The 72,089-nt window shown below is 44.8% G+C and overlaps 2 protein-coding genes across 2 annotated transcripts; both read left to right on the top strand.

Moving 5' to 3' along the window:
• Window positions 1–29,786: 29,786 nt before the first annotated feature.
• On the top strand, window positions 29,787–67,296 carry LOC138362908 (calcium-responsive transactivator-like). The gene is made up of 2 exons (XM_069321485.1): window positions 29,787–29,922; window positions 66,785–67,296. Exons 1-2 carry the CDS (start codon window positions 29,787–29,789, stop codon window positions 67,294–67,296), a joined length of 648 nt encoding a protein of 215 aa, XP_069177586.1.
• Window positions 67,297–67,459: 163 nt separating this feature from the next.
• On the top strand, window positions 67,460–67,855 carry LOC138362907 (splicing factor 3A subunit 2-like). The gene has a single exon (XM_069321484.1). It carries the CDS (start codon window positions 67,460–67,462, stop codon window positions 67,853–67,855), a length of 396 nt encoding a protein of 131 aa, XP_069177585.1.
• Window positions 67,856–72,089: the final 4,234 nt, after the last annotated feature.

The following is a 72,089-nucleotide window of genomic DNA, read 5'->3' as shown; positions in this document are numbered from 1 at the left end:
CACAGAACACCAGTCCTAGTAGACATGTGCGTCCTTGCTTATCGTCAGTAAGTAGCGACATTATTATTGGAAAGTGAAGTTAACTGCAAAGTCCTAATTCGCTGTAACTATCACACAAATGGCCGGAATCCCTTGTTGTATGCAGTTTTGTCAAAGTGATGTGTCTGCTGAAAGATACCACGAGGAACATTGCAAAGTAACAGGACTTTGAGAAAGTATACCACTCTGATCGTGATCAAAGTAATCTCTATAGCTCTGATACAGAAATAGTTCAGCCAAGATTGAATGTAGACAATAAGGTCCACTACAGATGATCTAAGGGTGAAGTGCCTTAAAGGCCAGTTAGGAGGAAGGATTGGCGTTTAAGACGTTGCAAGGACTGGCATTGCAAGACAGTATCCGCTTCTGTGTATTTTACACGATCAAATCAGTGTATAGCTGCAGACCCCTACCACGTGTTAACCATCAGTCACACCTGTAAATAAGTCTAGCTGTCGGTGGCGCATATGCCACCCACATGCCCACCACCTGATACTACCACCCACCTGCACACCTGTTATGGTATCGACACCGTCGTTGGAATGTGGAGTGGCGATTTCAGCGCCATCTATGGGTCTGCACTCCAACTCCTTGGTATTGGGTGCTACGCAGACAACTCCATCTGTTGTTGGTGGCGTGGTATCAGTGAAAGACTCCAGTTTCTTGTCTTAGTCAGAATGTGAGGTCGATGATGATGACCTCTGGTGGGTGGTATATTGATATCAACACCATCTAGGTGTGGCTACAAGTTACAATTTCAATTCCCCGGTGGGTGGGTGTTATCCTACGATCACCCAGTGTACTGTCCGTTTAGTTAATGACGTTTTATGTTCACAGAGGCGACGTAAGCAGTTGATTGCACTGAAGAGGGCAGTTCACCTTAGGCAGTCCAAGACTCTTGACTTGGCCCTGTGAGAGGACAAAGTGGCCGCCGTCAGTTTTAGCAGTGTGTTAGCTGCTGTTTATTGCAGTGTTGGATTTGCCAACATACCCTGGATTGGCCAGTAAAAGTTACGTGATAGTGGTGCATCTCGAGAAGTGCTGCTAGCGAGCTGCTTGCGACTTCTGTCGGGGTATAGTTACACCTGTATGTGATTGTTTGAGACCCATGTCAACGTGTTGCTGAATCCCTCTGGCCAGTGTGTATCTGGGGAGCAGAGGTGGGGGTATTGGCACATTGTGAAGATACGGTGTGTGTGGACTGGCCCATGTTGAAGAAGGTGAACTCGCCGGTGTTTGCCATTAGGTGTGGACGACGTGTACCTGGAAAGTGGATTCACCGGGATTGATGACCACTGCCGATGTATTGTCCTAAGTGAAAACGGCACTTTGTAAATAAGTGTAGTAATACTTATATATATAATTATATATATTATATATATACAACCTTTCCCACCAGGAGATTAGAACCGTAGCCAGCACAGAAGCCTTACAGCAACTGGAAATCAAAGAGCCAATGCTCGATCCTGCAAGCACAAATAGGTGAGTACAAATAGGTGAGTACACACACACACACACACACACACACACAGGGCCTGGTAGCCTGGTGGATAGTGCGCAGGACTCGTAATTCTGTGGCGCGGGTTCGATTCCCGTGTAACAAACTAGGTTTGTTTTAAGAAATTATGTATTTTAGATTCATTATTTGGTCCATGGGGTCTTGAAAGTGGAGTGAGAGGGTAGCCTACCTCACCTTGGAAGTGGGAAGGTCCTCCCCTGGGGACTAGGACAGGAGTGTATATACAGGGTCGCCAGCTCTCCTTGGTTTTAAAGTATCACTTTGAGTCATTCAGGTATTAAAGAAACTGTAATTAATAACTCCCCGTTGTCAAGCATGTTGATTAATTTAACGTCAGTTATGAGTGTAGAATCAAATCCCTTTCTTTATCTGAGAGCAGATGACCCGGTTGGCACCACCGAGAGGACAGGTCACCATGTGGCTGGCTGCACCCTCCTCTCTTCTCCCTCATGTTACTTCAGTAATTTACAGAACTTCAGGCTTTCATTTAATAATGTATTCAATAATACGGAGATTATGTGTAATAATCAGCCTGGTTAAATATGAATGTAAAGGGTGAGATCTGGGTCGTATACCGTCAAAGACAGTGACGTCATGTACCTTTGAGGGTACTACTTGGCCGGGCGACGCACCTGACCTACCAGGGGTCGAGGTTAGGTGCCGACGTGACCACAATCTTCCATATTTACTAATTCATATTGTACAAATTAAAGCCCACTAGAGAATATTGTAATTGATATAGCTTTTCCCAAGATGACTAATGGAATTACCACAAGTTAAATGATAATTCAACCATCTGGGGTTTGCCAGTAATTAGGATTAGTCTGTTCAATTCACCCTACTTTATAATTGATAACTAGGCGGAGGAATACTAGGGCAGCTCTCTCGGCTTGAGAGAGCAGGAAAAACAGTCAATGTAGTCTGAACATCAAATGGAGACAAGACCTCTCCAAAAGCCGGCGAACATCAGGCCCGGCAGTGGTATTAAGGTATCTGTTTGTCTTGAACTTGGTAAACCATAGGAATCCACTTTTATTGATTAAAGATTTTTCAACGCCTCCATTCACTAGGGTTATAGTCAGGGAATTTGTTAAATATTGTTTGATGCCTAAATTTTGATTTAATAAATAATTATAGAATTTATTTGGTTTAGTAGTATTTTCCTTTCGGTTTTTTTTCACATTATTCTTGAATGCAATTCAAATGTCTATACCTAGTCTCCGCATGCAAATCAACAAGCATTTCCTAAATTCAATTTTTTTATTCCTTTTCTCGTAATTTATACATTAACGTAAAGCTTATCCCTCCTTTTCATTTCATTGGGGATAGAATTTCAGGGGACGCTTAATTGATAGTATCCTGCCTTCCATCGACTGAGAGCTTCACTCAGGCTTAGCAGATGGTGGCGGCGAATATTCAGAGTTGCGGTTTAATCTAGAGGAGACAGTGTCTCTGAGTTCGTGATATCCAAATGGTCAAACGTTTGGGTCTCGAGAGATTGTACTGTAGGTTACTCAGCAAAACTCTGGTTTCTGCATACATTTTCTTCAACTTTTCTTCAATAACGGCCAACTTTTAATCAGTAGTGAGGTTAAAGGTTTGGCTCCCGTTACACCCGCACCAGGCAGAAACAAATGGGCAAAGTTTCTTTCACCCTGAATGCCCTTGTTACCTAGCAGTAAATAGGTACCTGGGAGTTAGTCAGCTATCACGGGCTGCTTCCTGGGATGTGTGTATGTGTGGTGTGGAAACAAAAGTAGTTAGTAAACAGTTGATTGCCAGTTGAGAGGCGGACCGAAAGAGCAAAGCTCAACCCCCGCAAACACAACTAGGTGAATACAACTAGGTGAATATACACACACACACACACACACACACACACACACACACCTACTTCTCGGCTTACTATGCAAGACCCGATTTGCCTAATAGGCCGAGTGATTTTCTATATTTTCAATAAGTTGTTTCCAATTGGTTTATTTTAAATATTATTATATTATATTAGGAACATAAATTGTTGACCTAATTATGTTACTTTAGGTTAGGTTAAGATAGGTTAGGTTAGGGTTGGTAAGGTACGGTCACATATCAACATTAGTTTGAATTCAAATTAAAAAATATGAAGTCACACATAATGAAATGGGTAGCTTTATCACTTCATATTTTTTTTTTAATATTTAAATTCGGGAAAACTTGTCTTGTTAGGCAAATCGGGCCTTGCATAGTAGGCCGAGAAGTGCGTTCTGGCTACTATGTCGTACCTAGTAGCCAGAACGCACTTCTCGGCCTACTATGCAAGGCCCGATTTGCCTAATAAGACAAGTTTTCATGAATTGCTTTTCGACTACCTAACTTTTTCGGCTACCTGTCTTCCTACCTAGGTAGGGTTGGTTAGGTTCGATCATATATCTACATTAATTTTAACTCCAATAAAAAAAAATTGACCTCATTCATAATGAAATGGGTAGCTTTATCATTTCATAAGAAAAAAATAGAGAAAACATATTAATTCAGGAAAACTTGGCTTATTAGGCTAATCGGGCCTTGCACAGCAGGCCGAGTACGTCGTTCTGGCTACTAGGTACAATATATATATATATATATATATATATATATATATATATATATATATATATATATATATATATATATATATATATATATATAATATTATTAGCAATTAGAAAGAAAAAACTGGTAATATTTAATTTGGACGTAATGGATAAGTTTTTTTACCTATGTTGCAAAGAAAACCTAACGTAAACTAAGCATCTTTGGCCTAATACACGCTATCTGAGGCTTAATATAGTACAAATATGTGCTATACAAGCCCTAGGGATATTTAAGTTTTGTTTCTAGCTTTGTTTTTTTCCGGACTATAAAGTGAACAGTATCCAAATCTATTTATTTGCCATTAGGTCTAAGAATGTACTATTGTTCACATAGTTGCAAAACCCTTCCAACTATTTTGTGAAAGTTAAATCATTCAATCCCCGACCGTCCAAGTGGTTGAGTACTAGTCCTTTTCCCAATCTCATCCCAAATCCTTATCCTGACCCTTTCCCTGTGCTATATAGTCGTAATAGCTAGGCGGTTCCCCTGACAATTCCTTCCTTCCTTCCTTCTCTTATTTCAACAACCTAACCTGCGGAAGTTCCAATCTTTGTATTCAAAGACTCTTATGGCCTCTATCTGATTGTCGTCATTTATTAAAGATCTTCCAGATTAGGATGACGACAGTGGTGACTCCTCCTAACGTACCGACTGGTAGTTCTTTTCTTTTGGTTAAACTCGCTGATGTTGATAGTCTCGTCAGTTCTATTTATAAGATGGATCTTAAAAAGTTATAAATTTCAAGCACGTAAGTTTTACATCAGTTTTCAAGTCTGAAGTGTGTAAGTTATCTAAATATTCTTTTCTCATTGTTAACCTTCGTCTAATCAGTACTAGGAACAACAACATTAGCCACATGTATGTATGCTGTTATTGCTGAATGGTCAGATATGTACAGTATCAGAGTAATGAGTTGTGGATGAGTGATTCAAGTCAATATGTCTGTTGTGTACTCCTTCATATATATGATCTGGCTCATTCAGACTGATAATTTTACACCATAACGTGCACTAAGAAGTGTAATCACTCTTATCAAGTCATTGCAATCACAATCAAGCACCGTTGGTGTTTGTGAATTAATGTAATGTTTTGTGTCTGGCATATAACTCACCAATTAGGATGGTAGGATCAGCACGAACAAAAATCTGGAAGACTTGTATAATAGAGGAGGTCAGAAGAGGTATAATAGAGGAGGTCAGAAGAGGTATAATAGAGGAGGTCAGAAGAGGTATAATAGAGGAGGTCAGAAGAGGTATAATCATTTAAAGCATTAAGTGTAACACGAGAGATATCCGGTATTATATATCACTGAGCAGCCCAATGAACTACGGTGCGAACTACAGTAGTTCATCCACCGCCACCTGACACCACAACCACAGAACCTTGACATCTTCGGTCTAAGAAAACATGCACGTTTGTCAACTTATCTCTTTGACTCATCCCCTGACCAGGTGATCACGGCAGAAATGCTGGTTACATTTGGTCCCCTTGAACAATGTTAGCCTCCCAGAGCACCTCGTAGCTCACATCGCCGTAAATACAGAGATAGCTTGAGGCAGTGTCCCATAAAGCGCCTCCTGGCTCTTGGTTCGAGGAAATTGTCAAGAACTGTGCTACAACATTAAAAATTATTATTTATATTTTTGTGCTTTTTTCTCTCATTGCGACATTTCTTTATATTGATTGTGTTTAATACATTCTAGCATTAATTATTAACAATAATATTATTTTGTTAACTTAAATTTAAGCAAAGATTTATTAACTGTATAAACCTCATGAGTGTACAGGTGTACAGACAAAATGCTTCTGAAACAAATGAAGTCAAATATAACTAACTCTGTGTCGCTGAAAACGGAAATGATATTTCAAATTGTTGATTAGATCTAGTTTTCACCAAGACGAGTCTTAAATGGGTATTGTTTCATAACAGGAGTGTTTTGCCATCAGATCTTTCCAGTTATGCAGCTCGAGTGAAGGAAACTTATGTCAACATTAAGAAGCTTTTGAGGCCCATAAACGATGACCAACATGAGTGTCAGCTGTGTCGCGTCTGGAGGGTCGTGGCTCACGTGATGGGACTGCCGGGTGGACACACAGAGTACTATTATTGTCTGTGTCGCGTCTGGGGGGTCGTGGGTCACGTGATGGGACTGCTGGGTGGACACACAGAGTACTATTCTTGTCTGTGTCGCGTCTGGGGGGTCGTGGCTCACGTGATGGGACTGCCGGGTGGACACACAGAGTACTATTCTTGTCTGTGTCGCGTCTGGGGGGTCGTGGGTCACGTGATGGGACTGCTGGGTGGACACACAGAGTACTATTCTTGTCTGTGTCGCGTCTGGGGGGTCGTGGGTCACGTGATGGGACTGCTGGGTGGACACACAGAGTACTATTCTTGTCTGTGTCGCGTCTGGGGGGTCGTGGGTCACGTGATGGGACTGCTGGGTGGACACACAGAGTACTATTCTTGTCTGTGTCGCGTCTGGGGGGTCGTGGCTCACGTGATGGGACTGCCGGGTGGACACACAGAGTACTATTCTTGTCTGTGTCGCGTCTGGGGGGTCGTGGGTCACGTGATGGGACTGCTGGGTGGACACACAGAGTACTATTCTTGTCTGTGTCGCGTCTGGGGGGTCGTGGGTCACGTGATGGGACTGCTGGGTGGACACACAGAGTACTATTCTTGTCTGTGTCGCGTCTGGGGGGTCGTGGGTCACGTGATGGGACTGCTGGGTGGACACACAGAGTACTATTCTTGTCTGTGTCGCGTCTGGGGGGTCGTGGCTCACGTGATGGGACTGCCGGGTGGACACACAGAGTACTATTCTTGTCTGTGTCGCGTCTGGGGGGTCGTGGGTCACGTGATGGGACTGCTGGGTGGACACACAGAGTACTATTCTTGTCTGTGTCGCGTCTGGGGGGTCGTGGGTCACGTGATGGGACTGCTGGGTGGACACACAGAGTACTATTCTTGTCTGTGTCGCGTCTGGAAGGTCGTACGAGTGGGAGACAGTAGCTCTATCAACTGCACTATGGACAGCTTAATAAGGAAGGATTCCAGGAGCAACTAACCGCTGCCCAACTGGCACATTAAGCCTTCCATTGCTGTCAGTAGAGCACAGAGGAATTATGACACTACCGTGGATAATAACATTTCATTAACTTGGGTGTTAAGAGTCTCGAACCACCGACCCCAGGAGCGGGTACCCTGCTGGACCCAGGTCTCTTCCTCCTCATTCTACCACTTCCCCTCTTCAACCAATTTCCCCCCTTCTTTTACACTTGGTCCCCACACATCGTCCTCTTCCTCTTCCTTTCTATCCCTATCCCAACCCTTCTGTTCCACCTCCCCTCCCCCCCCCCCCAACCATTCTCTCAGAAAATGTATTATTACGAAACAGTGAGAAGCTCTATAGGAAACACAAAATACTTTACACTTGACTCCATGAAAATACTATTGGTGTCTCTATAAATATTAATATTTATTAAAGCATTTAAATTAGGCCAACCCCTGACCAGCCTTTGTCTGTCCCCAGATATTTTTCCCGGCAAAGAGGGAAGAGACTTCAATTAATTATTTGACTTATCTAACTATTTACATACAGGTCGTTCCGTACTACAAGTATTTCCGCAGTCACAATGTTGTTTTGAAAACAAAAAGATTCAGATCTGTTGAACTTATATTAGTTTATAAAGTTTCACCATACTACACTATGGTGAATTTTCATATATATCAAATTTTCAAATACTTATAATTAACAGTATATAAAACAAGAATACCAACTTGAAGCAACCAAAATAGTTATCTTGTGGCACAACAAGTTATATAAATATTAATTATAAAATATTTAAAAATAATAATTATCAAACTGTAAATACAGCTCATATTTATAACGTAACGCGTATATCATCGAATTTTTAGATGATTAATTGCCTTCTATGATTATGATTAAAAATAAAGCTGGAACCTAAAAGTTCCAGGAAACTATTTACAAAACACCGCCCAAAAAATTCAGTAACGACCCAAATTTTCACTTGTAGCGTCATTATTAGGGAGCTGGTGATGGCCGGGAGGAACTATTGACCATCAGAGGAAGACAACTTCTGGTAATCACTAATGGAGGTTATATCCGGAAGATCTTGTGTTTTATGGAGACATTAATTGTGTCGGGTCGGAATGTTTTTTATTAGAATTTATGAAGATGAAGTTTATTTCCGGTATGGGATTGTGATTCTCTGAGAGCACTGTGTACACCGTAGCTACTGTGCTCTGTCCTCTTCTCACAGTGTTCCGTGACTTCTCTGAGAGCACAGTGTAGACCGTAGCTACTGTAGCACAGTGTAGACCGTAGCTACTGTAGCACAGTGTAGACCGTTGCTACTGTAGCACAGTGTAGACCGTAGCTACTGTAGCACAGTGTAGACCGTAGCTACTGTAGCACAGTGTAGACCGTAGCTACTGTAGCACAGTGTAGACCGTAGCTACTGTAGCACAGTGTAGACCGTAGCTACTGTAGCACAGTGTAGACCGTAGCTACTGTAGCACAGTGTAGACCGTAGCTACTGTAGCACAGTGTAGACCGTAGCTACTGTAGCACAGTGTATACCGTAGCTACTGCAGCACAGTGCTCCGTGACTTCTCTGAGAGCAGAGTGTACACCGTAACTACTGCAGCACAGTGCTCCGTGACTTCTCTGAGAGCAGAGTGTACACCGTAACTACTGCAGCACAGTGCTCCGTGACTTCTCTGAGAGCAGAGTGTACACCGTAACTACTGCAGCACAGTGCTCCGTGACATCTCTGAGAGCAGAGTGTACACCGTAACTACTGCAGCACAGTGCTCCGTGACTCCACTGAGAGCAGAGTGTACACCGTAACTACTGCAGCACAGTGCTCCGTGACTTCTCTGAGAGCAGAGTGTACACCGTAGCTACTGTAGCAGTGCTCGCAGAGAATCATATACCGTGGTCTGGACGTCTTTTCTGGCTAAAACGGGACGCAGAGCATGTTTGGCCCGTGTCATGGTGGACATTTTTTGTTAAACTGTGTCATTTTGCCCCAAGATATTCTATTGTATGCGGATATATTCTACAGTATTGTATCCAGATATATTCTACAGTATTGTATCCAGATATATTCTACAGGGGGGCCTGACAACTGAGTGGACAGCGCTTCGGATTCGTAGTCCTGAAGTTCCAGGTTCAATTCCCGGTGGAGGCGGAAACAAATGAGCAGAGTTTCTTTCACCCTGATGCATCTGTTCACCGAGCAGTAATTAGGTACCTGGGGGTTAGACAGCTCTTACGGGCTGCTTCCTGGGGATGTGTAACAAACAGGAGGACTGGTTGAGGACCGGGCCGCCGGGACGCTAAGCCCCGAAATCATCTCAAGATACAGTATTGTATCTGAATATATTCTACAGTATTGTACCCGGAGATATTCTACAGTATTGTACCCGGAAATATTCTTCAGTATTGTATCCGGAGATATTCTACAATGTTGTATCCAGAGATATTTGCAGTATTGTATCCGGAGATATTCTACAGTATTGTATCCAGAAATATTCCACAAGAATATCCAGAAATATTCTTGCCTCTCATTCTTTTTGTATATTGGTACTACATTAGCTGTTTTCCATATTTCTGTTAGTCTCCCGTCTAAAGTGACCTACTATACACTGTGGAGAGTGGCAAGCAAAGTGCTTCTGCACACTCTTCAATTACCCATGGCGAGATTCCCCCCGGACTAATAGCCCTACTCCCGTTCAGGTCCAACAGGTGTCTCTTGACCTCATCTCTTGTAAACTCGAACCATTCCAAGGCTGCCTGGTTTACTGCCACCTGTCCTACCACAAGGACTTCACCTCGTTCTAATGCGAACACCTCCTGGAATCTCTTGTTGAGTTCTTCACACATCTCTTTGTCATTCTCTGTGTACCTGTCCTCACTCATTCTAATTTTCATCACCTGTTATTTAACTGGTGTTTTCCTCCTGATGTGCAGTTTTGGTTCGGTGTGTGTTGTGTAATCAACTCGTTGTTCTTGTGGTGGTTGAGCTTTAGCTCTTTGGTCCCACCACTTAACCATCTATCTACTGGTGTACAGATTCCTGAGCTTCTCGAGCTCTATCATATCTACATTTGAAACTTTGTATGGAGTCAGCCTCCACCACATCACTTCTTAGTGCATTAGATTTACTAACTACTCTAACACTGAAAAAAATTCTTTCTAACATCTCTGTGGCTCATTTGGGTACTCAGCTTCTACCTGGTTCTCCTTGTGCGTGTACCACCCGTGTTAAATAGTCCATCTTTGTCTACTCTGTTAATTCCCCTGTGAATTTTGTATGTGGTGATCATGTCTCCCAGAGCTCTTCTGTCTTCCAGCGACGTGAGGTGCAGTTCAAGCAGCCATTCCTCATAACTCATGCTTCTTAGTTTCGGGACTAGCCTAGTGACATACCTCTGCACTTTTTCCAGCTTCGACGTGTGCTTGACAAGGTACGGGCTCCATGCTGGGGCCGCATACTCCAAGATTGGTCTTACATATAGAGTATACAAGGTTCTGAATGATTCCTTACTCAGGTTTCTGAACGCTGTTCTGATATTAGCCAGCCTCGCATACGCCACAGATGTTATTCTTTTGATGAGGGCTTCAGGAGACAGGTTTGGCATGACATCAACTCCTAGATCTTCTCTGTCCATTTCGTGAAGGATTTCATCTCCCATTCAGTATCATGTTTCTGGCCTTCTATTACCTCCGCCTACTTTCTTTACCTTACATTTACTTGGTTTAGTAGCCATTTGTTGGACCATTCATTCAGTCTGTCTAGGTCATCTTGTAGCCTCCTCCTTCATCCTCAGTTTCAATCCGCCTCATAATTTTTGCATCATCAGCAAGTAATGAGAGGAACGATTCTATACCCTCAGGGAGATCATTTACATATATGAGAAACAGTATAAGTCCAAGAACTGAACCCTGCGGGAATTCACTAGTGATGCTTCGCCAATCTGAGACCTCACCCCTCACTGTGACTTACTGTCTTCTGTTGCTTCGGTACTCCCTTATCCAATGGAGTTCCTTCCCTTACAAACCTGCCTGCATCTCCAGTTTTAGCACTAGCCTCTTGTGTGGTACTGTGTCAAAGGCTTTCTGGCAATCCAAAAATATGCAGTCTGCCCACCCCTCTCTTTCTTGTCTGATTTTTGTTGCCTGGTCGTAGAAATCAATTCATCCTGTGAGGCAGGACTTGCCATCCCTGAACCCATGTTAATGCTGTGTTACAAGGAGTCCCTTCTTGTATATCGTGATTACACTAGCCGTCTTCTAAATTTTTAGCAGTTCACCTGTTACCAGTGATTTGTTTTACACTATGGAGAGTGGCAGGCACAGTGCTTCTGCTCCTTCCTTTAGTATGCAAGGGCAGAGTTCATCTGGGCCTATAGCCTTTGTCTCATCCGTCTCTAGCAAAAGCTTCCTTACATCTCCACTGGTATTCTCAAATTCTTCTTGTTGTGCCAGGTTATCTATTCCCTCTCTTATCTCTGGAACTTCTCCTTGCTCTAATGTGAAAACCTTTTGGAATTTCTTATTGAATTCCTGCACACTTCCTTGTCGTTTGAAGTGATTCTGTCTTCCCCTAACCTCAGTTTCATTACTTGTTTCTTCACTGTTCTTTTCCTCCTGATGTGGATAGGCAGCAGTTTGAGTTGAGTCTTTGTCTTGCTCGCTATGGCATTTTCATATTGTCTTTCTGCCTCTCTTCTCACCCTGACGTATTCATTCCTGGCGCTCTTGTATCTTTCTCTACTCTCCAGTGTCCTGTTATTTCTATAGTTTCTCCACGCTCTTGTGCTTCGTTGCTTAGCTAGCCTACATCTGTGATTAAACCATGGGGTTTCCCATCTGCATGTCGTTGTTTTCCTTTTGGACCGGGACAAACTTGTCTGCTGCCTCCTTATATTTCTGCGTGATGTAGTCCATCATGTCTTGGGCCGTCATTCCCCTGAGCTCTGTTTCCCATGTTGTATCTGTTAGGAATTTTCTTATCTCTGCATAGTTTCTCTTTCGGAATCCCAGCCTTTTGTTTTCAGTTCCCTTCCTCGAGTTCATTAACCCTTCTTCAACCAGATACTCAAACACCAGTACACTGTGGTCGTTCATTCCTACTGAGGCCTCGAAACCGATTTCCCTTATGTCGGAGTCGTTCAGAGTGAAGACTAGGTCGAGTCTCGCAGGTTCATCGTTTCCTCTCAACCCTTGTGGTTCCCTGACATGCTGGCTTAAAAGCATTAACGTTTTTGTCTCCACCTCTAATAATTTGATTCTCCCATGTATCCTCACCACCATGTGGTTGCTTGTTCTCCCAGTCTATACATCCGTGATTGAAGGCCCCCATGATGAGCAGGTGGGATCTATTTCTACAGGCAGCAGAGGCTGCTCTCTCAATTATAGTGTTAACTGCTATTTTGTTGGTGTCATACTCTTGCCTGGATCTTCTGTCATTAGGTAGAGGGTTATATATCACTGCTACTACTACTCCTGGTCCTCCTGTTGTCATGGTGCCTGATATAAGGTCTTTGAATCCCTTGCAGCCCAGGTTAACCATTTCCTTGAAACTCCATTCCTATCTCATTAGTAGGGCCACTCCGCCTCCTCCTCTTCCTCCCCCCCCCCCCTTGTGTGTGCACTCACCTAATTGTGCTGGCGGGAGTTGAGCTTTGGCCTCTTTGGTCCCGCCTCTCAACTGTCAATCAACTGGTGTACAGATTCCTGAGCCTACTGGGTTCTATCATATCTACATTTGAAACTGTGTATGGAGTCAGCCTCCACCACATCACTTCCTAGTGCATTCCATTTATTAACTACTCTGACACTGAATAAATTCTTTCTAACGTCTCTGTGGCTCATCTGGGTACTAAGTTTCCACCTGTGTCCCCTTGTTCGTGTCCCACCCATGATGAAGAGTTTGTCTTTGTCCACCATGTCAACTTCCCTGAGAATTTTGTAGGTGGTTATCATGTCTCCCCTTACTCTTCTGTTTTCCAGGGATGTGAGGTTCAGCTCCTTTAGCCTTTTTCTCGTAGCTCATTCCTCTCAGTTCTGGGACGAGTCTGGTTGCATACTGCTGAATCTTCTCTAACTTTGTTTTGTATTTAACTAGGTATGGAATCCAGGCTGGAGCTGCATACTCCAGGATTGGTCTTACATAAGTGGTATACAGGGTTCAGAAAGATTCCTTACACAAGTTTCTAAAGGCAGTTCTTATGTTGGCCAGTCTAGCATATGCCGCTGATGATATTCTTTTGATGTGGGCCTCTGGGGACAGGTTCGGTGTGATATCAACCCCCAAATCTTTCTCTCTATTTGACTCCTGCAGGATTTCACCTCCCAGATGATACCTTGTGTTTAGCCTCCTGCTCCCTTCGCCTAATTTCATCACCTTACACTTTCCTGAGTTGAACTTTAGCATCCATTTTCTAGACCATTCCTCCAGTTTATCCAGGTCATCCTGTAGTATCTGTCTATCTTCATCTGTCTTGATTCTTCTCATAATTTTTGCATCATCAGCAAACATTGAGAGGAATGAGTCTATACCCTCTGGAAGATCGTTTACATATATTAGAAACAGGATGGGTCCAAGCACTGAGCCCTGTGGGACTCCGCTGGTGACATCTCGCCACTCTGATGTCTCCCCCCCTCACCGTTACTCGCTGTTTCCTGTTGCTTAAGTACTCCCTTATCCACTCGAGCACCTTCCCTTTTACTCCTGCCTGTTGCTCCAACTTTTTTAACAGCCTTTTATGGGGTACTGTGTCAAAGGCTTTCTGGCAGTCCAGGAAAATGCAGTCGCCTCACTCTTCTCTTTCCTGCCTAATTTTTGGTGATTGGTCATAAAATTCTATTTAAACTGTGAGGCACGATTTAGCATCCCTTAACCCATGTTGGTGGTGCGTTACAAAGTTATTTCCCTCCAAATGCTCTACGAGCCTTTTCCTCACGATCTTCTCAATCACCTTGCATGGTATACAAGTTAAGAAAACTGGCCTGTAATTCAGTGCCTCTTGCCTGTCACCCTTTTTGTATTTTGTGTGTGTGTGTGTGTGTGTGTGTGTGTGTGTGTGTGTGTGTGTGTGTGTGTGTGTGTGTGTGTGTGTGTGTGTGTGTGTGTGTGTGTTTGTGCGTGTGTGCTCAAATGTCATTTTATTTATTATTGTTTAAACCCGGATTGAACCAGAAACATTATTTATGCCAATTATCTGCGACCTCCAGTGTACCCTCCCCCCCCCCCCTTCCCTTCATCTCCCTGCTGCCCCTCCAAACATGTACAACTTGTACTAAAGTGTGTCCAAAACAAAACGAAGACACTTTCATATACAGTATAACTTTTCAATATAACAGTCAATACCATGAGTGACTTACCTATAACAGTCTGGGCATTGTCTTTAAGAGTGAAGGCACTGAGTACAACAGGAGGGCTGACCCCTTCCTCATTGGACACTTGAACCACCAGGGCAAACTCTTGGCCAGACTGCAGACCTCCCACACTGTTGGAGGAAGGTGAGGGAGTTAGTGGTGGCACCGGAACTGTTGTCGGGAGGTTATGAGGGAGGGTGAGGGAGGAACACTGCTGGAGAGTGTTACTGGAGTTACTGAAATACAATGGTGGAGAATTAGTGGAGAAAGAGACATGATGTTGTGGATAATGTTGAGGAGGTAGTTACGATACATCAATTATATAGGCAGATATTATTGAGAGGAAATAGGTAAGTAATGAGAGTGTGAAGGGAGAACGTTAGTGAGCAACAGTGATGAGAGTTACATATGTTGTGGATTGATGATCTGCTCTAGTGCACGACCTGCTCTAAGGGCCGACCTGCTTTAATGCACGACCTGCTCTGCCAACCTGCTCTGACGAGCCAAGGCTGATCGTATTGAGATAGTCATCCTTCTTGTCCAGTTCAACATATCCACAACTGCAAGGCCTTCCAGTTGAACATAATTATCTTCACTCCAAGAAACCACAGTGAAAATAACAATGTTGAAGAGAAAACACAGTTTTTCAACTTATGTATAGAAGAAGGGAGGTTCTATAATGCAAAGTTCCAGTTTCAAGAAACCATGCTGTGTTAGCATTTGTTTTATTTGGAAATAACATCAGAACACGTTTCTCAAAGCATCTTGCAAAATATAGCAATTATATTAGTGTTAGATTTTTAATGGTTAATAAGGAAGTTGATGAACTACGTCTCCAAAGTTCATTGTATTGTTAAGGCCAGCTGCTAAGACATGCGTTTTCTTGACTCTTATCGACATTTTCAAAGGCAGTGTAGACGTGGGTATATACAACATAGGACATAATCTTACTAATACGAACATATTATTCATAAATATTCATATAAAGCCTCAGTAACACTGAAAGGAAAAACTAGTACCACTTAGTGGGTCAGCCAGAGGCTTATTCCTGCAAAAACATTTATTAGAATATTCCTGCAAAAACATTTATTAGAATATTCCTGCAAAACGAAACAAATATAGGAACTCATAGCCTGGGAAATGGAAACAATGAGCATTCAGAATAATTCCTACTATTGGACTCTGATTTCCTGAATAATTGTTGTCACAGATCAAACACCACTTTTAACTCCTCCGGGGCCGGACACGTAGCCAAGATACAAAAGACATTTTTCCTCATAACCGCGACATTAAGGGGCTGGAAGAAGAAACTTGTCGATCGATGGTATTTTCTTACCCTAGTCTCTGTGTGTGTGCATTCACCTAGTTGTACTCACCTAGTGATGCTTACGGGAGTTGAGCTCTGACTCTTTCAGCCCGCCTCTCAACTGCCAATCAATCAACTATTACTAACTACTTTTTTGTCCCCCCCCCCACACATACACACACTTACAGCGGCTGGCTGGCTGAGTGGACAGCGCTTGAAATTCGTGGTCCTAGGGACCAGGGTGTGTGTGTGTGTGTGTGTGTGTGTGTGTGTTTGTGCTTATTTCCTTATCAAACTGTTTACAGGACACATTACGTCACAGGATTACAGGAAGGGGGAGCAGAATTCCCTTTGCGTCAGAATAATCTCCAGACTCCCACAAGGTGGGATAAACTGAGAGCATCTTGCGCCTGAATGAGACCAGATCACCCCGCTCATAACACCAGCAATTAAGCCGATTATGGAGAGCTTCGCCAAGTACCGGGGGAGCAGCCGGAGAAATGTGTGCCCATTAGAAACACAGAACGAGGGAGCGTCTCGCTCCAAACACACTCGGAAGAGAGCCGGATGCTAAAGCATTGTAAATCAGCTAATCGCGTGGGATCCTTCTCTCGAGATTTGTCAGTAGTATACTGCTTCAAGCAGGAGCAGAGATGAAAAGGATTGAGCAGTACAGATGAAGAGTCACAATAACGTGGCTGAAAGATGTTGACCAAACAACCCACTAGAAAATGAAGAGACGACGACGTTTCGGTCCGTCCTGGACCATTATCAAGTTGATTGTGATGAGACGAAGGAAGCAAGGGCAATAAGTAGGCAAGAGAGTGGTGAGGAGATGGAAATGTTACGGGAAGAAAAGAGCAAGACAAAGGGCACGGAAGGTAAGGGGTAATAAAGGGTGTAATAATAGGAATAAGAAAGGGATCGTAAGAGAAAACAAGAGAAAGAGAAAGAAAGGTAAAGGGAAGGGTAGGCTTATGTTAGATCACGTTTGTTAGAAAGATTCAGCAGTAGTTGATGTTTTAACAGAAAGTGAATCAGCGGTTAACAACTTCTTAACTTGTTCATTAACTTATATACTTATTTTCAAATTCTTAACAACTTATACATATCGTTAACTTCTGACTTCGCATGGGATAGAACAGTGTGAACTAATGTAGATTTTGTTAGACATTAATTAGAACATATATAATATTTATTTTGATTTGTAGTATTCGAAATACTCTTCCAATGTATAAGTAATGGTAGCAGTACTATCAAAGTAATAACTCTGCTATATTTAAGTATTATGCTGCAATTAAGTAACAGTAGAACAGTAACGGCATAAGACACAGTAATGACAATAATAATTCGGAGTAAATCAGTAGGAGCCGTGAGGCAGATTCAAACCCTATGTGCTGGGTACTCCCAAGCACACGCCTTAGGACCACTACACCAGGATATGGTCTAAGGCGTTTGCTTGGGAGTACCCAGAGCATTGGTTTGAATCCTCCTTACGGCTCCTACGGATTTGGTGATTTATTCATCACGTTAAGATGATTTCTGTGAGCATAACAGTAGTAGTAATAGCAACAGTAATTTTAAGGCCAACAGCAGTAGCAATATGCATAAAGAAATCACACTCAAGTGATCAATGAGAAAATAAATTGGAGCAATGAGGTGACTCGAACCAGCGATCAAGATTATCCGCAGCCACTCAACCATCATCACTGACTCGAGAAACCTCACTGCTCTATCTACTCCATCTATCTAGCAACAATATTAATAGTAATCAGTAATTAATAATATATTCACGATAGCACCAAACATGATCAGGACAAAGGAAGGGGTTTCACAAGAACCTTGAGGTGTGCTGAGGTTCTGTGTTGGTGATGAGTTGTTGTGAAGTGCAATAGGAATTAAATGTAACTTGAAAAGCATTTTTTAGTTGTGAAATTCCATTCATCAATAACTGGGACTCGCTCATTGTCCAGAACGTAATGTACATGAGGTTCTGGATGCACTTATCTAGGGATGAAGTGGCGTTCTTAGCAGACTCTTTAGATTGGGTAACAATTAAGACTTCAAACTTATAGACTCTAGAGTTATGACCGAAAGAATGCTACACAAGAACTCTAGAAACAGGGCACAAATATGGAAATATCAATTTGTAAACGAAATGAAAACAAAAATTGGCTAGTAGTGTAGTGGATTGAGACAGGCATCAGCATTATGTTATGAATGTGTACTACACAAACAGTAGTAGTATTACACAACAAAATGGACGATTTAAGTGATCATGTGGTCACTGAAACACCAAATATTGCACTAGCCCAAACATGGAGGAATGTAGCAAACGGGGAACTGTTAGCTGAATATCTCATTAAGAGGGACAAATTATTTCACACAAACAGATTACACGAGGAGGAACAGTAATGTGTCAGAGTAGATACAAATTTCACACATTGAAACTATTTGGCTAGAATAAAATAATAAGCGCCTAAACATAAGAGGTTTAAAGGCCATGAACAATATCAGAATGTAGGCAAGGCAAATATGTATTGAAATATCTAGAGGATCTTGCACAAATAAATAGCATTTGAATAGAGAGTGAGTTAGGAACAGTGATCGCAAGGAAATTAGATTGAACTGATGAAATAGTTCTGTATAAGAAAGCTTTTTAGTGGCGCCAAATTTCCTAAAAGCATTTGGAGGGATTTAAGGGTTTCTTTAGAAGGATAGATCGGGCACATTGAATTACGAGAGATGGAAAGTTGTTGGGTCATGTCAAGAACTTCTTGTGGTTTACAAGGAAAATGATAATTATGATTTAAGACATTCTCAGTAAAGCCCAGGGACGTGTATACCTTATAAATTAATTAGGTTGAATAACAATGACTCCAAATAGATAAGCATGAGACTAAAGAACCTTGTAGGAAAAGAATGCTATATAAAAAAGGATTATGAAGAGGGAAGTCAATCACAAACACAAACTTCTCAAACTAGATAGAAATGTTAAAATGAAATAAGGAAAGAAAGCAAAATAAGGAAATATATAAAACAGTCAGGCAAAGACAGGTACCAAAGTTTCTTTTCAGATATATTAAACAAAGATTAGAGAGAAGACAGAGTAATTAAAATCTAAATAAGGTTAGGCAACTGACAAAGAAATGAGAAATGTTTCAAATTATTACTGTGTATCTAAATTGTCACAAATTGACTCTCCACATTTGGATACTGGCTTCCCCCCAGCAGTTTTTCCTCAACTCTACGTTAACTCAACGTCAATCCAGGTGTCTTTATACGCTTATCCTATGCCTATTATGTGTCATAATGTTATATTCTAGTGTGTTACTCTGTGGATTAATGTATTTATTGGTTTGTGGTTTTCATTTACTTACTGTGTTATGATGCACTATGTAACCACCGGGTGAACTAGTTTGTGGTCACGCCACCGGCACTTCAGGGAGCGAGGGAGGTGATGGCATTTAGAGACGAGCCTCCCAGGTCTGACAACTTTGGACGCTCGTCAGCACAAGACTGACACCGGTCATGGTAAACTGCTCCGGCAGGTTGGCAAGAAGTGAGAGTCTGAGTAGTATTGATTTGTTGTATATATTTATATTTTCACTTTGCTATTTTAGTGTCTGAGTCAACCGAGTTGTCATTTGTGTAAATATTTTATTTATTGCGCAATGAAATCACATAAATGTGATATGTCAATGAGAAAATTAGCAAGAGATCTGAGGAGGATTCGAACCCGCTCACTTGGTACTAGACCACCACGCCACGAGATGTTCAAAGGAATGAAACCTGGGATTCCACTGAACCCTCTAGGACTCCTGAGGCTTACAACCTTACATTAGCCAAAGTACATGGGAGGGCCATGCTTAAAATCATTTTTCGGCTTCAGTTCTTAGCTTCAGGAGTCCTAGAGGATTCAGTGGAATCCCAGGGTGCACTTTTTTTTACCGTGTTGTGGCATAGTGGTCTAGCACCCTTGCTTGGGAGTACTACGTGAGTGGGTTCGAATCCTCCTTATGGCTCCTACTGATTTTCTCATTTTATTTGATTTCAAATGTAATTTTATATTACATTTAAAAGCCAGTTCTATTGCAGGTGTTAGTTACTTTTGTTGGTTTTATTTCATGAACCTCTGTTTTAACCTCAGTTTTTTTACTTTATTCCTGTTTTCCTTAATCACATTTAATTAAATGCATTTTTTTTGTCTTACGCTGGCAGTCCATCAGCTGGGGATAACCGCATTACCTTTATTTAACCAAAACAGTTCACTACAGAATAACTTGACATTATGCCGGCAGCTGAACACACCAATGTAGGTGATCGAGAGAACATGATACCTGCTTTAATCGTTATCAGGGAGAATGTTGTTACACAAATAAAAAATTAAAAAACAGATAAGTTCACAGGGCCAGGCGAGGTGCTTACCAGGGTGTTTAAAGAATGTGATGAGTCTTTGTGAGCCCCTGTATTGAATCTATATAGATAAAAATGTAAATGTTCGTTTGTTTAAAAAGCGCTATTCTCTGAAGGTTTTTCACAAATTGCTTTGAAATTTTCACATAACGTTTCATTCGCATCTGAGCGAGTTTTTATATTCATACTATACAGATGTTACGTCTGTGACAGGAAAAAACATGTTTTTTTTATACTTGTTTTTCATGTGAGGGAAATCTTCGAAATCTCTTTACCGATTGCTTTGAAATTTCGACACAACGTTGCATTCTAATAGGCGCGTTTTTATATACCTACTTTATTCATGCCTCACCTGTGCCAAAAAAAAAAAAACATGCTTTTTTGAAAAGCAACACCATCTGTTAGACGTAATAGCAACACACGCTATGCTAAATATGTTATGATTCCATTTCAATGTTTCCGATTGCATTGATAAATTAAATTTTCAAAGATTTCAATTTATTTTAATTTTAATTTAATTATTTTTTGCGACACTGCATTGGAACTGAGCTGTGTTGTTTATCACACCGTTCATTTCGCAAGTATAAGTGCAGATGCCACACCTGTGACATTTAGAAACATTAGTTTTTTAAGAAACAGCGCCATCTGTTGCACATAAAAGCAACACACGCTATGTTAAATATGTTTTAATTCTATTTCAATGTTTCTGATTGCATTAACAAATAGAATTTTCAAAGATTTTGATTTATTTTCATTTTGATTTAATTATTTTGTGAGACATTGCCTTGGAATTGAGCTGTGTTGTTTACCATACCGTTCATTTCGTTCATTCAGCATAGTTTATTTTTTTTATTTTGTCATTATTTTTCATTTTATTTTTTAACTGTTTCTCTTATATTTCAGTGATGGGGAACATCAGATCATTTGGGAATTGCATCAAACGAGGGAGTGGGGAGTGGTGGGGAGGACGAGGGGACGAGGGAATGGTTGGGAGGACGAGGGGACGGAGGAGGGAAAAATGATGGGGAGGGCTGAGTGACAGGAGAAGGTTGCTGTGGCTCAGTAACGCACATGCATTGCTATGCCACAGCAATGCGTGGCCGGGAACAGCTTGTATTTAATAAATCAGTATTGTTTAGCAATATCTATATTTAAATTCAATATTTATTTTATTTTATTTAAAAATCAATATTATTTTATTCATAATTTATTTAAAAATCAATATTAATTTATTTAGATTTTATTTAAAACTCAATTTATAATAAAAAAATCAATCAATATTTAATAAAAACAATAATTATTATTTAAATCAATATTTAATATATATTTTCTTTAAACATCACTATATAAATCAATATATAATAAATGAATATTACCGTAGTGTGTAGTGTTGCTGACATTGAGTAATTATTGACCTGCAACATTGTTCTACTTACAGCCCCACGTAAATAAATTAAGTTCAACAGGTTGAATATAATTCATGCAGGAGAAGGATTGCTAAATTCGTTGAATTATCAAAGCCTTTGTTACTGTGCCTTAGGAAGACGCTCATTAAAAGTTATAAGTTCCTGTAATTGTGGGGGGAGGAGGTCATCTGAAGCTGTACTACAACTTCACATTTAAAAAAAAATCAGAGTTATCATCAATGGAGTTAAATGTGAGTGAGAGACTGTTGTAAGTGGTCCAGTGCTCTGTTCGTGGTCATGTTTACCGTACATAGAAGCAGTTTAGACACAGGATTTAACACGAACATGTGCAAATCTGCAGATGATTAAAAAATAGGGCGGGAAATGTAGACTAAAAATTATAGACTAGACCAGGCTAAATCTAAATCTATGAAAATCTAGGTGATCTAGACAGGCTTTCAAAATGGACGCAAGTCTGGCATATGCAGGTAAATACTGAGGCATATGTACTTCTCAGTATAGGTAAAAATAATACAGTTCTGGACATCAGCTGGAGGATGTTGAAATCCTCAGGCATAAATGAGAGAGATTTCAGAGACATATTAGTTATTTTAAGACAAAGAATGGATATATAAATAATTAAGGCTAAAAGATTATTTAGATTTATTACTAGAAACGTCAGCAGTAAAATACGTGAAATCCTAACGTTAGTTTTAACTTGCTCTTGATTCGGCCCATTTGGAATATGCGACTCAGTTTTGAACTCTGAACTATGGAATGGGTATAAACTCACATCAACGTTTTATTCACTCGGGGCCCCTAGAAGCTATGAACCTCTGACCCACTGAGCGGGAGACGGAAGCTCTATCAAACACGCTACGGTTTGATAGCGTGATCATAAGGACTGCTCTGGAGGACAGTGGATCGAGGCTCCTAGGGCCCTAGTGAATGACTGACAAGTCATTTGAACTTGTAAATAGGAAGATGACGATGCTAATCCCAGGAAATACAAACCTCTTCATGTGAACGTAAAAAACACCATAATATACACATCCCATCCTCCTGTTTAGATAGTACATTTTGTAACTATGTGCACCATAGTACAAAATTGATGTACTAAGCAATTAGTAGAAATTCGAACTATTAATTTCATAGAGTCCGAAAAATAAAGCTAAAAAAAAAAATTAAATATTCCTAGGCCTAGTATAGCACACATATGTACTATATTAGGCCTCAGAGAGCGTGTGTTGGGCCAAGAAAGGTTAGGTTAGGTTAGTTTAGGTTGTCTTTGCAGCATAAATACCAAACCTTTTCCGGTTTGTCCAAATTCAGTGGTACAGATTTCTACTTCCTAGTTGTATTGTACGTCGGTATATGTACAATGGTCCTCATTGTTACTATAAGTACTTCCTAAATAGGAGGATGGGCTGACTTACACTTCATAAACAACGTGTCAGGGATGTCTTGACTGAAGTATAATTCGATGAAAGGGAACAGTAATTGGGAAATGAATAAGACTTTAATGGCCAAAAATGATTCGATAAACGGTTTCGGTAAGACACCTTCTTTGTGTTTGTTGACAGCGTGTTGATGATGGCAGAACTTTGGTCTCCACAACACCTCGTCCAACAGGATTTATAGGAGCTGTTTACTCCACAACTCTAGTCTAACAACAATGGCTGACCTCTCCTTCCTCACCACTGTCGCCTCCCTCACTTTGTAGAGATGTCCGTAACTGATAGAAGGGTCACATTTACTTTATTTTGATACTGATAATTAAGATAATTCAAATGAGATGTTTTTTATGATGGTAAAACTCCAAAGACTAATGTATTTAGGAATAATTCCCAACACAATAAGTGGTGAATTTATAATAGTACGTGGCAATGATATCCCGTTTTCTATAGATGGAAAATTCCACTACAGGCTACATTTTCTATGGGTTAACTTGTTTATACAACGGCAGCAGCAATATCTGCCTGTTGAATGTAATATTATTAAATGGTGTCGGGTTTTCCGACACTTGCCCCTCGCCTGCCCATACACCAGCACTGCCCCTTGCCTTCCCATACACCAGCACTTGCCACTCGCCTGCCCATACACCAGCACTGCCCCTTGCCTTCCCATACACCAGCACTTGCCCCTTGCCTCCCCATACACCAGCACTGCCCCTCGCCTCCCTATACACCAGCACATGCCCTCACCTACCCATACACCAGCACATGCCCCTCACCCCCCTCCATACACCAGCACTAGCCAGCACTAAAATCTAATAATATAATAAAATATAAGTGTTTACTTACGATAATATTTGCATGATTGCATGAAGCTTTTGTCCGCCCGCTGACTGCACTGACGACAAAATGGCCGCTCTGTTGATACTGGCGGCGGATGATGCTGTGACGTCACAGGTGAGGGCAGCACTGCACATTTCCTTCCTCAATCGTCCCTCGACCCTTAATCATTCCCTTGTATATATAATTGGTGAGACAATTTACTTATCTTAGTTAGCAAATAGGGGAGATTTGGGTAAGATTTCTGGTAGCACATCATTTTGAATGAAATATTTAAACATCTCTGGAACATTTATTATAAAATTGTCTCTGAATTCATGTATCTTTCGCACTCCATCACATAGTGATGGAGGATGTGCTTTTTGACACAGTTTACATTTGGTCAGGTCTACATCAGCAGATAATTAGAAATCCCAGAGAGAGTTGTAACACAGTTTAAGCCGAACAGTAGTAAATCTAGAAGTCTGCTGAATTTATTGGATGATCCATAAATGTGTTGCTCCTCTTGCATGATAGTATGATGATAGAGTTGCTGGTGTCGATTTCACTTTACCTCAGATCTACAAGATTTTGTTTAAGTTCTTGATGAACTATTGCTCCCAGACTCCTTACTGGCAATCCAAGGTTACACTCAATTCCTCTTTTAAAGACAGATTCTTTGGCTAACTCATCAGCTCAATCATACATTTGGAGGCCAACATGAGATGGAGTCCACATGAAATGGATTCTGTTACCATCATTAATAGATTTGTTGTATTTGTGTTAAAAGGGTTTTGTGTATTTTGTGTTCCAGGTTCCAAGGGTTGTTATAGCTGGGGGGAAAGGTTGTAGAGATAAGCTCCCACAGCCTGTAAAGTGCCCTTGATGGCGTGCGACTCAAATAGCCTCTGACAACCAAGTCCAGCTCCTGGCCTGCACGTGTGGCTTAGCCTCTAGGCCTGGCAGAACTGCTGCTACCAACAGGAGAAGGAGCGAAGGCGGGTCTCTGGCGCCTTAAAACCACTTGCTTCGGGCAGATGGGTGTTGTTTGCCTGGAAAGGCAGCTCATCTTGGGGAAGGAAAACCCTGAATTCAAACCTCTGCTGTCTTGTGGCTAAACCCACTCATGGGAAAGACTTCGGGAGTCAACCCTGAGGAAAAATCCGGAGTCGGAGTCCCTAAGGCAGTTTGCAGCTGTTTACAGCTACATTCTGGCAACTCCTGCGACGACACTGGTGCCAAGCGTATCGGCGCCTACCCTTCCCTTGGATCACATCGGTGGCGTGGAGAGGGTGGATCTGCTGCATGGGCAACAGCTTCTCCTCCATAATTACTGCCCAGGCCTGTGATCTGGAGAGGACACTCGAGCATCGCCTTCGCGATGGCTCAACACGGGAAGTGACAGTTACCGGTGATAAGCCTACCACTCAATTGGCGTGGAGTAAGGCGCCAGGGGTTGCTTCCGTCGGTGGGAGAAATCATCCGATTTCATAGGACAGCTACCGCCCGCCTCAAGCTGGGCAGCCCCCAGCCAATAAGGTGCCATCTCGCCATGGTCCGCCTGCTCCACTGGGTGTGTCGGAAAATCCGACACCATTTAATAATCATACAGATAATAGCTGTATTGTATAAACAAGTTACCCATAGAAAACGTAACTTGTAGTAGAATTACCGTTTAAAGAAAACGGGATATCATCACCACATACTATTATAATTCACCACCTATTATGGTGGGAATTATTCTTAAATACATTAGTCTTTAGACTTTACCATCATAAAAACATCTTATATAAATTAACTTAATTATCGATATTAAAGTAGAGTAAATGTGACCCTTCAATCACTTTCTGAAATCTGGACAATGTAAGCCAGGCGTCAGTGAGGAAGGGGGGCAGCCATTGTTGTGTCACATCCGAGACGCGTGGAGCAAATTCGGCTCCTATCATATCTGGACAATGTCGGCCAGGCGTCAATAGTATGGAGTGTTAGACGCAGCCATTGTTGAGACTAGACCAGAGGCTCACACGGGAGCAAATTCGGCTCCTGTTAATTTACTTGGACGTAGTGTTATGGAAACCAGAAGTGTACCATTATCAACACGCTGTCTACAAATCAAGTTAAGTGTTCTTTCCGAAACCCATTATCTATCATTAGTGGCCATTAATGTCATTGGGTAGGGTGGTCCATTTAGATCACGAAATCGCCTCATACTAAAGGTAATTAAGCCAGGTCTTCATTGTTCCATGTACTGTATAGTGTTTTCTCTGATATAGCCTGTCATATATAGAATCTGGCTTTACAGCTAGCGCCCTTTTGACAGGTCAAGACGAGGAAGCAAGATTTTGTGCACCAGTTACTGGGTGATGGAAGCTACCTCAAAGAGGATAATTTGGTGTCTACACCCTAGTTATACCTGGTGGACTAACCTGCTGTACTATAAGATAAGGAACCTCTTCAATGTATGTAGTCTATTACTGTAGTATGATTGGCTGCATATATAAATTTAATAAACCCCCCTAATGTGTAGAGGATCGATTTGTGAGATTATGAGATTATTGCAGAAATACAGTCCACTTATCATTATACAAATTGCTATCGAAGTATATAAATTAACGTAAATATAAATTCATATAAATTAAATAAATATAAATCTCACAGGTCGGTTCCCACAGGGTGCATGGGGCTTAGGCCACAATCCAATAAGCGGATTGTCAACCATGCACCAGGCAAAAGAAAACAAACACAGAGCCACCCAGCTCTCAAACTGGGCACATGGAATGTAAGAACCACGACACCGAGTCTCTCGGAAGATCTACTGGAAGAGAACAACGCACGCAAGACAGCTGTGATCAACAATGAACTGTGCAGGCTTCAGATGGACATAGTCGCCCTGCAGGAGACACATCTTCCCGCAACCGGCAGCATACAGGAGAAGGACTTTACCTTCTTCTGGCAGGGCAAACCACCAGAAGAGGTAAGGGAGCATGACGTTGGCTTTGACATCAGGAACAGGTTGTTTGGGTCCATAGTACCGCCTATGGAGGGGTCTGCAAGGATCATCAAACTTCAGCTTCATACAGCAGCAGGAATGGTCAGCCTCATCAATGCCTATGCACCAACTGTTACGAACCCGGATCCAGCGTCCGAGCCTGGAGCAGTGACAACCACGCCATCTGTGAGTCAGCTCCCGAAACCCCCGCCAAACGGACGACGACACCTGGTGAGGACAGCGTGTACTGGCCTCGAGGACCAGTTTCCAGTCTGGTTCCGCGCTCAACACCGCCGCTCCTGACCTCTGGTGAAGTGGTGCTCCGACGACAGCGCCATCTATGGGCTGGATACGTCAGGTGTTTGTGCCCGAGCCCGTAAGTGAGGTGTATTAGTGTCCCGGTTATTGATGACGTGTCTGCTTACAGGGCAGACCTGGGACCACTGTGATGGAAGTGGAGTCAGTCTACCCGAGGCAGCCAGTCTCCATACCTTGAAGTTTGCTGCAGCTATTGTGAAGTCGTCCCCCTGGAAGAACACTGTGGTGTGTTAGCCTGTCAGTAGAGTGGCAGTAAAAGGATTTACCCGGGACCGACTGTTGGAGACGATCATCCACTGGGGTATTGAGGACAGGAGGGTGATTTGTGATATCACACGAGACTCCTGTCTAGGGCGTACCCCCTTATATCGTTCGTGGAGTGGCCGTACCAGCCTTGGTGGCTCAGAACCTGCCAGCAGACCAGCTGGACGTGTGGTTGACGGCCTCCACGGCGGTGCCCCCAGTGGACCTGTGTTTTGGCTGACCTGTGGCCCGGGTAGGCTCGGCATTCTCAGAGGACACGTCGTGAGGCCACGAAGATAGCACCGCAGACTCAGCACCTAGCTTCTTGATCCAGAGTCTTCTGCAGAAGACTATATTGTGCATAATCCCCTTGTATAGTGTTAATACCCCTCCCCCTGTGCACTTTTTGATTTTATATATTTAATTGGTGATGGTGACAAGTATAATATTAAGTTCTTAACTTTCTTTCCCTACTCCCTTTTAAGTTACTTGCGTCACGGATCTCATCCCTTGATAGCCACTACTGGCTTGGGAATGGATACATATATCTTCCTCTAACAACATCAGAGTGAGAACCCCGTTGCGTCCCGAGAGGGCCGTAACATAATTGGCATCCCCAGCGGGATCCGTCCCCTTGTTAAGTATGTTTGACAGGGGTGGTGAAGTGGCGTAATCCCTGTAAATAATTCCCCCTGCGTGTGACGATTGTGACGTTATACGTCCTGTGCGGTGCTCAGAGTGACCAAGTGCGATATTGTGCAGTACGGTGCTCGCTGTGATTAAGCGATTAAGTGCAATATTGACTAGTGCGGTGCTCAGTGATTCAGTGCAATATTGTAGAGCGAAGTGTTCGCTTGGACTCAGTGCAATATTGGGTAGTGTGATGCCCGAAGTGATTACGTGCAATATTGGCAAGTGCAGTGTTTGGTGCGATAAAGGGCAGTATTGGCGTAGAACAGTGCTCGGTGTGTTAAGTGCTAACGTGTAAGCAGTGTGTTAAGTGTAAAAGTGTGTGTGCAAAAGCAGTGTGTTAAGTGTAAAACACAATGGCAGACAAAGCTACCATCGATGATCTGGACGAGGTTCAGGCTTTTCTGAACAGAGAGGACTGTCTTGCCAGATTAAAATATCTGAGCAAACCAGAGCTTGTACTAGTGAGCGCTTACCTGGAGATCAAGATCCGTGCCAGTGATTCCCGTGTGGAAATATTGTCCAAGGTTCACCGACACTTGAAGGCAGAAGAGAAACAGGGAAGCGAGACTCCTAGTACAAGGGAATGTGAGGAAATAGCTTCCACAGAAAAGGAAGATAAGGGCAGTGACGTTGACAGTGATGCAGGTGAGCTTAATATCAGCTTCCTAACAGTCAAGATGCGTGCCCTAGAGATCAATCGTGAAATAGAATGGAAGAAATTAGAAATGGAACGAGAGAAACAAGATAAAGAATTAGAGATGAGACGTTTAGAATTAGAGGAAAGGAAAGCAGAGAGAGAAAGAGAAGAGAAACGAGAAAGAGAAGAACGAGAAAGAGAAGAGAAACGAGAAAGAGAAGAACGAGAAAGAGAAGAGAAACGAGAAAGAGAAGAACGAGAAAGAGAAGAGAGACGAGAAAGAGAAGAACGAGAAAGAGAAGAGAGACGAGAAAGAGAAAGAGAAGAACGAGAAAGAGAGAGAGAAGAGCGAGAAAGAGAAGAAAAAGAAAGAGAGAGACAACATGAACTCGAAGTTTTGCGATTAGGCGGTGGTCGGAGGCAAACAACGGACACCAGTAGCTTCGATCCGGTAAGAAACATCAAAATGGTCCCCAAATTCCATGAGAAGGAAGTGTCAAAATTCTTTGCAGCCTTCGAGAAAGTCGCTGCCTCTTTGGAGTGGCCAAGGGAGAATTGGGCCATCATGATACAGTCAGTCTTGACTGGGAAGGCCCAAATCGCCTACTCTACGTTATCCCTTGACGACTCCAGCGATTACGACAAGGTGAAGAAAGTTGTGCTCATGGCGTACCAATTGGTACCTGAGGCTTACAGGCAAAAGTTCAGAAACCTGAAGAAGACCTCAGAGCACACGTTCACCGAATTCGCCACGATCAAGGAGCGACTTTTCCAGGAATGGTGTGCCTCTCGGAAGGTGGAGACCAGGGAAGACCTCGAGCAGTTGATTCTGCTGGAGGACTTCAAGGATTGTTTGTCTGGAGACCTGAAGACGTACCTAGAGGAACAGCAGGTGGAGACCTTGAGTGCAGCAGCCACCATGGCCGAGGAATACATCCTGACGCACAGGCCTTCTGCTAAGTACGTCCCAAGGCATTACCAACGCCGGTTTGATAAACCTCCGGACGAAGAAGAGGAAAGACCCGTCCCACGAAGCGCTAAGAAGACGCCCCCAAGTAGCCCTCGAAGAACAAGTCCAAGCAGTCCGAAACACCGGAGCCCGAGGAGGAATATGGTGTGCTGGACCTGTGGGCAGAAAGGGCATGTAGCTGCTAGGTGCCGAGGCAGAAGAGGTGGCAGCGCCCGAAGGGAGGTGATGTTGATGAGCTGTGTTACACCACCAGCAGGAAACCAGTCTACGACGACGCAGGAAGGACCACGTTTGTTTTCCCCTCACACTTCAGGCGGGTATGTATCGAGTGATCATACTGGTAGATCAGTTGTAGTGCTCAGAGATAGTGGAGCAGCCCAGTCCCTGATCGTGAAGAGCTCGTTACCCGAGGGAGTAAGTGTGGATGGGAGACCAGAGGTTATCCTAGTTGGGTTTCCGAGAACGCAGTATATCGCCCCCTTAGTGCCGGTGCATCTCGACTCGCCTTACTTCAGTGGCACCTGTGCGTTGGCAGTAGTCAATACCCTCCCTGTGGCTGGGATTGACGTGGTACTAGCCAACGACTTGGTGACCGATTGGAGCACCAATCATCCCAAGATAGCGGACGAGTCTGCCAGAACATCAAAGTCTGAGGTGTCTACAGGCAATGGTAATGTCCAGGTAAAGACAGACCCGGATGTAACTATGTTTAATTTGTCCTCTCGCCTACAGATTGAGAACGATCTAGCAGTGTCTCCTGATTCTCTCGACAAGGAACATGAGGTTACGATGGCAGAAGTACCTGAGCTAGAAGAGAGGCCTTGTGTGCAGGCACCCACGGATACCAACGAGTCTGGAGCGAAGGCGGATGTGTGCTTGCGGTATGGCAAGTTACAGCATGTAGTGAACCAGCCAGAGATTCCCCAGACGTCAGAGGTAGGTGCGGTGTGCTCAAAAGGTCTAGTGCCCTCTTCGGTCCAAGCCAGGCGTGTGGATGTTGCCGGCTATGGACATGACTGGCTCGGGAAGCTTATCCCTCAATTGGCCCCATGTTTCTTAGCGATATTTTGTTTTATTCTCCTATGTATTCTATGTGTTCTCAGTGAGGATCAGTGGACGACCCGAAGGATGGTGGCTCCCGTGAACATCGTGAAGAGGTCCCAGGGATTGGAGATTTGTACTGCAGGTGTTGCAGTTGAAGAAGGGACCTGGAAGGTGATGGTTGATACAGGAGGTACGACATGTGATAATATGAGTGACTGTTTCCGACAGGTTGACACCCCCCGCGTGACTGCTGAGCCTCAACACAGCGTTATGCGGAACGTTGGTCGACCTGACGGTGGCAGAGCGAATGCCATCTGCGGCGTACGAACAGCCCCGTTGGGACTAGGTGTGGACCTAGTAGAGTATGCTGTAAGTACTGTTTTACCCGCTGTCGCTATCACTCTGAATTATCAGACCCCTGTATTCCAGGTTCCTGTCTCCCCTGAGGACCATCGGACCGGTACCAGAAATGCCGTCTGTGTCCAGCCATCATCGGTGCCACGACATATGGAAGTGTCGAGTCGCCCCAGATCGTGTCCACACAGATCCTTACTTGAGACATGTGAGATGATGCCCCTGTTTGACATCGCAGTGGAGACGTGGAAGATTACGTCAGGCAGGTCATCGCCTGCCATTTTCAAGCTCCCTTTGTGCCAGGGTTTCTCAGTAGAAAAGTTCTGTGGACAAGACAGCCTCATCACTCCAGTTCATAGTATAAGTAAGTCCATTTGGAGTTGTGTCGCCGTATTAATTTGGTTTATGTTTCTTTTTATAGAACCTCAAACCAAATTCTTTTTGGTGGGGAGGTGTTACGAACCCGGATCCAGCGTCCGAGCCTGGAGCAGTGACAACCACGCCATCTGTGAGTCAGCTCCCGAAACCCCCGCCAAACGGACGACGACACCTGGTGAGGACAGCGTGTACTGGCCTCGAGGACCAGTTTCCAGTCTGGTTCCGCGCTCAACACCGCCGCTCCTGACCTCTGGTGAAGTGGTGCTCCGACGACAGCGCCATCTATAGGCTGGATACATCAGGTGTTTGTGCCCGAGCCCGTAAGTGAGGTGTATTAGTGTCCCGGTTATTGATGACGTGTCTGCTTACAGAGCAGACCTGGGACCACTGTGATGGAAGTGGAGTCAGTCTACCCGAGGCAGCCAGTCTCCATACCTTGAAGTTTGCTGCAGCTATTGTGAAGTCCTCCCCCCGGAAGAACACTGTGGTGTGTTAGCCTGTCAGTAGAGTGGCAGTAAAAGGATTTACCCGGGACCGACTGTTGGAGACGATCATCCACTGGGGTATTGAGGACAGGAGGGTGATTTGTGATATCACACGAGACTCCTGTCTAGGGCGTACCCCCTTATATCGTTCGTGGAGTGGCCGTACCAGCCTTGGTGGCTCAGAACCTGCCAGCAGACCAGCTGGACGTGTGGTTGACGGCCTCCACGGCGGTGCCCCCAGTGAACCTGTGTTTTGGCTGACCTGTGGCCCGGGTAGGCTCGGCATTCTCAGAGGACACGTCGTGAGGCCACGAAGAAAGCACCGCAGACTCAGCACCTGGCTTCTTGATCCAGAGTCTTCTGCAGAAGACTATATTGTGCATAATCCCCTTGTATAGTGTTAATACCCCTCCCCCTGTGCACTTTTTGATTTTATATATTTAATTGGTGATGGTGACAAGTATAATATTAAGTTCTTAACTTTCTTTCCCTACTCCCTTTTAAGTTACTTGCGTCACGGATCTCATCCCTTGATAGCCACTACTGGCTTGGGAATGGATACATATATCTTCCTCTAACAACATCAGAGTGAGAACCCCGTTGCGTCCCGAGAGGGCCGTAACACCAACACTGACCTTTTCTACCGAACCGAAGGACAAGTTTTATGATGACCTCGGCCTAGCTCTCAGAGAAATACCTCAACAAGAGCCAGTCTTCCTCCTGGGAGATTTTAATGCAAGAGTTGGTTCTGATCACAGCTCTTGGCCTTCCTGCCTGGGCCAGTTTGGATTTGGGAACATGAATGAGAGTGGGCAGCGCCTCCTGGAGTTCTGCTGCCATCATGATCTCTGCATCACCAGTTCCTTCTTCGACACCAAGCCCCAGCATAAGGTTTCCTGGAGACACCCCAGGTCTAAGCATTGGCACCAACTCGACCTGGTGCTTACGGGGCGTAGCAAACTGAGAAGCATCAGACTGACCCGCAGCTTTCAGAGCGCAGATTGTGACACCGACCACTCTCTCGTCGTTTGCAGAGTAAAGTTCCAGCCCCGGAAAATCCACAGAGCAAAGAAGGAGGGAAGACCACGCATTAACGTAAACAAGACCCGTGACCTTCACAAGGTGCAGGAATTCACTGCGGCGCTGGTAAATGCCCCTCCTGTACCACCCAGCAACAGCGCAAGTGAGAGGTGGTTACATCTCAGGGGCACTATTTTCCACACTGCCATGTCCACCTTCGGTAAGAGGCAGAACAAAGCAGCAGATTGGTTGGAGGCCAGTGCAGAGGAACTGTTACCGCTCGTAGAGGAAAAGAGACGAGCTCTCTCATCCTACAAGAACCTGCCCTTAGAAAGAACATATGAGGCATGTACGAAGGGATCAAACAAGCAACAGGCCCTACACAAAAGCGGACGGCTCCTCTGAAGTCAGCCACTGGAGAGATCATTAAAGACTGTGATCAACAGATGAATCGCTGGGTGGAACATTACTCCGAACTCTACTCCAGAGAGAACTTGGTCAGGGTAGAGGCTTTGGATGCAATTGAATGCCTGCCCATCATGGAAGAACTTTATCTTGAACCAACTGTGGAAGAAGTTGAGAAACCAGTGGATTCACTTTCCTCAGGGAAGGCCCCAGGAGACAACGAGATTCCGCCTGAAGTTCTCAAGTGCGCTCGTGGAACACTTAAATCTGAGCTTCATGAACTTCTGTGCCAGTGCTGGAGGGAGGGCTCGGTGCCACAAGACATGAGAGATGCAAACATCATCACTCTACAAAAATAAAGGTGACAGAAGCGATGTAAACAACTATCGCAGCATATCCCTCCTCAGCGTTGTTGGCAAACTCTTTGCTAGGGTCGTTTTGATCAGGCTTCAGATTCTTGCCGAAAGAGTGTACCCCGAGTCACAGTGTGGTTTCTGAGCAGAGAGGTCGACCACTGACATGGTGTTCTCCCTGAGACAGCTTCAAGAAAAGTGCAGGGAGCAGAGAAAATCCTTGTACATTGCCTTCATTGACCATACAAAGGCCTTCGACCTCGTGTGTAGGGACGGACTCTTAAAGATCTTGGCCAAAATTGGCTGTCCACCCATCCTACTCAGCATGATACAATCGTTCCACAAGGACATGAAGGGGACAGTCGTGTACGACGGCTCAACTTCTGAACCATGCAACATTAACAGTGGTGTTAAACAGGGGTGTGTTCTTGCTCCAACACTGTTCGGCATCATCTTCGCGATCCTAGTTAAGCATGCCTTTGGAACAACCACAGAAGGCATTTATCTCCGTGCAAGATTTGATGGAAAGCTCTATAATCCATCCAGACTCGGAGCAAAAACAAAAGTACAGATGCGAATCCTCAGGAAGTTCCTCTTCGCCGACGACGCAGCGATCACCACACACACAGCAGAAGGCCTGCAGCAGCTACTCAACCGCTATGCCACAGCCTGTTCCGCATTCGGCCTGACAATCAGCCTGAAGAAGACACAGGTAATGGGGCAAGATGTCAATGATCTACCCTGTATAAATATAGCAGACTATGTGCTGGAGGCAGTTCACGAGTTTGTGTACCTGGGCTCCACAATGTCAGACACCCTTTCCCTGGACACTGAGCTCAACAGGCGTATCGGGAAGGCCGCAACAATACTGGCCAGGCTCACAAATCGCGTTTGGGAAAATGCCAAACTGACAGTACACACCAAGGCACAAGTCTACATGGCATGTGTGGTGAGTACACTTCTCTACGGCTCGGAATCCTGGACCCTGCGCTCTCGCCAGGAGAGACGGCTTAATACCTTTCACATGCGGAACCTGAGACGCATCCTTGACATTGCGTGGAAAGACCACATCACCAACAACACTGTACTCGAGAGAACAGGAGTTCCTGCAATGTTCACTCTCCTGAAACAGAGACGCATGCGATGGCTGGGACATGTCACACGCATGATCGATGGCTGCATACCGAAGGTCCTCTTGTATGGAGAACTGGCATCAGGAAGGAGACCCACCGAAAGACCTCAGCTGCGTTTCAAAGATGCCTCCAAACGCGACCTCAAGCAGATGAACATCGACATCAACACTTGGGAGGCAGCAGCTGCGGACAGATCTGCCTGGAGATGTAAAGTGCAGAAGGGACTCCAGCAATTCGAGGATGAACTGAAGAGGCAGGCGGAGGATAATAGATTTCAGAGGTCTAGACCACTGTCAGGCGCACCCGCTTCGGCGTTTATCTGCGCTCGCTGCAGTCGAGACTGTCATTCGCGGGTTGGCCTTCACGGCCACAGCAGGCGCTGCATCCAACTACACTACAACAACTAGACACCCAGGGCACAACTCCATAACCCCACGGGATTGACGGATGCCTACTATTTGTGTCTATCTTCAGACACGAGCATGTTACAGTTATGTCTTAAAGAGTTGAGAGCTGTTAATTTAATGATGATCAAGAGTCACTTACAATTAATGTATCAAGTTTGGATACTTGTTCACATTTCAGTGCATGATGGAAGGCAAATAATTCGGTCTGAAGGGTAGAGGCCAAGTTGTTTATAAAGACTCCCCCACAAAAAATATAAGCCAACGCCCATTGTCAGGACAACTATGCTTCCAGATGCACCCGTGGGGCGCTGTAAGAAATTTTCAGTATATATGATTTGAGAGAGAGAGAATGCTCTGTGGACAGAGCATCAATATTGCTTAAGGCTTATATTTTAGCTTTGCCTCAAGACGAAACTTGGGCTGATCTTTAATTTGCTTCTTTGTTGGAAAGGGAGGGATTAAAATTGGAAAGGGTGTAATTTCCTACAGTGCAGGAAAGTGCTGTTGTTGTCTCTCTGGGTACAAATTATAGATCTGATACTTTCTGAGTTCAATTCCAGTTTTATTTATCCATTTGAAACAATGTTTATATTTAATAAAGACATTCTCGAGGACTTCAGTTCAAGGGTTAGGATGAGATAGCCTAAGCCTTTTTTATACTAATTTGACAGTTAATTTCAGTAATACGATAAACAACGCTCGGAATATTAAGTTCCTTCCTCATGTTAAGTATCTTTGTGGTACGAGGGGCACCCAAGGATTATCTTCAAGGCTTCGTTCTGCAATTGTTCACGCCCTTCCAAACTTTCTTTCAGGCATCAAAGCAAGCAGAGGTGTAGCATAATCCACTAAAGATCCGATGTATGCAAGGTAAATAATTTTGACTATTAAGAATATAAGAACAAAGGTAACTGCAAAAGGCCTATTGGCCCATACGAGGCAGCTCCTATTTATAACCACCCAATCCCACTCATGTACATGTCCAACCCACGCTTGAAACAATCGAGGGACCCCACCTCCACAACGTTATGCGGTATAATTGGTTCCACAGATCAACAACCCTTCTACCGAACCAGTATTTACCCAAGTCTTTCCTAAATCTAAACTTATTTAATTTAAACCCATTGTTTCGTGTTCTGTCTTGTGTTGATACTTTTAATACCTTGTTAATATCCCCTTTGTTATGTTCATTCATCCACTTGTAAACCACTATCATGTCACCCACAACTTCGCCTTTCCAGTGAATGCAATTTAAGCTATGTTAATCTTTCTTCATATGAAAGGTTTCTAATTTGGGGAGTTAACTTTGTCATCCAACGCTGGATACGTTCAAGTAAATTTATATCCATTCAAAAGTATGGCGACCAAAACTGAACTGCATAATCTAAATGGGGGCCTAACCAGAGTAAGATATAGCTAAAGAACAACACCAGGGGATTTGTTACTAACGCTTTGATTAATATATCCCAGTGTCATATTTGCCTTATTACAAACATGACAAATCAATGAATTCTGACATTGGCACCATTGCCTGAGTGATAACCTGCAACAGCCTTGAGAGCTTGGAGCCTGTCTTTATACTGATCACAGAGTTTGAATACAACAGGACCATACAGTGGTACCTCAAGGCCAAGGTATTTGAATCTGTTTACATAGTCAAGCTGGGAGCCATAATACAGTTGCATCTTGTGAACAACTCCTCCCTGCCTGGGTGGACGCCAATTTAGTATTTTTTTTTTTTTCCTGAGATGACTAAACCTAGGTCCTGACATGAGACTAATACAGAGTTAACACTTTCGCGCTCCGTGGAAACTCGCGGTTGACAGGGGGTAGGTGGCCCCTCCGTGCGGGTAAGCGCGCGGTGACACCCAAATGTGTATACTCGTTCCAGCTTTCTCACCTTAATTCTCGTGCTAAGTCGCTCGTTTTGGTATCATTGTGTTCGCAATTAAATTCGCTACAGATGTGTATGAATAAAATGTACAAAAGGCTGGAGTGCCTCCCCGCAGAAAAGCCTAAAGATACCCGTGAACGAGCACCATTTTGTACATTGCAACCTAATGTTCAACTCGTTCAATTTGATAACATCAAATTTCGTGCTACGTCGCTCATTTTGGTATCAAATTGTTCGCAATAAAAAGGCGATTATTTTAAAACTAGTGCCAGAATAATAGAGCAATAACTGCATGTTAACATACCCAGTGGTGTGTATCATTAGTTAACCAGCATACCCAGTGGTGTGTATCTATATCATCATCATAACAGTTGTGTGTATCATTATATCATCAGCATACCCAGTGGTGTGTATTATTTTATCATAGGCATACCCAGTGGTGTGTATAATTATATCATCAGCATACCCAGTGGTGTGTATCATTACATCATCAGCATACCCAGTGGTGTGTATCATTACATCATCAGCATACCCAGTGATGTGTATCATTAGGAGGCGCAGATAGTCTCAGTGAGAGGGTGTGTTAACCGGAGCTCCTGAGTGTTGTTATATTATCCTAGCAATATGGAAGTTGTAGTGAAGGACCTGGTGACTCTAGTGGGAGCCCTGAGGACAGAGTTGGACTCTGCGGGAGGAGGTGCGTCAGCTTAAAGAACAACGAGAAGTAACGAAGGAGGAGACCAGTAGTAAAGGGACCTCGTCTTGGAGAGTTGCGAAAGACAGGGGCCTTAAGAAGACTTTGATAAAGCCGCCTTCAAACGCTATAGCAACTTCTAATTCATTTGACGTTTTGGAGGACGAGAGCTGTGGAGAGACTGTGGATCGCGCAAAAGGGAAAGCAACGAAGAGCAAGGAAGCGCAGGCCCCTCAGAGAGTAAAGGAAGTACCTAAGCAAACCTTAGTTGTGGGAGATTCCCAGATAAGGTATTTGGATAGAACGTTTTGTGCTAGAGATAGGGGGAACAGGTTAAGGGTTTGCTATCCCGGAGCTGGCATTGGTGATATTATAAAGAACATGAATGATATTATGGCTGGAAATGGGAACAATCCCATTATTTGCATTAGCGTGGGAGGAAATGATGTTGGTCGAGTTAGGAGTGAGGAACTGATTCAGAGGTATAAAACAGCCATAGAATTAGTTAAGAGCAAGGGAGGAATCCCGATCATATGTGGCATTCTTCCAAGAAAGGGAGTGGGAAATGAATGGATGTCGAGGGCACTTGGTGTCAATTGCCGGCTGGAAAGATATTGCAAATCAAATGCAATATCTTTCATAGACAACTGGGAACACTTCTATGGAAGAAATTAAATGTATGCTCGTGATGGGGTGCATCTATCGAGAGCTGGGGTTGTTGCTGTTGCGAACTCCTTGGAAGAAGTGGTTAGAGGTGTTTGTTTGGGTTTAAACTGTTAGTAGATAGAGGTATGGGAATTGATTTGGAGGAAGGAGGTAATAAAAGTATGTGTTTGTTGGAGAAAGGAATTGGCAAAATGATCAGAGAAAGAGAAGGGCCTCAAAATAACAATTCACTTAGGGTATATTACACTAACAGTAGAAGTCTAAGAAATAAAATTAACGAATTAAATGCTCTTGTCTGCACAGAAAAAATAGATATTATTGCACTTACCGAAACGTGGATGAATGTAGAAAATAGAGAACTATTAACTGAATATCAAATAAATGGATTTAAACTATTTCACACAGATAGATATATTAGACGAGGAGGTGGAGTAGCCATATATGTTAGGGACAATTTGAAATGTAGTCTCAAAGAGGAAATCAAAACTGAGCCACACACAGAAACTATTTAAATAGAATTAAACGAAAAAGCTAATAATATTATAATAGGAGTTATATATAGGCCACCAAATTTAGACAGAATGGAAGCAAAGCATCTATGTCATCTTGAAAAACATAAACATAAATTAATAATTGAGTCGCAACATGGTTTTATAAATGGCCGTTCATGTTTAACAAATTTGTTATCTTTTTATTCTAGCATTGTTGAGGCAGTTGATAGTGGTAAGGATTGCGATGTTGTATACCTTGACTTTAGCAAAGCTTTTGATACAGTGCCACATGAAAGACTGATTAAAAAAATAGAGTCTCATGGTATTGGGGGTGCTATATTAAGCTGGATTAGGGCATGGCTATACCAAAGGAAACAGAGAGTTAGTATAAATGGAATCAAGTCAGAGTGGGAAAATGTTGTAAGTGGAGTGCCTCAAGGCTCTGTCCTGGGACCTCTGTTGTTTATAATATATATAAATGATTTAGATTCAGGTTTGAGTAGCAACATTTGCAAATTTGCCGATGATACGAAAATCGGTAGGGAAATTAATTCGGAGGAGGACTCACTATCACTTCAAGTTGATCTAGATAGGGTTTTGAAATGGTCAAAGGATTGGCAGATGCAGTTTAATGCTGATAAATGTAAAGTTCTGAGGTTAGGTAATGATGATAGAGTTACAAGATACGAGCTAGATGGTGTTGTGATTGCGAAGTCGGATTGCGAAAGGGATCTGGGAGTTATGATTAGTAAGAATTTAAAACAAAAGGATCAATGCATAAATGTTCGTAATAAGGCAAATCGGACACTTGGATTTATTAATCGCAGCGTTAGTAACAAGACACCTGGTGTGGTTCTCAAGCTATATCTTGCTCTAGTTAGGCCCCATTTAGATTATGCAGTTCAGTTTTGGTCGCCATATTATAGAATGGATATAAATTCACTTGAACGTGTCCAGCGTAGGATGACTAAGTTAATTCCCCAAATTAGAAATCTTTCATATGAAGAAAGATTAACAAAGCTTAAGTTGCATTCACTGGAAAGGCGAAGAGTTAGGGGTGACATGATAGAGGTTTACAAGTGGATGAATGGACATAACCGGGGGGATATTAATAGGGTATTAAAAGTATCAACACAGGACAGAACACGAAACAATGGATATAAATTGGATAAGTTTAGATTTAGGAAAGACTTGGGTAAATACTGGTTCAGTAACAGGGTTGTTGATTTGTGGAACCAATTGCCGCGTAACATTGTGGAGGTGGGGTCCCTCGATTGTTTCAAGCACGGGTTGGACAAGTATATGAGTGGGATTGGGTGGTTATAGAATAGGAGCTGCCTCGTATAGGCCAATAGGCCTTCTGCAGTTGCCTTTGTTCTTATGTTCTTATATATATTATAAACAACAGAGGTCCCAAGACAGAGCCCTGAGGCACCCCACTTACAACATTTTCCCACTCTGACTTGACTCCATTTATACTAACTCTCTGTTTCCTTTGGTATAGCCATGCCCTAATCCAGCTTAATATAGCACCCCCAATACATGCAGTTGATTTATGTTATGTTTATATTTTTTTATGTTAAAATGATTTTGTTAATTTGTTTCTATATTTTCATAAGTAAAGCATGCTTACCGTCTTATTCCAAGTTTCATGATAACTTTACAAGGTATAAAACATAAAGTTCAATATAATATTTTGGTTTTCATACAGGAATTATACGTTAATATAACATCATAATGACGTAATATATCGTGTAAATAGCGTTATATTGACGTCATATAAATGTTATATTCATGTTATAAGAATGTAAATTGGATAGGTTTACATAAAGGAAGCAAAAAACACAAAATGTTGACTGAAAATTATATATTCTTAAATATAAATTATAGCATGAAAACATTATAATTCCATAGCATACACTATTATTTTTAAATTTTTACATAAATCTTAAAAAACTGCATCACAAGAATATATGTTTTTATTTATATCCTTTGGTTTTAAGGACGTCAGAAATACGTATATATGTCAAACGTAAGAGTATTACCTATTTGGCACCATTTAAAAACGTTCACAATCGTGCTGTGTTTGCTTGGCTCTCTCTTCTCTCTCTCTCTTGTTCTCTTCTCTCTTTTTCTCTCTCTCTCTCTATCACTCTCTATTGTCTCCCTTTTTCTTCTTCTCTTTGCTCTCTCTTTTTTAATTATATTTCTCTCCTCTTTTTGTTTCTTCTCTCTCTCTCTACCTCCCCTCTCTCTCTGTATATATATATATATATATATATATATATATATATATATATATATATATATATATATATATATATATATATATATATATATAAATATATATATATAAATATATATATATAAATATATATATATAAATATATATATATATATATATATATATATATATATATATATATATATATATATATATATATATATATATATATATATATATATATGTTTCATTGAATATGACCGCATATTCTGTATTTATTATTTTCTGGTTTAGGGCTTCTATCCCTCTAATAACTATTTTCTTAGCATCAGGGCTTAATTGAAATAGGAGTTCTCCAAAACTCATTTTCGTACTTTTAAGGTGAAGAAAAGAAGTGATTTATATATATATATATATATATATATATATATATATATATATATATATATATATATATATATATATATATATATATATATATGCGGAAAATCCACAGAGAATTTTCTCTGTGGATTTTCCGCATAAAATGATCAGTGTTTTGTGATCGTCAATTGCATATATATATATATATATATATATATATATATATATATATATATATATATATATATATATATATATATATATATATATATATATATATATATATATTAGTATCAACAGTGAAGAAAAATGTAAGAAACATTGAGAAAATTCGCGTTGATGAAATATATATATATATATATATATATATATATATATATATATATATATATATATATATATATATATATATTGCATATATATATATAAGATTAATAATTCTAACACGAATTTTCTCAATCTTTCGTACATTTCTTTTCACTGTTGGAGGTAAATCAAAAATCAATTCTCCAAAATTCATTTTTATTTCTAGTCTGACGTGACACGAGCGCGTTTCGTAAAACTTATTACATTTTCAAAGACTTTAGTTCACAAATACACAACTGAATAGAACTTACGCATCTCCGATTTTATATCTATATTTGAGTGAGGTGGAAGGGGTGATGTGGCATTAACACAAGACAGAACAAGATGTGGTATTAATAGGGTATTAATTTCATCAACATAAGACAGAACAAGAGTATTAATAGGGTATTAATTTCATCAACACAAGACAGAACACGAAACAATGGATATTGAATAGAAGTGTTTGTAGAAAGCCTATTGGTCCATATTTCTTGATGCTTCTATATTGGAGCGGAGTTGTGAGACAACTAACACAACACCTATACCCCCTATTAGACTATTTTACAGGAACTTCTTTTCCACAGCTCATAAAACGGAGGAAAGGGTCCTGAGAGATATTGTTAATAGAAATGTTATCCCTACAGACAAAAATCAGAGGATACAACTGACGATTTACTATAAAACCAGAAAAACGGCCAGCCTACTCATGAGAAACTCTCCAGACACAAAACAGAACGCTTTAAAAGAGACTAACGTCGTCTATGCCTTCAAATGCCCTCTTGGGGACTGTAAGCTCCAAAAAACCCAGTATATAGGCAAGACAACAACATCTCTTTCTAGGCGTTTAACGATGCATAGGCAACAGGGCTCCATTAAGGAACATATAATCTCTTCCCACAACCAAACCATCGCCAGAGAAATCCTAGTAAACAACACAGAAATCATCGATAGATACAGCGATAGCAGGCGGCTTGACGTTTGCGAGGCACTACACATCAAGAAGTCAACACCAGCAATCAACAGCCAATTATTGCACAAACATATTCTACCCACCTCAAGACTCCGCTCCAATATAGAAGCATCAAGAAATATGGACCAATAGGCTTTCTACAAACACTTCTAATCAATATCCATTGTTTCGTGTTCTGTCTTGTGTTGATGAAATTAATACCCTATTAATACCACCTTTTGTTCTGTCTTGTGTTGATGAAATTAATACCCTATTAATACTCTTGTTCTGTCTTGTGTTGATGAAATTAATACCCTTTTAATGCCACATCCTGTTCTGTCTTGTGTTAATGCCACATCACCCCTTCCACCTCACTCAAATGTAGATATAAAATCGGAGATGCGTAAGTTCTATTCAGTTGTGTATTTGTGAACTAAAGTCTTTGAAAATGTAATAAGTTTTAAGAAACGCGCTCGTGTCGCGTCAGACTAGAAATAAAAATGAATTTTGGAGAATTGATTTTTGATTTACCTCCAACAGTGAAAAGAAATGTACGAAAGATTGAGAAAATTCGTGTTAGAATTATTAATCTTACTTTTTCGGTCATATTTAATATATATATATATATATATTAGTATATTTTGGTAGCAGTCTTTCCTGTAGACATATATTATTAAATATGACCGAAAAAGTAAGATTAATAATTCTAACACGAATTTTCTCAATCTTTCGTACATTATGCTTCACTGTTGGAGGTAAATCAAAAATCACTTCTCCAAAATTCATTTTTATTTCTAGTCTGACGCGACACGGGCGCGTTTCGTAAAACTTATTACATTTTCAAAGACTTCACAAATACACAACTGATTAGAACTTGCGTTTCCCTGATTTTATATCTACATTTGAGTGAGGTGGGAAGGGTGATGTGGCATTACATTTGAGTGAGGTGGGAAGGATGATGTGGCATTAACACAAGACAGAACACTAGAGGATATTAATAGGGTATTAAAAGTATCAACACAAGACAGAACAGAAACAATGGGTATTGAATAGAAGTGTTTGTAGAAAGCCTATTGGTCCATATTTCTTGATGCTTCTATATTGGAGCGGAGTCTTGAGGTGGGTAGAATATAGTTGTGCAATAATTGGCTGTTGATTGCTGGTGTTGACTTCTTGATGTGTAGTGCCTTGCAAACGTCAAGCCGCCTGCTATCGCTGTATCTATCGATGATTTCTGTGTTGTTTACTAGGATTTCTCTGGCGATGGTTTGGTTATGGGAAGAGATTATATGTTCCTTAATAGAGCCCTGTTGTTTATGCATCGTTAAACGCCTAGAAAGAGATGTTGTTGTCTTGCCTATATACTGGGTTTTTTGGAGCTTACAGTCCCCAAGTGGGCATTTGAAGGCATAGACGACGTTAGTCTCTTTTAAAGCGTTCTGTTTCGTGTCTGGAGAGTTTCTCATGAGTAGGCTGGCCGTTTTTCTGGTTTTATAGTAAATCGTCAGTTGTATCCTCTGATTTTTGTCTGTAGGGATAACGTTTCTATTAACAATATCTTTCAGGACCCTTTCCTCTGTTTTATGAGCTGTGGAAAAGAAGTTCCTGTAAAATAGTCTAATAGGGGGTATAGGTGTTGTGTTAGTTGTCTCTTCGGAGGTTGCATGGCTTTTCACTTTCCTTCTTATGATGTCTTCGATGAAACCATTGGAGAAGCCGTTATTGACTAGAATAACGGGTAGGGTAAGGCAGGTTCTGTAGGGTAAGGCAGGTTCTAGTCAATAACGGCTTCTCCAATGGTTTCATCGAAGACATCATAAGAAGGAAAGTGAAAAGCCATGCAACCTCCGAAGAGACAACTAACACAACACCTATACCCCCTATTAGACTATTTTACAGGAACTTCTTTTCCACAGCTCATAAAACAGAGGAAAGGGTCCTGAAAGATATTGTTAATAGAAACGTTATCCCTACAGACAAAAATCAGAGGATACAACTGACGATTTACTATAAAACCAGAAAAACGGCCAGCCTACTCATGAGAAACTCTCCAGACACGAAACAGAACGCTTTAAAAGAGACTAACGTCGTCTATGCCTTCAAATGCCCACTTGGGGACTGTAAGCTCCAAAAAACCCAGTATATAGGCAAGACAACAACATCTCTTTCTAGGCGTTTAACGATGCATAAACAACAGGGCTCTATTAAGGAACATATAATCTCTTCCCATAACCAAACCATCGCCAGAGAAATCCTAGTAAACAACACAGAAATCATCGATAGATACAGCGATAGCAGGCGGCTTGACGTTTGTGAGGCACTACACATCAAGAAGTCAACACCAGCAATCAACAGCCAATTATTGCACAACTATATTCTACCCACCTCAAGACTCCGCTCCAATATAGAAGCATCAAGAAATATGGACCAATAGGCTTTCTACAAACACTTCTATTCAATACCCATTGTTTCTGTTCTGTCTTGTGATGATACTTTTAATACCCTATTAATATCCTCTAGTGTTCTGTCTTGTGTTAATGCCACATCATCCTTCCCACCTCACTCAAATGTAATGCCACATCACCCTTCCCACCTCACTCAAATGTAGATATAAAATCAGGGAAACGCAAGTTCTAATCAGTTGTGTATTTGTGAAGTCTTTGAAAATGTAATAAGTTTTACGAAACGCGCCCGTGTCGCGTCAGACTAGAAATAAAAATGAATTTTGGAGAAGTGATTTTTGATTTACCTCCAACAGTGAAGCATAATGTACGAAAATTCGTGTTAGAATTATTAATCTTACTTTTTCGGTCATATTTAATAATATATATATATATATATATATATATATATATATATATATATATATATATATATATGTATATATATATATATATATATATATATATATATATATATATATATATATTTATTTATATATATATATATATATATATATGCAAACAAGCCTGAATGGTCCCCAGGACTATATACAACTGAAAACTCACACCCCAGAAGTGACTCGAACCCATACTCCCACAACTGGTATGTACAGGGACGCCTTAATCCGCTTGACCATCACGACCGGACATATGTCCGGTCGTGATGGTCAAGCGGATTAAGGCGTCCCTGTACATACCAGTTGTGGGAGTATGGGTTCGAGTCACTTCTGGGGTGTGAGTTTTCAGTTATATATATATATATATATATATATATATATATATATATATATATATATATATATATATATATATATATGTATATATATGTATATATATATATATATATATATATATATTTATATATATATATATATATATATATATATATATATATATATATATATATATATATATATATATATATATATATATGTATATATATGTATATGTATATATATGTATATGTATATATATGTATATATATATATATATATATATATATATATATATATATATATATATATATATGTATATATATATATATATATATATATATATATATATATATATATATATATATATATATATATATAGTATATTATATATATATATTAGTATATTTTGGTAGGAGTCTTTCCTGTAGACATATATTATTAAATATGACCGAAAAAGTAAGATTAATAATTCTAACACGAATTTTCTCAATCTTTCGTACATTACGCTTCACTGTTGGAGGTAAATCAAAAATCAATTCTCCAAAATTCATTTTTATTTCTAGTCTGACGCGACACGGGCGCGTTTCGTAAAACTTATTACATTTTCAAAGACTTTAGTTCACAAATACACAACTGATTAGAACTTACGTATCTCCGATTTTATATCTACATTTGAGTGAGGTGGGAGGGGTGATGTGGCATTAACACAAGACAGAACAAGAGGGGATATTAATAGGGTATTAAAAGTATCAACACAAGACAGAACACAAACAATGGGTATTGAATAGAAGTGTTTGTAGAAAGCCTATTGGTCCATATTTCTTGATGCTTCTATATTGGAGCGGAGTCTTGAGGTGGGTAGAATATAGTTGTGCAATAATTGGCTGTTGATTGCTGGTGTTGACTTCTTGATGTGTAGTGCCTCGCAAACGTCAAGCCGCCTGCTATCGCTGTATCTATCGATGATTTCTGTGTTGTTTACTAGGATTTCTCTGGCGATGGTTTGGTTGTGGGAAGAGATTATATGTTCCTTAATGGAGCCCTGTTGCTTATGCATCGTTAAACGCCTAGAAAGAGATGTTGTTGTCTTGCCTATATACTGGGTTTTTTGGAGCTTACAGTCCCCAAGTGGGCATTTGAAGGCATAGACGACGTTAGTCTCTTTTAAAGCGTTCTGTTTTGTGTCTGGAGAGTTTCTCATGAGTAGGCTGGCCGTTTTTCTGGTTTTATAGTAAATCGTCAGTTGTATCCTCTGATTTTTGTCTGTAGGGATAACGTTTCTATTAACAATATCTTTCAGGACCCTTTCCTCCGTTTTATGAGCTGTGGAAAAGAAGTTCCTGTAAAATAGTCTAATAGGGGGTATAGGTGTTGTGTTAGTTGTCTCTTCAGAGGTTGCATGGCTTTTCACTTTCCTTCTTATGATGTCTTCGATGAAATTTATTGCAGAAGGAGGAAAGAATCGAGGCAACTACAGAAGCACCATACTGTCCCCCGAGCTTAAAGCGGCAGCTAAAAGCCTTCGTGAGAACAAGGAGATAGTTGTCAGGAGAGGTGACAAGTCGCCAATATATGTCATTCTTAAAAAAGACGAATATCTGGCGAAAATGAACATCATACTCTCTGACCAAACTAAGTTCCAAAGGGTAACGAAGGACACTACAGCCGAATTAAAAGCAAAGGTCAACAAACTGATCGAAACTGTGAACGCCAAGAAATCCGGACTCCACCTGCCAAAGATCATTGGGGAATATAAACCTGGATATGCGTATGGAAATGTCAAGACGCACAAGCCTGGAAACCCACTTCGGCCAATCATTAGCCAGATACCCACACCCACGTACAGACTGGCGAAGCGACTCAACGGCCTGCTGACTCCTTATGTTCCTTGCGCCTTCAGCCTGAAGTCTCCAAAGGAATTTGTTGACTTACTGCGGGGCACACGGGCCACAGGGATAAGAGCCTCGTTGGACGTAGAATCGCTGTTTACCAACGTACCTGTGGACGAGACAATCGGAATGATAGCCAACAGAGTGTATCGTGATCCAGCCTGTACTCCTCTTGACATGCCAGAAAATGTTCTGAGGAAACTACTCCAAGCTTGTACTAAAGAGGCACCCTTCTTGAGCCCGGATGGGCACATGTATAAGCAAGTAGATGGGGTCGCCATGGGTTCTCCCCTAGGTGTCCTGTTTGCAAACTTCTACATGGGTACCATCGAGCAAAAAGTCTTAGTCGACATGAACTTGAAACCGGCCATATACTGCAGGTATGTTGACGACATTTTTACACAGGTACCTGATGTCAGACATCTGCAGGAGCTGAAGGAGGCATTTGAGCAGAGTTCCGTGCTGCGTTTCACTTACGAGATGGAAAAGGATGGGAAGCTGCCCTTTCTAGATGTAACAGTCATGGAAAAGGGCGGAGGTTTCCACACTGCAGTCTACACTAAGGAAACAAACATAGGAATGTGCCTAAATGCCAACAGCGACTGCCCTGACAGGTACAAGAGGAGTGTTGTTAACGCATATGTCGACCGTGCTCTCAGCCACAGCTCAGAATGGAAGCAAGTCAACGAAGAACTCTGTAGGGTAAGGCAGGTCCTAGTCAATAACGGCTTCTCCAATGGTTTCATCGAAGACATCATAAGAAGGAAAGTGAAAAGCCATGCAACCTCTGAAGAGACAACTAACACAACACCTATACCCCCTATTAGACTATTTTACAGGAACTTCTTTTCCACAGCTCATAAAACGGAGGAAAGGGTCCTGAAAGATATTGTTAATAGAAACGTTATCCCTACAGACAAAAATCAGAGGATACAACTGACGATTTACTATAAAACCAGAAAAACGGCCAGCCTACTCATGAGAAACTCTCCAGACACAAAACAGAACACTTTAAAAGAGACTAACGTCGTCTATGCCTTCAAATGCCCACTTGGGGACTGTAAGCTCCAAAAAACCCAGTATATAGGCAAGACAACAACATCTCTTTCTAGGCGTTTAACGATGCATAAGCAACAGGGCTCCATTAAGGAACATATAATCTCTTCCCACAACCAAACCATCGCCAGAGAAATCCTAGTAAACAACACAGAAATCATCGATAGATACAGCGATAGCAGGCGGCTTGACGTTTGCGAGGCACTACACATCAAGAAGTCAACACCAGCAATCAACAGCCAATTATTGCACAACTATATTCTACCCACCTCAAGACTCCGCTCCAATATAGAAGAATCAAGAAATATGGACCAATAGGCTTTCTACAAACACTTCTATTCAATACCCATTGTTTGTGTTCTGTCTTGTGTTGATACTTTTAATACCCTATTAATATCCCCTCTTGTTCTGTCTTGTGTTAATGCCACATCACCCCTCCCACCTCACTCAAATGTAGATATAAAATCGGAGATACGTAAGTTCTAATCAGTTGTGTATTTGTGAACTAAAGTCTTTGAAAATGTAATAAGTTTTACGAAACGCGCCCGTGTCGCGTCAGACTAGAAATAAAAATGAATTTTGGAGAATTGATTTTTGATTTACCTCCAACAGTGAAGCGTAATGTACGAAAGATATATAAATATGTATATATATATATATATATATATATATATATATATATATATATATATATATATATATATATATATATATATATATATATATATATATATATATATATATATATATATAATATCCCCCTCCCTCCCATCTTGCTCTCTCTCTCTTCTCCTTCGTCTCTCTATTCTCTCTTCTTCTCTCTCTCATTCTTTCTCGATCTCTTTCTCTCTTCTCTTCCTCTCACTCTCTCTTCTCTCTCTCATCTCATTCTCTCTCCTCTTCCTCTTTCTCCTCCCGTTCTCTCTCTCTCTCTCTCTCCTTTCTCTCTCTCCCCTTCTCTCCTCTCTGGATCACTCGACCCTCGCTTTCCTCCCCTCTCTCTCTCCTTCTCTCTCTCTCACTTTCTCTCTCTCTTTCTTTTCTCTCTTTTCTCTCCTCTCTCTCTTCTCTCACCTCTTTTCTTGTCTATTTCTCTCTCTCCTTATATCTCTCTCTCTCTTCTTCTTCTCTTTCCCTCTCTTCTTTATGCTCTTCTTTTCTCTCTTCTCACTTTTTCTGCTTCTTTCTTTCTCTCATCTTGTGTCTCTCTCGCTCTCTCTTTCTCCCTCTGTTCTCCTTCTGTCTTCCTCTCTCCTTTTTCTCTCTCTCTGATCTCTCTCTCCTCTCTCCTCTCTGTCTCCATCTTTCTAAATGCAATGAAGATAATTTTACCTAATAAATTTAACCTTTGCTCCAAAACGTTATATCATGACATATAAAAACGTTTTGACCTCACGTTTAAAGTCGTTTTTACAAATTCTCAAAATACGTATTTTAAACGTAATTTAAAACGTGCCCAAAACAATGAAAAGTCGTTTTTATGACGTTTTGAAAACGCGAAAATGTTTGGTGGGTTGTTCTTGTCGTAATTGATTTACGTGTAAGTATTGATCATTCTAGACCCCTGGAATATGTGGGTTCTTCAGACCTGCAGGCTACCTTTACTACACTTTCTGTCACGACAGCTCGAGATGAAGAATGATCTCCCACAACCTGGCTTGGAGACAAGGGGATCTGGCCAGCCCTCCATTCAGTGCTAGCAGCAACACAGACAGACAGGCTGACCGACCAACTTGTCTTCTTAAAAATTACGTCTGAATTTGGCTGTTTGTCCGTATGGCCGAAAATGGACGTAAATTGAAAATGAAAAATAGTTCAAAATAAATTTTAGATTTTTTCTTCCAAAACAGCAAGTTATGTGTCCTCTGGTAGGGTAGGAGGGCAGGAAGTTCTCCTAAGGTTTCATAACGTCACGAAAATGGTCAGCAGAAAGTTTCCTCTCTTAACCTAACTGAGTAAGCCAGAGGACTCAAAACAGAAAACGGAACAGTACGTCACTTTCGTGAGCTGAATTAATTTCAAATTTGGTGAATTTTTGGTCATACGGGCAAACGCACGACAAGCTTACATAATTTTAAGAGGATGGGTTGGAGAGACAGACATACAGACAGACATTGCATTAGGAATAAAAGATTCAAAGAGATACAAAAAGACTGAAAGGGGCCAAGAGAGAGACGGTCAATGAGACATAAGAACAGGGAGAACAAGAATAATCACTACGTGTCCGGACTTACACGAAGAATGGGGAGGTGGTGGTAGTGTTCTGGGCCAATGGGCCCAGCGTGTGAACTGCCCATCCGCCTCCTTCCTTCTTCTCCTGCGTCCCTCTGCTGCTGCTTGTGCTACTGCTGCTGCTCCTCTCGCTCCCATCCTGGCTACTTTCCTGCTTCTGTCCGGGAAGGAGTAAAATTTATAGGATTAGCATCTACATATTTGTTCAATGTCAACCTATAATCTCGCATTCATAAGTTCTATTATGTTACTGTGAGTTGAAAGCCGTCCTCTCCTAATATTAGTGCTTTAAAATACAGTTATGTGTTCCAGCTGTGATTTTCTTGCCTTAGAGTTGTGGCTTTAGCGACAATATGAGAGATCCTGCAGTGTCCAGTACCCAGGATCTCACTCTTTGTCGCCTTCAGTGACTATTATTCTTGAATGGGCTCCTTATGACACCCATAACATGTGACTGAATGGCCTCATAAGTGACAATCTAAGCCTAATGTTAATGGTAGAGCGCCGTTGACCCCTTACATTTCTCCTATCAACCTCAACTGTATTATGATACCTTAGGAAGTTAATCACTTCCCTACAACCCGGTGCTAATACACATCACAACTTTCCCGTCGGCAAATGAGCCCCTTGCAACACGGGTGACGTTTATCAACTGGTTATAACCTTGGAACAATCAAAGATGATTTCTTCATCACGATTAACGTTATGTTAACAGGTAACTCATCCCCACCCATGGATGCCTATTCCAGCTCTCCTCCTGACGTGGTAGACCTGACTATCCTTCCTAACCATGAGGTTGTGTCGCCCTCAAGGGGGGGGGGATGTTAATGATCTTGTGAAAACTGATGTGGCAGGTGCTGACGTCAGCCCAGGAGCTACACGTCCCCTGGAGACCGATCTGTTCTCTCACGCTCGGATCCTGATTGTGTTACCTCCTGAAATATCTGGGGTGAAATGTTGCGCCCGTCCTCTGGGGTCTATCCTTTCACTAGTTTGGGCCAGCCTTGTCTCTTGAGATTGTGAGTGGTGGAGGTGACAGTGGGGGCTTCGAGGTGGGGTCCTCTGAGTGTGTGGGGGTGGAGACTTCAATGTGGGGTCCTTCGAGTGTGTGGGGGTGGAGACTTCAATGTGGGGTCCTTCGAGTGTGTGGGGGTGGAGACTTCAATGTGGGGTCCTTCGAGTGTGTGGGGGTGGAGACTTCAATATGGGGTCCTCCGAGTGTATGGGGAAGGAGACTTCAATGTGGGGTCCTCTGAGTGTGTGGGGGTAGAGACTTCAATGTGGGGTCCTCTGAGTGTGTGGGGGTGGAGACTTCAATGTGGGGTCCTTCGAGTGTGTGGTGGTGGAGACTTCAATGTGGGGTCCTTCGAGTGTGTGGGGGTGGAGACTTCAATATGGGGCCCTCCGAGTGTATGGGGGAGGAGATTTCAATGTGGGGTCCTCCGAGTGTATGGGGAAGGAGACTTCAATGTGGGGTCCTCTGAGTGTGTGGGGGTGGAGACTTCAATGTGGGGTCCTTCGAGTGTGTGGGGGTGGAGACTTCAATATGGGGTCCTCCGAGTGTATGGGGGAGGAGACTTCAATGTGGGGTCCTCCGGGAGTGCGGGGGACGGGGGGGGGTGGGGGAGTGGCATCAAGCTGGTGATCTCTGATCTACACGCTGCCAAAGACATTTAATGGTCGTGATACTGAAATTTCGCTACCTAGCAGGTGAGTTCAATGGTGGCTCTCGTAGCCATATACTCGAGGACAGCTAATCATCACGCTGTTGACTATCTATATCTAATGCTATCAAACCAACTTATCATAGTTTTTGGTTCTGTGGCCGATTACGTGTATTTTTAGTGCCTGTGTTGAGAAGGACGGGTTGTGTGTTGATGAGGACGGGTTGTGTGTTGATGAGGACGGGCTGTATGTTGATGAGGACGGGTTGTGTGTGGATGAGGACGGGCTGTGTGTTGATGAGGACGGGCAGTGTGTTGATGAGGACGGGCTGTGTGTTGATGAGGACGGGCTGTGTGTGGATGAGGACGGGTTGTGTGTTGATGAGGACGGGCTGTGTGTTGATGAGGACGGGTTGTATGTTGATGAGGACGGGTTGTGTGTGGATGAGGACGGGCTGTGTGTTGATGAGGACGGGTTGTGTGTTGATGAGGACGGGTTGTATGTTGATGAGGACGGGTTGTGTGTGGATGAGGACGGGCTGTGTGTTGATGAGGACGGGTTGTGTGTTGATGAGGACGGGCTGTGTGTTGATGAGGACGGGCAGTGTGTTGATGAGGACGGGCTGTGTGTTGATGAGGACGGGCTGTGTGTGGATGAGGACGGGTTGTGTGTTGATGAGGACGGGCTGTGTGTTGATGAGGACGGGTTGTGTGTTGATGAGGACGGGCTGTGTGTTGATGAGGACGGGTTGTGTGTTAATGAGGACGGGCTGTGTGTTGATGAGGACGGGCTGTGTGTTGATGAGGACGGGCTGTGTGTGGATGAGGACGGGCTGTGTGTTGATGAGGACGGGCTGTGTGTTGATGAGGACGGGCTATGTGTTGATGAGGACGGGCAGTATGTTGATGAGGACGGACTGTGTGTTGATGAGGACGGGCTGTGTGTTGATGAGGACGGGCAGTATGTTGATGAGGACGGACTGTGTGTTGATGAGGACGGGCTGTGTGTTGATGAGGACGGGCAGTATGTTGATGAGGACGGACTGTGTGTTGATGAGGACGGGTTGTATGTTTATGAGGACGGGTAGTATGTTGATGAGGACGGACTGTGTGTTGATGAGGACGGGCTGTGTGTTGATGAGGACGGGCAGTATGTTGATGAGGACGGACTGTGTGTTGATGAGGACGGACTGTGTGTTGATGAGGACGGGCTGTGTGTGGATGAGGACGGGCTGTGTGTTGATGAGGACGGGCTGTGTGTGGATGAGGACGGGCTGTGTGTGGATGAGGACGGGCTGTGTGTGGATGAGGACGGGCTGTGTGTTGATGAGGACGGGCTGTGTGTTGATGAGGACGGGCAGTATGTTGATGAGGACGGACTGTGTGTTGATGAGGACGGACTGTGTGTTGATGAGGACGGGCTGTGTGTGGATGAGGACGGACTGTGTGTTGATGACGACGAGTTGTGGGTTGATGAGGACGGGCTGTGTGTGGATGAGGAGGGGCTGTGTGTTGATGAGGATGGGCTGTGTGTTGATGTGGACGGGCTGTGTGTTGATGAGGACGGGCTGTGTGTTGATGAGGACGGGCTGTGTGTTGATGAGGACGGGGTGTGTGTTGATGAGGACGGGCAGTATGTTGATGAGGACGGACTGTGTGTTGATGAGGACGGACTGTGTGTTGATGAGGACGGGCTGTGTGTTGATGAGGACGGGCTGTGTGTTGATGAGGATGGGCTGTGTGTTGATGTGGACGGGCTGTGTGTTGATGAGGACGGGCAGTATGTTGATGAGGACGGACTGTGTGTTGATGAGGACGGGCTGTGTGTTCATGAGGACGGGCTGTGTGTTGATGAGGACGGGCTGTGTGTTGATGAGGACGGGGTGTGTGTTGATGAGGACGGGCTGTGTGTTGATGAGGACGGGCTGTGTGTTGATGAGGACGGGCTGTGTGTTGATGAGGACGGACTGTGTGATGATGAGGACGAGCTGTGTGTTGATGACGACGAGTTGTGGGTTGATGAGGACGGGTTGTGTGTTGATGAGGACGGGTTGTGTGTTGATGAGGATGGGTTGTGTGTTGATGAGGACGGGTTGTGTGTTGATGAGGACGGGTTGTGTGTTGATGAGGACGGGCTGTGTGTTGATGAGGACGGGTTGTGTGTTGATGAGGACGGGCTGTGTGTTGATGAGGACAGGCTGTGTGTTGATGAGGACGGACTGTGTGTGGATGAGGACGGGTTGTGTGTTGATGAGGACGGGTTGTGAGTTGATGAGGACGGGCTGTGTGTTGATGAGGACGGGTTGTGAGTTGATGAGGACGGGCTGTGTGTTGATGAGGACGGGCAGTGTGTTGATGAGGACGGGTTGTGAGTTGATGAGGACGGGCTGTGTGTTGATGAGGACGGGTTGTGAGTTGATGAGGACGGGTTGTGAGTTGATGAGGACGGGCTGTGTGTTGATGAGGACGGGCTGTGTGTTGATGAGGACGGGCTGTGTGTTGATGAGGACGGGCTGTGTGTTGATGAGGACGGACTGTGTGATGATGAGGACGAGCTGTGTGTTGATGACGACGAGTTGTGGGTTGATGAGGACGGGTTGTGTGTTGATGAGGACGGGTTGTGTGTTGATGAGGATGGGTTGTGTGTTGATGAGGATGGGTTGTGTGTTGATGAGGACGGGTTGTGTGTTGATGAGGACGGACTGTGTGTTGATGACGACGAGTTGTGGGTTGATGAGGACGGGCTGTGTGTTGATGAGGACGGACTGTGTGTGGATGAGGACGGGTTGTGTGTTGATGAGGACGGGTTGTGAGTTGATGAGGACGGGTTGTGAGTTGATGAGGACGGGCTGTGTGTTGATGAGGACGGGTTGTGAGTTGATGAGGACGGGCTGTGTGTTGATGAGGACGGGCAGTGTGTTGATGAGGACGGGTTGTGAGTTGATGAGGACGGGCTGTGTGTTGATGAGGACGGGTTGTGAGTTGATGAGGACGGGTTGTGAGTTGATGAGGACGGGCTGTGTGTTGATGAGGACGGGCTGTGTGTTGATGAGGACGGGCTGTGTGTTGATGACGACGAGTTGTGGGTTGATGAGGACGGGCTGTGTGTTGATGAGGACGGGTTGTGAGTTGATGAGGACGGGTTGTGAGTTGATGAGGACGGGCTGTGTGTTGATGAGGACGGGCTGTGTGTTGATGAGGACGGGCTGTGTGTTGATGAGGACGGGCTGTGTGTTGATGAGGACGGGCTGTGTGTTGATGAGGACGGACTGTGTGTTGATGAGGACGGGCAGTGTGTTGATGAGGACGGGCTGTGTGTTGATGAGGACGGGCAGTGTGTTGATGAGGACAGGCTGTGTGTTGATGAGGACGGGGTGTGTGTTGATGAGGACGGGCTGTGTGTTGATGAGGACGGGCTGTGTGTTGATGAGGACAGGCAGTGTGTTGATGAGGACGGGCAGTGTGTTGATGAGGACGGGTTGTGTGTTGATGAGGACGGGCTGTGTGTTGATGAGGACGGGCTGTGTGTTGATGAGGACGGGCTGTGTGTTGATGAGGACGGGTTGGGTGTTGATGAGGACGGGTTGTGTGTTGATGAGGACGGGCTGTGTGTTGATGAGGACGGGCTGTGTGTTGATGAGGACGGGTTGTGTGTTGATGAGGACGGGCTGTGTGTTGATGAGGACGGGCTGTGTGTTGATGAGGACGGGCTGTGTGTTGATGAGGACGGGCAGTGTGTTGATGAGGTCAGGTTGCATAACTAATGACGTTCGAAAAGTCCTTCGCTAACGACCTCCGTTCGAATCACATTTCCGTAAATGCTTCACCCACGCACTACAAACACAAATACTTTGCCATCAGAGCCTAAACAGCGGGCCTAACCTACCTTACGCCTTGATATGCTAATATAGAATATTATTAATAAATTTTTAAGAAAATCCTTATTTTGAATATTCATTATGTAAAATTGACGAATGAGCGTTAGGGGGGTTGGTCGCTGGATGGACGAACATTGCCTGAAGACAAGTAGTAATATTAATAATAAGTGCTTTTGATAACTAGCAATATATTAATGCTAATTCATCAGCAGCTAACGATATATGGACAACTCCCTATATATTTCCCACTAAACATGAAGACCAGTATTATCATAACTAAGAAGTGTTTTTTTCTGTTTTAATTAACACGTTCTTATGTTGTTAAATTAATTTTCAAGAGCGTGACTCATCAAGCTTCTGTGACCAAGAGTTCCGTGACTCTCACAACCCAGCACATGCGGGAAGTCACGTGACAATCAGCCAATGATTTCGGAAATAAGTTACGAGAGCCATTTGTATTGGCCAGGATATTAAAGATCCGGACCCAAACAGCAGGGAGCAGACTCTCTCTCAGGTAGGACAGACTTACTTGCACGAACCAAGACCTACAACAGAGTCCCGAAACACGAAGAAGATGCACAGGAAACCGTAAATCGCGTCGGTTAAGAAAGGCTTTCTTTATTGAGCGGTGGTTCGCTAGAACAAGCAGACGAGGATCATTGATCATTAACTGCTAACCGGGCAATTGCTTCCCCGTCCCGCCACCAGGAGTGGGCCGCCACACTGACGACGGTACGGCAGAGTGCATCATGGGAACAACCTGTACAGTGACGATGGAGGCATCAGAGATATTAGAGGTGCCACAGACATCAGAAGCATCAGAGTGCTGTCAGGTATCAGCCATGAGAAGCAGCAGAGGCCGGAGCGGCACCAGGCTGCCACCTATGAAGGAGGTCCAGAGTGTAAGACTGTGCTGGGTGTTGAGGAGGCGAGGACACTACTTCCCGCTCGGGGAGGACAGGACCCAACGACGATATTATAGTACCGAACTTACCATTGTTTCAAGTATTATCATATTATGGACATTCTACAAGTAGAATGCAGAGTAGATGTAGATGGACATCAACATCTTTATCTATGGATGTAGAGTACAGGGTATTCTACATCCAAAGAATAGATGGATGTAAAATGTTCTGTATTCCACTTTCAGAGCAGAGAATAACGTTCTTCGTCCTGACACCAAACGCGCAGTTACCTAATGTCTTCAGAGTTAGAACAGAATCTTGCGTGTTTGCTGAGAATTTTTTTTCTTAACCATGGTTCCTTATATTACTGATAATGAAAAAAGTCTCAGTATTTGTCCCAACTGTGAAAATCTGTATAGTGTGTGTTACTGATAGTTCATGCTGCATTGTTCGTGTGCCAGTGAGACGCAGCGACAGGTCAGTAAAGGTCACTTCAAAGTGTTCGAATATTGCATCGTGCACCAAATTTCTGTCCAGCAGTATTTACATTCGCTCCAGTGACTCCATTTTTCTAATTTTGCTAGAAGTCTGTTGGCATTTTTTGTATATTTTTGTATGTTTTAAATAGCATAGTTGTGTATAATTGATCTCTTCTTAGTTGAACCACGCCATGAGAATATCAGAGGGATTCTGATAATTAAGAGTATCACTGAGGATTACTGCTAACTACCAAGACAAAGGTAGTTAGTAATCTACCATAACTACCACAACACAGGAACCACCTACCATAACTACCACAACACAGGAACCACCTACCATAACTACCACAACACAGGAACCACCTACCATAACTACCACAACACAGGAACCACCTACCATAACTACCACAACACAGGAACCACCTACCATAACTACCACAACACAGGAACCACCTACCATAACTACCACAACACAGGAACCACCGACCATAACTACCACAACACAGGAACCATCTACCATAACTACCACAACACAGGAACCACCTACCATAACTACCACAACACAGGAACCACCTACCATAACTACCACAACACAGGAACCACCTACCATAACTACCACAACACAGGAACCACCTACCATAACTACCACAACACAGGAACCACCTACCATAACTACCACAACACAGGAACCATCTACCATAACTACCACAACACAGGAACCACCTACCATAACTACCACAACACAGGAACCACCTACCATAACTACCACAACACAGGAACCACCTACCATAACTACCACAACACAGGAACCACCTACCATAACTACCACAACACAGGACCACCTACCATAACTACCACAACACAGGAACCATCTACCATAACTACCACAACACAGGATCCACCTACCATAACTACCACAACACAGGAACCACCTACCATAACTACCACAACACAGGAACCACCTACCATAACTACCACAACACAGGACCACCTACCATAACTACCACAACACAGGAACCATCTACCATAACTACCACAACACAGGAACCACCTACCATAACTACCACAACACAGGAACCACCTACCATAACTACCACAACACAGGACCACCTACCATAACTACCACAACACAGGAACCATCTACCATAACTACCACAACACAGGACCACCTACCATAACTACCACTACACAGGAACCACCGACCATAACTACCACAACACAGGACCACCTACCATAACTACCACAACACAGGAACCATCTACCATAACTACCACAACACAGGACCACCTACCATAACTACCACTACACAGGAACCACCGACCATAACTACCACAACACAGGACCACCTACCATAACTACCACAACACAGGAACCATCTACCATAACTACCACAACACAGGAACCACCTACCATAACTACCACAACACAGGAACCATCTACCTTAACTACCACAACACAGGAACCATCTACCATAACTACCACAACACAGGAACCACCGACCATAACTACCACAACACAGGACCACCTACCATAACTACCACAACACAGGAACCATCTACCTTAACTACCACAACACAGGAACCACCGACCATAACTACCACAACACAGGAACCATCTACCATAACTACCACAACACAGGAACCACCAACCATAACAACCACAACACAGGAACCACCGACCATAACTACCACAACACAGGAACCACCTACCATAACTACCACAACACAGGAACCACCGACCATAACTACCACAACACAGGAACCATCTACCATAACTACCACAACACAGGAACCACCAACCATAACAACCACAACAGAGGAACCACCGACCATAACTACCACAACACAGGACCACCTACCATAACTACCACAACACAGGAACCACCGACCATAACTACCACAACACAGGACCACCTACCATAACTACCACAACACAGGAACCACCGACCATAACTACCACAACACAGGACCACCTACCATAACTACCACAACACAGGACCACCTACCATAACTACCACAACACAGGAACCACCGACCATAACTACCACAACACAGGACCACCTACCATAACTACCACAACACAGGAATACAATAAAAAGATCAGCTACCTCACATTTTGAAGATCTTTCTAGGAGACTGTCAAATTATCTGGAAGATATTTTTCTTGATAGAACGCTAACAGAACACTGTCATGCATAACACAATGTAACATAACACTCTCATGCATAACACTAACATAACATTAACTAGCGTTACACCGATTGACGTATTGCCATCTACTATAACATTATTTTGCGTTTCTCTATCAAACGTAACTCTAACGTAGCACCATCTTAGGTAACGCTATGTAACGTAACACTATCTTATGCAACACTACCTAACTTAACACTATCTTATGCAACACTACCTAACTTAACAATATCAGGCATAACATCACCTAACATACCAATATATTAAGTTACACTATCAAACGTAAAACTATCTTATGTAACACTATCTAATGTAACAATATCTTAAGTAACAATATCTTATGTAACAATATGCTACGTAACACTATTTAACGTAACAACACCTTACGTAACATCAATGCAACATTATCCTACGTAACACTATCCAAAATAACAATATGCTACGTAACACTATCAAGTGTATTAATATATTACGTAACAATATCTAAGGTAACACATCTAATGTTAGAAATGGTTCACCAATTAGCACAATTTAAGAAGCCGCCGCTCAAACAAGAAAACTGTTAATTGCGAATTATCAAGGGGGAAAAGAGCCAAGCAATTACGACTATATAGCCCATGGAAGGGATCAGTATAAGGATTTGGGATGGGACGGGGGGAAAGGAATGGTGCCTAACCAATTGGATGGTCGGGGATTGAACGCCGACCTGCATGAAGCCAGACCGTCGCTCTACCGTCCAGCCCAAGTGGTTGGATCAGTATTATAGAAATAAATGCTAGATATTGGAAAACCAGAACGACCTTTACATAGATGACCTCCCTAGTTATGACCAAATAGTCTTTGTTGACCAAACCACACACTAGACAGTGAAGGGACGACGACGTTTCAGTCCGTCCTGCACCATTCCCAAGTCATTTGTGAATGGTCGACTTGAGAATGGTCCAGGACGGACTTGAGAATGGTCCAGGACGGACTTGAGAATGGTCCAGGACGGACTTGAGAATGGTCCAGGACGGACCGAAACGTCGTCGTCCCTTCACTTTCTAGTGTGTGGTTTGGTCAACATATTTCAGCCTCGTTATTGTGACTCATCGTCGGCAAACAGTCTATATTCACCCAGCCCCTTTGTTGAGCACACATTTCCCTTTGACAGAACCTAAGATCTAACCTTAAATAGTAACAGTTGCTAAAACAAAGAAGTATTATCTGTCCTATCAACTCAATTATTAGAAACAAGACACAAACCTCAACAATATTATTGCCACTAATAAAGATAAGGAATTTAGCCTCAATATCGCAATATCCGGCTAGTAATAGTTATTAACCATGCATCAAAATCCCACTACCTAGTAGTAAAGGTTATAAAACCGGTATCAATATGTACCCACTAGTAAAAGTTAAAAGCCCATCATCAATATCCTGGTTTCAACTAGTAAAAGTTATTAACCCCAGCATTAATAACCAATTATCCACTAATATAAAACAACCATTCACCATCAAAACAACTACACCCACCACCACCACTGTGGGAAATTTTTATCCACTGTATCAACATTATTATCTAAGAAATTTATTATTTTTGTATCATATTAAAATCATATCAAAATCATATTAGAATCACTTCAGATTTAAAATATCCTACATCACTGAATCCTACATGACAATGCTACCGTGATCCCGTTTGACTTTTGGGCCCAAATGGGTCTACATGACGTTATGCAATATTTCTCAAGCAACTAGATGATTCAAGACAAATATCTTAATTAAAAAAACTATTGGAACATCAATCAATTTCCGGTGAGGATTAATTCAAATCCTTAATAAGAATCAATGATACTAACAACTACTACCCATAATGTTTAAATCCTATATCTAATTATATTGTAATCACATTTTATCATAATCATATGTCTAGACAGTAAAAATAATCAATAAATATTCATTGAAGGCTACTTTGCTCTGGGAGGATGGGGGACGATGGCTGGGAGAGATGCACCCACCACCACCCGAGGCCAGAACAATTTTTTACATAAACAATGCAAACACATGATGGTGCCTTGCGAACATTTTCAGTAAAGGACACCACACTAACTTATCATTATCACCAGTGATTAATCTCTAGAAACTGGGGAGTACCAGGACTATATATATAAGGAAAATTTCTAGTACTTTATCTAAATAAGAGTGAAGAGAGTGGCTCATAACAGCTGATGTGTTGAATTGTCTGGAGGAGGATTATAGATCATCAATCAACTTCTTCGTTCACACTTAAGGCCCCACATGCCATTTACAGCCCACAGTGTGTCATTAGGACTAGAGGAGCAAGGATTTATAATCCTAGCGAGGGGCTTTAGTTGTGTTAATTTGGCATACAGTAATTTTTAATTTAGTACAGAGCAAGTTTTAAGTAGTTCTCCTCATATATTAATTCCGGTAATTTTTCCACAAATACCACCACCATCACCACCACCAACAACAACAACAACAACAACAACAACAACAACAACAACAACAACAACAACAACAACAATAACAACAACACAAACAACAAGGACCCACCACAGACATATAAACCTCCCATTCTGCAGGAAAGCGAACACTATACACCCGTCAGTAGACACCGAACCCCCGCCAGCAGACACTGAACACCCGCCAGCAGACACCGAACCCCCGCCAGCAGACACCGAACCCCCGCCAGCAGACACCGAACCCCCGCCAGCAGACACCGAACCCCCGCCAGCAGACACCGAACCCCCGCCAGCAGACATTGAACACCCGCCAGCAGACACCGAACCCCCGCCAGCAGACATTGAACACCCGCCAGCAGACACAGAACCCCCGCCAGCAGACACCGAACCCCCGCCAGCAGACATTGAACACCCGCCAGCAGACACAGAACCCCCGCCAGCAGACACCGAACCCCCGCCAGCAGACACTAAACACCCGCCAGCAGACACCGAACCCCCGCCAGCAGACACCGAACCCCCGCCAGCAGACACCGAACCCCCGCCAGCAGACATTGAACACCCGCCAGCAGACACAGAACCCCCGCAAGCAGACACCGAACCCTCGCCAGCAGACACCGAACCCCCGCCAGCAGACACCGAACCCCCGCCAGCAGACACCGAACCCCCGCCAGCAGACACCGAACCCCCGCCAGCAGACCCCGAATCCCCGCCAGCAAACACCGAACCCCCGCCAGCAGACACCGAACCCCCCGCCAGCAGACACCGAACCTCCGACAGCAGACACAGAACCCCCGCCAGCAGACACCGAACCCCCGCCAGCAGACACCGAACCCCCGCCAGTAGACACCGAACCCCCGCCAGCAGACACCAAACCCCCGCCAGCATACACCGAACCCCGAACCCCCCCCCCCAGCAGACACCGAACCCCCGCCAGCAGACACCGAACAACCGCCAGCAGACACCGAACCCCCGCCAGCAGACACCGAACACCCGCCAGCAGACACGCTACACCCGCCAGCAGACACAGAGCACCCGCCAGAAGATACCGAACACCCGCCAGGAGACACGGGACATCCGCCAACAGACACGCTACACCCATCAGCAGACACTCTACATTCAACAGCAGACACCGAACACCCGCCCGCAGACATAAAAGTACCTGCCAGCAGACACGCTACACCCGCCAGAAGACACAGAACACCCGCCCGTAGACACGTTACACCCGTCAGCAGACACGCTACACTCGCCAGCAGAAACGTTACACCCGCCAACAGACACGCTACACTCGCTAGCAGACACACTACACCTGCCAGCAGACACTCTACACCCGCCAGCAGATACGTTACACCCGCTAGCAGACACGCTACAGCTGTCAGAAAACATGCTAAACCCGCCAGCATACACGCTACACCTGCTAGCAGACACGCTACACCCGATAGGAGACACGCTACACCCGCCAGCAGACACGCTACACCCGCTAGCAGACACGCTACACCCGCCAGCAGACACGCTACCCCTGCCAGCAGACAGGCTACACCCGCCAGCAAATACGCGACACCCGCCAGCAGACACCCTAAACCCGCCTGCAGACACGCTACCCCCCAAAAGCAGACTGGCTACTCCCGCCAGCAGACACGCTACATCCGCCAGCAGACACGCTACACCCGCCAGCAGACACGCTAAACGCGCCAGCAGACACGCTACACCAGCCAGCAGACACGCTACACCTGCCAGAGGACACGCTAGACCCGTCAGCAGGCATGCTACACCCTCTAAACGACACGCTACACGCGCCAGAAGAAACGCTACACTCGCTAGCAGATTTGCTAGACCCACCAGCAGACAACGCTGCACACGCCAGCAAGCACCCTACACCTGCCAGCAGACACGCTACACCAGCCAGCAGACACGCTACACCTGCCAGCAGACACGTTACACCCGCCAGCAGACACGTTACACCCCCAGCAGACTTGCTACACCTGCCCTCAGACACGCTACACCAGCCAGCATAGAGGTTACACCCGCGAGCCAACACACTACACTCGCAAGCAGACACGTTATACCCGCTAGCAGCCACGCTACACCCGCCAGCAGACACGCTACACCCGCTAGCAGACTCACTACACCCGCCAGCAGACACGCTACACCTGCCAGCAGACACCCAACACCCGCCAGCAGACACGCTATATACACCAGCAGACACACTACACCCGCCAGCAGACACACTACACCTGCCAGCAGAAATGCTACATCCGCCAGCAGACACGCTACACCCGCCAGCAGACACGCTACATCCTCCAACAGACACGCTACACTCGCCAGCTAGACACGCTACACCTGACAACAGACTGGCTACATCAGCCAGCAGACACGCTGCACCAGCCAGCATACAGGTTACACCCGCCAGCAGACACGCTACACTCGCCAGCAGACACGCTACACCCGCCAGCAGACACGCTACACCCGCTATCAGACAAGCTTCACCTGCCAGCAGACACTCTACATTCGCCAGCAGACACGCTACACGCTATACTCGCCCGCAGACACGCTACACCCGCCAGCAGGCACGCTACACCTCCAAGCAGACAAGCTACACCTGCCAGCAAACACGCTAAACCTGACAAGTGACAGGCTATACCCGCCAGCATACTCGCTACACATGCCAGCAGACACGCTACAACCGCCAGCAGACACGCTACACCCGCCAGCAGACAGGCTACACCCGCCAACAGTTATGCAACACTCGCTAGCAGAAACGCTACACCCGCCAGCATACACGCTACACCCGCCAGCAGACAAACTACACATGCCAGCAGACAGGCTACACCCGCCAGCAGACACTCTACCCCTGCTAGCAGACAGGCTACACCACCAGCAAACACGCGACACCCGCCAGCAGACACCCTAAACCCGCCTGCAGACACGCTTCCCCCCAAACGCAGACTGGCTAGACCCGCCAGCAGACACGCTACACCTGCCAACAGACACGCTACACCAGCCAGCAGACACGCTACACCCGCAAAACAAAACGCTACACCAGCCAGCAGACACGCTACACCTGCCAGCAGAGAGGCTATACCCGCCAGCAGACAGGCTACACCCGCCAGCAGACAAGCTACACCTGCCAGCAGACAGGCTACACCCGCCAGCAGACACGCGACACCCGCAAGCAGACACGTTACACCCGCCAGCAGACACGCTATACTTGCCAGCAGACTTGATACACCCGCCAGCAGACACGCTACACCAACCAGCATAGAGGTTACACCCGCGAGCAGACACGCTACACTCGCTAGCAGACACGTTATACCCGCCAGCAGACACGCTACACCCGTTATTAGACACGCTACACACGCCAGCAGACACTCTACACCCGCTAGCCGACACGCTACACCCGATAGGAGACACGCTACACCCGCCAGCAGACTCGCTACACCTGCTAGCAGACTCGCTACACCAGCCAGCAGACACGCAACACCCGCCAGCAGACACGCTATACACGCCAGCAGACACGCTACACCCGCCAGCAGACACGCTACACCTGCCAGCAGAAATGCTACATTCGCCAGTAGACACGCTACACTCGCCAGCAGACTCGCTACACCCGCCAGCAGGCACCCTACACCTGCAAGCAGACACGCGCTACACCTGCTAGCAGACACGCGCTACACCTGCCAGCAGACAGGCTACACCCTCCAGCGGACAGGAGACACCCGCCAGCAGACACGCTATACCCGCCAGCAAACTAGCTACACCCGCCAGCAGACACGCTACACCAACCAGCATACAGGTTACACCCGCAAACAGAAAATCTACACTCTCCAGCAGACACGCTGCACCTGCAGCAGACACGCTACACTCGCCAGCAGACACGCTACACCCGCCAGCAGACACGCTACACCCGCAATCAGACACGCTACACCCGCCAGAAGACTCGTTACACCCGCCAGCAGACACGCTACAAACGCCAGCAGACACGCTACACCCGCCAGCACACATGCTACACCCGCTATCAGACAAGCAATACACGCCAGCAGACACGCTACACCCGCCAGCAGACACGCTACACCCACCTACAGACATGCAACACCCGCCAGCAAACACCCTACACCCGCCAGCAGACACGCTACACCCGCAAAACAAAACGCTACACCAGCCAGCAGACACGCTACACCTGCCAGCAGAGAGGCTACACCCGCCAGCAGAGAGGCTACACCCGCCAGCAGACAAGCTACACCTGCCAGCAGACAGGCTACACCCGCCAGCAGACACGCGACACCCGCAAGCAGACACGTTACACCCGCCACCAGAAACGCTATACCTGCCAGCAGACTTGATACACCCCCAGCAGACACGCTACATCAACCAGCATAGAGGTTACACCCGCGAGCAGACATGCTACACTCGCTAGCAGACACGTTATACAATCCAGCAGACACGCTACACCCGTAATTAGACACGCTACACACGCCAGCAGACAATCTACACCCGCTAGCCGACATGCTACATCCGATAGGAGACACGCTACACCCGCCAGTAGACTCGCTACACCTGCTAGCAGACAAGCAATACCCGCCAGCAGACACGCTATACACGCCAGCAGACACGCTACACCCGCCAGCAGACACGCTACACCCGCCAGCAGACACGCTACACCTGCCAGAACACACGCAAAACCCGCCAGCAGACACGCTGTACACGCCGGCAGACACGCTACACCCGCCAGCAGACACGTTACACCCGCCAGCAGACACGCAACACCTGCCAGCAGAAATGCTACATTCGCCAGAAGACACGCTACACTCGCCAGCAGACTCGCTACATCTGCCAGCAGACACGCTACACCCGCCAGCAGGCACCCTACACCTGCAAGCAGACACGCGCTACACCTGCTAGCAGCCACGCGCTACACCTGCCAGCAGACAGGCTACACCCTCCAGCGGACAGGAGACACCCGCCAGCAGACACGCTATACCCGCCAGCAAACTAGCTACACCCGCCAGCAGACACGCTACACCAACCAGCATGCATACAGGTTACACCTGCAAGCAGAAAATCTACACTCTCCAGCAGACACGCTGCACCTGCAGCAGACACGCTACACTCGCCAGAAGACACGCTAAACCCGCCAGCAGACACGCTACACCTGCTAGCAGACACGCTACACCCGATAGGAGACACGCTACACCCGGTAGCAGACACGCTACCCCTTCCAGGAGACAGGCTACACCCGCCAGGAAACACGCGACACCCGCCAGCAGACACCCTAAACCCGCCTGCAGACACGCTACCCCCCAAAAGCAGACTGGCTACATCCGCCAGCAGACACGCTTCACCCGCCAAACAAAACGCTACCCCCGCCAGCAGACACGCTACACGCTCCAGCAGACACGCTACACCAGCCAGCAGACACGCTACACCTGCCAGAGGACACGCTAGACCCGTCAGCAGGCATGCTACACCCTCCAAACGACTCGCTACACGCGCCAGAAGAAACGCTATACTCGCCAGCAGATTTGCTACACCCACCAGCAGACACGCTGCACACGCCAGCAAGCACCCTACACCTGCCAGCAGACACGCTACACCTGCCAGCAGACACGCTACACCTGCCAGCAGACACGTTACACCTGCCAGCAGACACGCTACACCCCCCAGCAGACTTGCTACACCCGCCCGCAGACACGCTACACCAGCCAGCATAGAGGTTACACCCGCGAGCCAACACACTACACTCGCAAGCAGACACGTTATACCCGCTAGCAGCCACGCTACACCCGATAGGAGACACGCTACACCCGCCAGCAGACACGCTACACCCGCTAGCAGACTCGCTACACCCGCCAGCAGACACGCTACACCTGCCAGCAGACACGCAACACCCGCCAGCAGACACGCTATATACGCCAGCAGACACACTACACCCGCCAGCAGACACACTACACCTGCCAGCAGAAATGCTACATCCGCCAGCAGACACGCTACATCCTCCAACAGACACGCTACACTCGCCAGCTAGACACGCTACACCTGACAGCAGACTGGTTACACTAGCCAGCAGACACGCTGCACCAGCCAGCATACAGGTTACACCCACCAGCAGACACGCTACACTGGCCAGCAGACACGCTACACCCGCTATCAGACACGCTACACCCGCCAGAAGACACGGTACACCCGCCAGCAGACATGCTACACCCGCCAGCACACACGCTACACCCGCTATCAGACAAGCTTCACACCCCAGCAGAAACGCTACACCCGCCAGCAGACACGCTACACCCGCCAACAGAAGCTACACCGGTCTTCAGACACGCAACACCTTCCATCAGGCACGCTACACCTGCTAGCAGACACTCTACACCTGCCAGCAGACAAGCTACACCTGCCAGCAGACACGCTACACCTGCCAGCAGAAAAGCTACACCTGCCAGCAGACACGCTACACTCGCCAGCAGACACGCTACACACTACACTCGCCCGCAGACACGCTACACCCGCCAGCAATCACGCTACACCTACCAGCAGACAAGCTACACCTGCCAGCAAACACGCTAAACCTGACAAGTGACAGGCTATACCCGCCAGCAGACTCGCTACACCCGCCAGCAGACACGCTACACCCGCTAGCAAATACGCTACACCCGCCAGCAGACACGCTACAACCGCCAGCAGACACGCTACACCCACCAGCAGACAGGCTACACCAAACAGCAGACACGCTACACCTGCCAGTAGACAGGCTACACCCGCCAACAGTTATGCAACACTCGCCAGCAGACACGCTACACCCGCCAGAATACACGCTACACCCGCCAGCAGACAAACTACACATGCCAGCAGACAGGCTACACCCGCCAGCAGACACGCTAACCCTGCTAGCAGACAGGCTACACCTGCCAGCAAACACGCGACACCCGCCAGCAGACACCCTAAACCCGCCTGCAGACACGCTACCCCCCATAAGCAGACTGGCTACACCCGCCAGCAGACACGCTACACTTGCCAACAGACACGCTACACCCGCCAGCAGACACGCTACACCTGCCAGCAGAGAGTGGACACCCGCCAGCAGACAGGCTACACCCGCCAGCAGACAAGCTACACCTGCCAGTAGGCAGGCTACACCAGCCAGCAGACACGCGACACCCGCAAGCAGACACGTTACACCCGCCAGCAGACACGCTATACCTGCCAGCAGACTTGATACACCCGCCAGCAGACACGCTACACCAACCAGCATAGAGGTTACACCCGCGAGCAGACACGCTACACTCGCTAGCAGACACGTTATACCCGCTAGCCGACACGCTACACCCGATAGGAGACATGCTACACCCGCCAGCAGACTCGCTACACCTGCTAGCAGACTCGTTCACCAGCCAGCAGACACGCAACACCCGCCAGCAGACACGCTATACACGCCAGCAGACACGCTACACCCGTAAGCAGACACGCTACACCTTTCCAGCAGACACACTACACCTGCCAGCAGACACGCAACACCCGCCAGCAGACACGCAACACCCGCCAGCAGACTGTACACGCCGGCAGACACGCTACACCCGCCAGCAGACACGCTACACCCGCCAGCAGACACGCTACACCTGCCAGCAGAAATGCTACATTCGCCAGTAGACACGCTACACCCGCCAGCAGGCACCCTACACCTGCAAGCAGACACGCGCTACACCTGCTAGCAGACACGCGCTACACCTGCCAGCAGACAGCCTACACCCTCCAGCAAACAGGAGACACCCGCCAGCAGACACGCTATACCCGCCAGCAAACTAGCCACACCCGCCTGCAGACACGCTACACCAACCAGCATACAGGTTACACCCGCAAGCAGAAAATCTACACTCTCCAGCAGACACGCTGCACCTGCAGCAGATACGCTACACTCGCCACCCGACACGCTACACCCGCCAGCAGACACGCTACACCCGCAATTAGACACGCTACACCCACCAGAAGACACGTTACACCCGCCAGCAGACACACTACAAACGCCAGCAGACACGCTACACCCGCCAGCACACACGCTACACTCGCTATCAGACAAGCAACACACGCCAGCAGACACGCTACACCCGCCAGCAGACACGCTACACCTACCTACAGACACGCAACACCCGCCAGCAAACACCCTACACCCGCCAGCAGACACGCTACACCCGCAAAACAAAACGCTACACCAGCCAGCAGACACGCTACACCTGCCAGCAGAGAGGCTACACCCGCCAGCAGACAGGCTACACCCGCCAGCAGACAAGCTACACCTGCGAGCAGACAGGCTACACCCGCCAGCAGACACGCGACACCCGCAAGCAGACACGTTACACCCGCCAGAAGACACGCTATACCCGCCAGCAGACTTGATACACCCGCCAGCAGACACGCTACACCAACCACACCAACCAGCATAGAGGTTACACCCGCGAGGAGACATGCTACACTCGCTAGCAGACACGTTATACCCGCCAGCAGACACGCTACACCCGTTATTAGACACGCTACACACACCAGCAGACACTCTACACCCGCTAGCCGACACGCTACATCCGATAGGAGACACGCTACACCTGCCAGCAGACTCGCTACACCAGCCAGCAGACACGCAACACCCACCAGCAGACACGCTATACACGCCAGCAGACACGCTACACCCGCCAGCAGACACGCTACACCCGCCAGCAGACACGCTACACCTGCCAGCAGACACGCAACACCCGCCAGCAGACACGCTGTACACGCCGGCAGACACGCTACACCCGCCAGCAGACATGCTACACCCGCCAGCAGACACGCTACACCTGCCAGCAGAAATGCTACATTCGCCAGTAGACACGCTACACCCGCCAGCAGGCACCCTACACCTGCAAGCAGACACGCGCTACAGCTGCTAGCAGACACGCGCTACACCTGCCAGCAGACAGGTTACACCCTCCAGCGGACAGGAGACACCCGGCAGCAGACACGCTATACCCGCCAGCAGACACGCTACACCCACCTACAGACACGCAACACCCGTCAGCAAACAAGCTACACCTGCCAGCAAACACGCTAAACCTGACAAGTAATAGGCTATACCCGCCAGGAGACTCGCTACACCCACCAGCAGACACGC

Source organism: Procambarus clarkii, chromosome 9, assembly GCF_040958095.1.
Source record: "Procambarus clarkii isolate CNS0578487 chromosome 9, FALCON_Pclarkii_2.0, whole genome shotgun sequence".
NCBI classification, from domain to species: Eukaryota; Metazoa; Arthropoda; class Malacostraca; order Decapoda; family Cambaridae; genus Procambarus; species Procambarus clarkii.
This window is presented reverse-complemented; position numbering and strand designations above follow the sequence as displayed.

Coding starts and splice junctions, on each gene's coding strand:
- LOC138362907 (XM_069321484.1), top strand. CDS start 67,460: ATGCTACATCCGATAGGAGACACGCTACACCCGCCAGTAGACTCGCTA.
- LOC138362908 (XM_069321485.1), top strand. CDS start 29,787: ATGGCCGAGGAATACATCCTGACGCACAGGCCTTCTGCTAAGTACGTC. Junction 29,923..66,784: donor CGCTAAGAAGACGCCCCCAA/GTAGCCCTCGAA, acceptor TACACTCTCCAG/CAGACACGCTGCACCTGCAG.